The 72,089-nt window shown below is 45.8% G+C and overlaps 2 protein-coding genes and 1 long non-coding RNA gene across 3 annotated transcripts; all 3 read left to right on the top strand.

Moving 5' to 3' along the window:
• Window positions 1–4,561: 4,561 nt before the first annotated feature.
• Window positions 4,562–5,696, top strand: LOC109771538 (type-5 thionin). The gene is made up of 3 exons (XM_020330232.3): window positions 4,562–4,868; window positions 5,189–5,260; window positions 5,359–5,696. Exons 1-3 carry the CDS (start codon window positions 4,649–4,651, stop codon window positions 5,460–5,462), a joined length of 396 nt encoding a protein of 131 aa, XP_020185821.1. The 5' UTR covers window positions 4,562–4,648; the 3' UTR covers window positions 5,463–5,696.
• Window positions 5,697–8,338: 2,642 nt separating this feature from the next.
• Window positions 8,339–9,389, top strand: LOC109771536 (uncharacterized). The gene is made up of 3 exons (XR_012187959.1): window positions 8,339–8,611; window positions 8,996–9,073; window positions 9,172–9,389. It is a non-coding gene; the product is annotated as an uncharacterized lncRNA (long non-coding RNA).
• A 44,866-nt stretch (window positions 9,390–54,255) lies between these two features.
• LOC109771547 (uncharacterized) lies at window positions 54,256–58,820 on the top strand. The gene is made up of 3 exons (XM_073501900.1): window positions 54,256–54,673; window positions 55,479–55,625; window positions 55,745–58,820. The coding sequence occupies exon 3, from the start codon at window positions 55,776–55,778 to the stop codon at window positions 58,626–58,628; it is 2,853 nt and encodes a 950-aa protein (XP_073358001.1). The 5' UTR covers window positions 54,256–54,673; window positions 55,479–55,625; window positions 55,745–55,775; the 3' UTR covers window positions 58,629–58,820.
• Window positions 58,821–72,089: the final 13,269 nt, after the last annotated feature.

Below are 72,089 nucleotides of genomic sequence, written 5' to 3'. Positions count from 1 at the left end.
GCCTGATGGTACTATTGAAAAGTACAAGGCTCGGCTCGTGGCTAAGGGTTATAACCAAAAGGAAGGTGAAGACTTCTTTGATACTTACTCACCTGTGGCTTGACTGACCACTATTCGAGTTCTACTTTCACTAGCTGCCTCACATGGTCTTCTCGTTCATCAAATGGATGTTAAGACTGCTTTCCTAAATGGAGAGTTGGATGAGGAAATTTATATGGAACAACCAGATGGGTTTGTACTAGATGGTCAGGAAGGAAAAGTTTGCAAGTTGCTGAAGTCTTTGTATGGACTCAAGCAAGCACCCAAACAGTGGCATGAGAAGTTTGAAAGAACTTTAACCGCTGCAGGCTTCGTTGTAAACGAAGCTGATAAATGTGTGTATTATCGCCATGGTGGGGGCGAAGGAGTTATTCTTTGCTTGTATGTTGATGACATACTGATTTTTGGAACAAATCTAAATGTTATTAAGGAGGTCAAGGATTTCCTATCTCGTTGTTTTGAGCTGAAGGATTTAGGAGTGGCTGATGTCATTTTGAACATCAAGTTGTTGAGAGACGATGATGGTGGGATTACATTGCTTCAGTCTCACTATGTGGAAAATATCTTGAGTCGCTTTGGCTATAGTGACTGCAAGCCCTCTCCAACACCATATGATGCGAGTGTGTTACTTCGAAAGAATCGAAGAATTGCTAGAGATCAATTGAAATATTCTCAGATTATTGGCTCGCTTATGTACTTAGCCAGTGCTACAAGACCTGACATCTCTTTTGCTGTTAGCAAACTGAGTCGGTTTGTCTCAAAACCAGGAGATGTGCATTGGAAAGCTCTAGAGAGAGTTTTGCATTATTTGAAAGGCACTGCGAATTATGGAATTCACTACACTGGGCACCCAAAGGTGCTTGAAGGGTATAGTGACTCAAACTGGATCTCAGATGCTGATGAGATAAAGGCCACGAGCGGTTATGTATTCACTCATGGAGGTGGCGCTGTTTCTTGGAAGTCTTGCAAGCAGACCATCTTAACGAGGTCAACAATGGAAGCAGAACTCACAACACTAGAAACAACTACGGTCGAAGCAGATTGGCTTCGCCGGCTCTTGAATGACTTGCCGGCTGTTGAGAAACCTGTACCGGGTATCCTTATGAACTGCGACAATCAAACTGTGATCACAAAAGTGAGCAGCTCAAAGGATAACATGAAGTCATCAAGACACGTTCAGAGAAGGTTAAAGTCTGTCAGGAAAATGAGAAACTCCGGAGTTATTGCATTGGATTATATCCAAACGTCTAAAAATCTGGCAGATCCTTTTACTAAGGGTCTATCACGTAATGTGATAGATAATGCATCGAGGGAGATGGGTATGAGCCCACAATATGAGTTGTTCACAGTGGTAACCTATTCTTTGTGATCGGAGATCCCGTGAATTAGATGTGGAAGACAAGCTGTTGATCAACTGAGAGGAGAGTATCCTTACTATTAACAATACCACTCCATGAAGATGCAATACTCTCCTAAAACTGTATGGCAGGTTGATGTATATCTTAATGTGTTCTAAGTGGCTCATTTAAGCAGAGATGTTGTCCTGCAGAACATCTTTTGAAGAACACACCTATATGAGTCTGATTGTTAAACGTCGCAATCTATGAGAGTAGGGTTCTCTCTAGTAAACTCATGAAAGGTCTCGGAGTATGACGCATAAGCTCCACCCGCGGGAAGACCCACGGTAGCCACGTATCGGTCAAGGCTTTATGTGAAGCTAGATTCGCAGAAAACTTGTAGTTCAAGGCCCAGTCCACTGTTCAAGTTGCTTACTAGTGTAGCATAGAGTTCTAGGTGGAAGTTCAACTTAACAGTCTCCACTGCAGTACCGGTATATAAAACAGTGTTTTGGAACTAAAGGCAAATTCTATGTGGCTCTAGGATCTTGGGGGATTGCTGGAATTTTATCTATTTATGGGCCTAGCCCAATAACAATTTCAGAAATTCCTAATAAATCCTAGAGGCCCACTTAGCCCATTCGTGCAAGGCAAGGGACACTACTAAAGTTTAGTCCCACATTGCCAGTTTAGAGGGAGTTGGACCTCTTTATAAGGGAGGTTCTTTCCCCATTTGTATGAGCATGAGAACAAGAGGGACATCCACGCGCGCTCCTCCTCCGCCGCCCGCCCCGCCACGCCTCGTCACGCCGCGGGTTGCGGGAATTAGCCGATGTCTAAATTTTTTCCACGCACTACGGGTATACGAAAGGTCACTCGGGAGCTGGAAAGTTTTTGCTGTAGTGGATATTGAATACGAATGCTGCACCCTTCGGCTGCTATCTGTTCGTTTCATCTCCCTCGTTCCCTTCAGCTCCCAACGCAGCCTCTCGCCTCCTTCTCTTGCGCCTATAAAAGGAAGGTCGCTCCTCTCAGAGAGATGTACCAAAACTCATTCTTCCTCTCGCCACCGGTTCCTGAACACTGCGCTGCTGCTACGATCTTCCTCATCCCGCTTGCGGCGTGCACCGCAGGTCGGGACAGTAGGCCTCCGAAACCGCACCTCTTTGAGTCCTGTACGGGAGAAGGGTGATAAGGTTTTTGGGGAGCGCTCTGCGCGACTACTGACTTCTTCGTCACGGACACCCCAGACTCCGACGACTACGTCCCCGACGACGACTACTTCCCCGACGTTGACAACCTCCTCCACGACATGGCTACCGAGGACACCGACCCCAAGTCCAGTGCTACTGTTGCAGCTGCTGTCCCGTACGTGTTCTTGTTTTTCCTGTTAGAGGTTCTGCCACAGTTCCTTGTTCCAGTCCTTGCCCTACACATGATAGGTTCTACTTCATATATGCTACTTGGTCTACTGTCTACTCTAGAGATGTTCGGTTCTAGTTTATATTTGCAGATGTTATCTACCTTCTCTTTGTCAGATCGCATGACTTGCTTTATCTCTGTTACTTTAGTCATGCTTTATCTAGTATTTCCGTTAATAAAATCATATGGTAAATTGCCAATATTTCCAACACCTTGGATCAGAGGGGGCGAGGCATAAGACTCTGGGCGAAAGCCTTGTTCTCAGTCGGGGGTCGTTGCCGGTGATGTTGGCGCCCATGGGCGTCCTCCTCCTCTTGGAGATATTGTCGAAGAGTACTTTTTCACACTGATCTGTGGCTGGTCGGCGAGGACTGGCATCGGAGGCTAATGGCTAGGATTGATCTATCCCAATGTTTGGTGGGGCGGTCATGTGTGGGTCTATGCGAAAGCTTATTGATTGACGGGGGTCGATGCCGGTGACAGCGGCGTCTTTAGGCATTGTTTTTTCTTCTTGAAGTCATCTTCGAAGATCTTGCTTACTATCGCTCTGGATTGTGGTCATGTTAGATGGTGTTGGCATGTTTGTGTTGGTGTCGGTGTTGGCTCATGTTGGTTTTCAGCCTTGTTTTTCATTTAAACCGGTCAAAGTAATTTACAATGGTGCATTTAGTGGACGTGTAAACAAGGTAGGATTGTTCTTCGTAAAAGATAGTATTACCGGTTTTAAAAGTTTAGAATGCAACTTGTTTGGTTTTAAAGTTAAAGGACTAAATCTAGATTTTGCCAAGAGTTAAAAGACGAAAAATATATTTTTCTCTTATAAAGTTAAAGATAGGAGTAGTATAGGGGGAAAGACAAGGCTCTAGTTTACCTGTCATATAAAGCCATGTATCTGCACACGAAAAACTTCCCGCGCCAAGCGTGATCAGCAATCTACAAATCTTGCACACGAAAAACCAACGTGACATTGGGCACACGTTGTTTGATATACATCGCCAGCTCAAACCTCAAAGGCATGCACATGTGTACAGCAGAGAGATGTTTTTCTGGCATGCACGTATCGTTCCCAACAAAAAAAAAGGTATTTCGGCGGCATATAATACGGCACTTCCCCTCTATTCCCAGGCACACAAGTCATTTTGACAAAAAAAAATGTATTTTGTCCAAACCCCGCCCCATATATAGTTGCATGCTGGGACAAAATAGGACCTGCTAGAGCGAAATCGGATTTTAAAGTTTCAAAAAAAAAATCTAAACAAAATGTTCTTATGCCATAAAATACTCTACATTCCGTAGTTATTGCACATCTAAGTGACTCAATCAAACTAGAAAGAAAAAGAAAAAATATTGAAAAAAAATGCTTGCACGAATCTTAGAATAATATCAATGATATAGGATTTAGATGTGCAATACTTAGAGCATATCTAGATGTGCTTTAGCAAAACTGTACTTTATTTTGTTTGTGTACCTCACGTCAAAAATGTATTTCATCGTATATTTTTTTATAGAAATGCAGTTAAAAAAAAGCGCCGGCTTGCACGTAACATCCTACTGGATAGCTTCGCGCAGGTCACAGCATTGTCACCGTCTTCGGCTCCGGCCAACTTTGTCCGCGCGCCATCGATCCAACTTTTTGCCCCGTGTGGGAGAAGAAAAGACACTATGGCCCCGGTGTGCTTTGGTTTCACGTGCAACAACCAGTACTCATCTAGGCACTCCCACGACCATCATCTCCTAGTATAAAAATCCCTACCAGGAGCCATGGAACTCACTCTAGTCTCATCTGTCCTTCAACCAGAAGCCCCCATTAATACTTGTGCCTTCTGCAAGAGAGCCCGGCAACCATAGCCATGGGAGGAGGCCAAAAGGGTCTGGAGAGTGCGATCGTGTGCCTACTGGTGCTGGGGCTGGTCCTGGAGCAGGTGCAAGTAGAGGGCGTGGACTGCGGCGCAAACCCCTTCAAAGTGGCCTGCTTCAACTCTTGCCTTCTCGGTCCTAGTACAGTGTTCCAGTGCGCAGACTTCTGTGCTTGTCGACTCCCCGCGGGCCTGGCCTCTGTACGCAGCTCCGGTAAAGACAGACAACTCGCTACTTCTAATTTATATACTATCTCCTTTTCAAAGTAGATGTGATCCTAAAAAAGTGTAATGTCAAACTAAAAAAAATTCCAAGTTTAGCTATTAATACAATAAACTATTCTGAATTTGTTAGTTCATATTTGTATGATAAGATTTGACATGAAGGATTTTTCATTATACTAGAAAAAATCTACCAAAAATTGTTGTGAAAACAGCTAATAAAGAATGAATGATAGAGGCCATCCCATACACAAAACATCGACATATTGTAACGGAGGAATTGTTTATCTCAGATCTACTTCGTTTTGGCAGATGAACCAAACGCCATTGAGTATTGCAGCTTGGGATGTAGGTCTTCCGTGTGTGACAACATGATCAACACAGGTAAATAAAATCCATCTGAGTATATTTATATTTCATTTGTACATGCAAACTAATTGAAAAGTTAGTTCTTGACGCATACTATCCTATTTTGGCACCAGCTGACAACAGTACTGAAGAGATGAAACTCTATGTGAAACGCTGCGGTGTTGCTTGTGACAGTTTCTGTAAGGGGGATACTCTCTTGGCATCCCTTGATGACTAATAATGCATATGCTTGGTCTTAGATTTCACAGGTCAAAGTTATGTCTCACCATCGTGTTCAATAAAACAGGATCCCATTGAGAGTATCCAAACCAGTGTGTCAGTTTGTTTATGTGCTTGTGTGTATTTTCTTTCGTTGCTCCAATAAAAGATATCATGGTGGATGTCATATTGATGCCTGCTTGATGTACTGCCATGACTGAGATATAATAATATATGTTGTATCCTTTTCCTATGGATATAAACTCTATGAGCATATGCCTCAAGAGATATTCTTTGGTCTTTGATTTATTTATTTTAGGCTTGACCTCAAGTTGTTTGATGTCTGTGATGTAAACCGTGAAATGGATCTTGTTTTCCGCATTTTCAGTGAACACTTCTCTGCAGTATTCTGTTGATGTGCAGAGGGTTACCTCCTTTTCGAATATTTAGTTGATATTTATGGCATCGATCAAACAAGTCCAGGCTACTACTTCAGATGAAACCGCCCATTTTCTGCAATATTCAAGGACATGTTCGACGCATAGAAGTAACTGCCCTAGTCCCAAGTCAGATGCATGTGTCTAGCAGTCCTCCGTATTTTCACCATGTCTCCGTCTACCATTAGCTGATAACTAGTCGCTTGCGCTTAAACGGGCGGACACTTTTGATATATATTTATCCAAAAGCTTGTATAAATTAGAATTGTTGGGGAAAAAAGATGTTCTATTAGTTTAACAATTTTTTAAATACATGATTAACATTATTTTAAATGTACAAGTGTTGATATCTATATTTTTTGTATACATCAAGAGAATAAACATTTATTTTATATATGTTTAACATTTCTCAAATACATGATTAACATTTTTTCAAACACGTGTTTTTGAACATTGTTGTTCGCATATGTATTAAACAGTTTTTCAATTACGTGTTGAACATTTTTTTCAAATGCTATCACCATTTTTTAAAAGTTGCACAAACATTTTTTAACACTGCACAATTTTTTTCAAAAAATATATTTTGATGTCTACAGTTTTCATACACCATCTATATTTTTTATATACATCATAAAAAATATACACGTTTACCATTTTTTCATATATATGTTTTGATGTTTATTTTTTTTTCATAAATGTTGTATATTTTACCTATACATTAGAAACATTTTTCTATACATGTTTTGAATAAGAAATTATACTAGCATCGGGTTTCTCAACATAATTCTAACTTGGCTTTATGTTTTTGAAACCAAAATAGTTAGAACATACATGTCTCATTTGAGACCAAATGTAAGCTAAGTATGAAACAAGCAAATCCATTCATTTCATTTATATATATATTTTAAATAAACCAATCGGGACGACTTTGATTGCAATAATAAGTCACTATCGGTCACTCTAAATGGCACAACATGTTGACCGATATGCTTTGTAACAATCTTACTGCTAACAAATAAATTACCCTTCTTCATTGGTCTCTCAAGATTGTTTATAAGATTTTTTTTTCTAATAGATGCATCACCAACAAAGTTATGACCACATCTTAATATAGGTCATTACTTGCTAGACATCTCTTCAAATAGGTTGGGAGAGCATAATGATTGCATGACTTGAAAACTATCTTGCTCCACTTTTGGATGACCCCCCAACGCCTTGTCTTCATCTTTTTTCTTGATTGTTTGCATAATTACTTTGAAGATCTTTGTCAACCAAACTTTGTTCGGCTACTTGTTGTTGTCATTGAAGCTCGTCAACTTCTATGGCACGGAACTTATAGGGCAGGAAGTAGGTTTCATTAACTTCAGAAAAAAAACAAGCATGACTGTTTTGTTATGTTTTCCATGCCCTTTCTCAATAATGCTTGCCTCTTTGGATTTGATGGATTTAGAATATATACTACTTAATTCGGCTTTTTCAGCCGAAGCATTTTCACGTTCCGAATCCTTCTTTTCATTGATTCTACTAAGTCACAATGCTTCTTTTATTTGAGTCAATTTTTTTCTGTTTGTTCCTGGCCCACGACCGAGTCCGCGAGCAGCCCACGGTCCGACGTCTTGGACAGTGGCACTACTTAGCGACTCGTCAATTAATCCGAGATTAATTAACCATTTCTGACTAGCAAAAATAAGCTTCGGCTCGTTCCCGCAACTCGTGGCGCGCACATGTTGTGACGAGGCGAGGCTTGCGGAGGGGGAGGAGCGCGCGTGTACAACTCCTCTTCCCAAGCTCCCAATCAGTGAGTGCTCCCGATGGCATGTAGTAGAGCATCTCTTATAAAATGGTCTCACAGTCACTCTACTAGCAGTATGATACTATACTAAACTTCCCACCATTTGCCATGCATCTAAATGGGCCTTAGAGACTAACCAAGGATTATTGTCTTATATGGGCATAAGCCCATCTATAATCCAACATATTTAAAACCAAAGTTTTTTTTTCAAAACCATGTTATCCTTTGAAAACTTCAAAAATACCGAGCTGCCAAATGCAGCCCGATCTTTTTAGAGATTTCAATATGGAATATATATGAATGTATATGGACGTATTTTAAATATAGATTCACTTATTTTGCTTTGTATGTATTTTATCTTAAAATCTCTAAAAAGACTTGTATTTAGAAATGAAGGAAATACTAGAATGTAGTAAAAAAAAAAACGCGCCGGCGTGCACGTAACATCCCTACTGGATAGGTGCGCCCAGGTCACAACTTTGTCCGTGCGCGCCGTCGATCCAAATTTTTTATCCCGTGTGGGAGAAGAAACTATGGCCCCGATCTGCTTTGGTTTCACGTGCAACAACCAGTACTCATGTCCACACTCCCACGACAATCATCTCCTAGTATAAAGATCGATACTAATAGCCATCCAAATCTAGCCTCAGCACTCCTTGAACCAAATCCCCCATCATTACCTGTGCCTTGTACAAGAGAGCCCGGCAGCCATAGCCATGGGAGGAAGCAAGAGGGGTCTGGGGAGTGCGATCGTGTGTTTACTCGTGCAGGGGCTGGTCCTGAAGCAGGTGCAACATGTAGAGGGCGTGGATTGCGGCGGGAGCATCTTCTAAGTGGCCTGCTACCATTCTTGCCTTCTGGGTCCTAGTACAGTGTTTCAGTGCACAGACTTCTGTGGCTGTCACCTCCCCGCTGACTTGGCCTTTGTACGCAGCTCCGGTAAAGACACACAACTCACTACTACTTTTTATTTATACTCCCTCCGTCTCATATACTAATTACCGCTCAATCGGATCTATCTAGCACCAAAATACGTATAAATACATATGTTTGAGCGACAATTGATATGCGACGGGGTATATACTACTCTCTCTGTCCCATTGGGACGAAGGAAGTATATACTATCTCTTTTTTGAAGTAGACATGATCCTAAAAGAGTACGGTGAAATTATATTTTTCACAAGTTTACCCACTAACATAATATAAACTATCATTAATTTGTTTAGATGATATTCGTATGATCATATTTGCCATGAATAATGTTTCCATGAACCCAAAAAGTAGTTGTGAAAATACCTAATACAGATCTATTTCGTTTTGCAGATGAACTAAACACCATTGAGTATTGCAGCTTAGAATGTAGGTCTTCCGTGTGTGACAACATGGTCATGGTCAACATAGGTAAATAAAATCCATCTGAATATATTTATATTTCATTTGTACATGCAAACTAATTGAAAAGTTAGTAATTGGCGAGCACTATGTTTTTTTGGCACCAGCTACCAACAGTGAAGAGATGAAACTCTATGTGAAACTCTGCGGTGATGCTTGTGATAGTTTATGTAAGGGGGATGCTCTACTGGCATCCCTTGATCTTGATGACTAATAATGCATATGCATGGTCTGAAATTTCACAGGCCAAAGTTATGTCTCGCCTTCGTGTTCAATAAAACTGGATCCCATTGAGAGTATCCAAACCAGTGTGTTAGTTTGTTCATGTGCTTGTGTCTATTTTCTTTCGTTGCTACAATAAAAGATATCATGATGAATGCCATCTTGCTGCCTGCTTGAGATATAATAATACATGTTGTATCATTTGCCTATCAGTACAAAAAAAAAGACACATCCGTGACATTTTGGGCCGAACAATTTTTTTTCTGTCATACATATGACACTTCTATGACGATAATTATGACAAAACCCGGTATCATCATAGATGTGGTGGGCTCCTACTTCTATGACAAAAAATCATGACAGAAAATGAACTTTTCGTCTGGGCGGGCCGGAGACGCAGCTGCATGACATTCTTTGGGCCATCCATGACGGAAAAAACCGTGGTAGAAGCGAGGGCGAGGAAAATTTCGGGGAGTTTCCGGTTACGGTGGGAGGTCGGGGGCAGAGCGATGCGCGTTTCTCTCGTACACGTACGCGTGTGTGTGCGCGAGGCGTTGGCTCTAACTGAACCCGAGCGAGGCGTTGGGCTCTAACTGAACCCGAGTGATTGCACTGCAGGCTACGCGTTACTGAATCCGAGCGATCGATCGATGGCTGTTACCTGAACCCGATCGAGCGATCGATCGTGTACATGCTACGTGTGCGCCTCTACTACGATACGTGCGCACCTCCACATCGACCAGTATGTACGTACACGTTCGCGACCAGAATGACAATGCTACGTACGCTTCGATCAGGTGGGTCCCGACTGTCAGGCACTTCCTTGCCTGCGAAGATGTAGCTGGTGGGTCCCAGCAGTCAGGGGGGCGAATCATTTTTTTTGCCCGGACGCACTTCCTTGCGTGCGAAGATGTAGCTGGTGGGTCCTAGCAGTCAGGGGGAAATGTTTTTTTCGCGAAATACAGTGGCCTGTCCGGTGGGTCCCAGCTGTCAAGTGGAGGAATCATTATTTTCCGCGTAATAAGGAGGCACTTCCTTGCTGCGGCCGTGGACCCAGCTGTCAGCCTCTCCACGTACACTCCACGTCCGATGGAAGTCGTTCCTTGACCACGTTGACCACGCCGCACCGAGAGCACCAGGGCGGTGGACGACGGCGAGGCCTAGGAAGGGGATGACGGGGAGCCGGGGAAGACGCGGCAGTGGAAGCCCGCGCGGAGAGGAGTACGAGGGTTCACTGGTTCGGCTGCGGTCTGAGGCTGCCGTCGCCGCAGGGCCTGGCCAGCGGTGGGAATAGTAGGGGCGATGAGGCCTCCGCGGCAGCACAGCCGGCCACGGGAGGCAGGAGCATGCGGCACGACCGGCGCTGCTTTGGGCGGCTGGAGCAAGAAGACCAGAGGTTGAAGAAGCACTACGGCCGTTGGATGGACATCGTACGGTCACTGGAGCTAGAATCGTTCATATTGACTAAAGTTGACAAAGGCCCTGTCCCAGTCAACTTAGTAGGCCCACAAGTCAGCCTCCCACCATGGTGGGTCCCAGCTAGCAGGGGGAGTATTCATTTTTTTGTGCGTAATAAGGAGGCACTTCCTTGCGTGCGAAGATATAGCTGGTGTGTCCGAGCTGTCAGCGGCGGTAACGTTTTTTTCGCGAAATACAGAGGCCCTTTCGGTGGGTCCCTGATGTCAGGTGGAGGAATCATTATTTTGCGCGTAATAAGGAGGCATTTCCTTGCGTGCGGCCGTGGACCCAGCTGTCGGTCTCTCCACGTACAGTCCACTTCAGATGCATGTCGGTCGTTGACCAGGCCGCGCCGAGAGCACCAGGGCGCTGGACGACGGCGAGGCCTAGGAAGGGAACGACACGGAGGCAGGGAAGACTCGACAGTTGTTTCCCACGCGGAGGGGAGTACGACTGTACGAGGGTTTACTGGTTCGTCTGCCGTCGCCAGAGAATAACAGCAGGTGTGGGTGAGAAGAGGGATGGCTAGGCCAGCGATGGGAGTACGGTGGGGCGGTGAGGCCTGCGCGGCAGCAGAGCCGGCCGCGGGGAGGAGGGTGCAGGCAGTCCCGCCGGCGCTTGTTTGAGCGGCTGGAGCAGTAAGAGCAGAGATTGAAGAAGCACGACGGCCGTTGGATGGCCATCCAACAGTCACTGCTTGTGTGTCAACCTTTTTTTAGGAAAGTCTCAAATCTGTGGAAAATAGCATACAGCCCATCTGCCATTATTTCTAATAATTTACAGCCCATTTGCTAATTATTAAGGATTTTTTTGGAGCCCATATTCTTTTGTTAACATTACAGCCCATATTGTGGCCACGGTTAAAAAATTATACGAAATTTTGCATATTTCGGTGCGGTCCGAACTGTTTTTAATCCCGAAATTTCGACTCACATTCAAACTGATTTTAAAAATAAATGTATATCAATATAAAATCAAACAAATTCTCCATGCATAAAAATTAATGTAATTTAAAATCTCGAAATGAAAAAAAAAGATATTTGAAACTAAATGCCGGTTTGATGTGTTTTAAAAATGTACAGCCTATTTCTCATTACTGATGGGCCATTTTCTTGGCCAGCCGAATGAAAGCTTTTCTCGTCTTGAAAGATTTGCAGCCCAACAGGCCTGACAAAGCGACTTACTTGGCAAAGCACAAAAAAACTGGGTTGTGGCCATGCACCCAGCTGTCAGCCTCTCCACGTACAGTCCACGTCCGATGGAAATCGTTCCTTGACCACGTTGACCACGCCGCACCGAGAGCACCAGGGCGGTGGACGACGGCGAGGCCTAGGAAGGGGACGACGCGGAGCCGGGGAAGACGCGGCAGTGGAAGCCTGCGCGGAGAGGAGTACGAGGGTTCACTGGTTCGGCTGCGGTGTGAGGCTGCCGTCGCCACAGGGCCTGGCCAGCGGTGGGAATAGTAGGGGGCGGTGAGGCCTCCGCGGCAGCACAGCCGGCCACGGGAGGCAGGAGCATGCGGCACAACCGGCGCTGCTTTGGGCGCCTGGAGCAAGAAGACCAGAGGTTGAAGGAGCACTACGGCCGTTGGATGGACATCGTACGGTCACTGGAGCTAAAATCGTTCATATTGACTAAAGTTGACAAAGGCCCCCATCCCAGTCAACTTAGTAGGCCCACAAGTCAGCCTCCCACCATGGTGGGTCCCAGCTAGCATGGGGAGTATTCATTTTTTTGTGCGTAATAAGGAGGCACTTCCTTGCGTGTGAAGATATAGCTGGTGGGTCCGAGCTGTCAGCGGCGGTAACTTTTTTTTTCACGAAATACAGAGGCCCTTTCGGTGGGTCCCTGATGTTAGGTGGAGGAATCATTATTTTGCGCGTAATAAGGAGGCATTTCCTTGCGTGCGGCCGTGGACCCAGCTGTCGGCCTCTCCACGAACAGTCCACTTCAGATGCATGTCGGTCGTTGACCACGTTGACCAGGCCGTGCCGGGAGCACCAGGGTGTTGGAAATATGCCCTAGAGGCAATAATAAATGGTTATTATTATATTTCTTTGTTCATGGTAATTGTCTATTGTTCATGCTATAATTGTATTGTCCGGAAATCGTAATACATGTGTGAATACATAGACCACAACGTGTCCCTAGTAAGCCTCTAGTTGACTAGCTCGTTGATCAACAGATAGTCATGGTTTCCTGACTATGGACATTGGATGTCGTTGATAACGGGATCACATCATTAGGAGAATGATGTGATGGACAAAGACCCAATCCTAAGCATAGCATAAAAGATCGTGTAGTTTCGTTTGCTAGAGCTTTTCCAATGTCAAGTATCTTTTCCTTAGACCATGAGATCGTGCAACTCCCGGATACCGTAGGAGTGCTTTGGGTGCACCAAACGTCACAACGTAACTGGGTGACTATAAAGGTGCACTACGGGTATCTCCGAAAGTGTCTGTTGGGTTGGCACGTATCGAGACTGGGATTTGTCACTCCGTATGACAGAGAGGTATCTCTGGGCCCACTCGGTAATGCATCATCATAATGAGCTCAATGTGACTAAGGCGTTAGTCACGGGATCATGCATTGCAGTACGAGTAAAGAGACTTGACGGTAACGAGATTGAACAAGGTATTGGGATACCGACGATCGAATCTCGGGCAAGTAACATACCGATTGACAAAGGGAATTGTATACGGGATTGATTGAATCCTCGACATCATGGTTCATCCGATGAGATCATCGTGGAACATGTGGGAACCAACATGGGTATCCAGATCCCGCTGTTGGTTATTGACCGGAGAGGCGTCTCAGTCATGTATGCATGTCTCCCGAACCCGTAGGGTCTACACACTTAAGGTTCGGTGACGCTAGGGTTGTAGAGATATGTGTATGCGGATACCCGAAAGTTGTTCGGAGTCCCGGATGAGATCCGGATGTCACGAGGAGTTCCGGAATGGTCCGGAGGTGAAGAATTATATATAGGAAGTCAAGTTTCGGCCACCGGGAAAGTTTCGGGGGTTACCGGTATTGTACCGGGACCACCGGAAGGGTCCCGGGGGTCCACCGGGTGGGGCCACCTATCCCGGAGGGCCCCGTGGGCTGAAGTGGGAAGGGAACCAGCCCCTAGTGGGCTGGGCGGCCCCCCCATGGGCCTCCCCCCTGCGCCTAGGGTTGGAAACCCTAGGGTGGGGGGGGGGGGCTTCCCACTTGCCTTGGGGGGCAAGGCACCCCCCTTGGCCGCCGCCCCCCATCTAGATGGGGTTTGGCCGGCGCCCCCCTCCCAAGGGGCCTATATAAAGGGGGGGGGGAAGGAGGGCAGCAACATCACAGCCTTGGGCGCCTCCCTCCTCCCCTGCTACACCTCTCTCTCTCATAGAAGCTCGGCGAAGCCCTGCCGGCATCCCGCTACATCCACCACCACGCCGTCGTGCTGCTGGATCTCCATCAACCTCTCCTTCCCCCTTGCTGGATCAAGAAGGAGGATACGTCGCTGCACCGTACGTGTGTTGAACGCGGAGGTGCCGTCCGTTCGGCACTCGGTCATCGGTGATTTGAATCACGGCGAGTACGACTCCGTCATCCACGTTCATTGGAACGCTTCCGCTCGCGATCTACAAGGGTATGTAGATGCACTCCTTTCCCCTCGTTGCTAGTATACTCCATAGATGCATCTTGGTGAGCGTAGGAAAATTTTAAAATTATGCTACGATTACCAATAGTGGCATCAGAGCCAGGCCTATGCGTAGTTACTATGCACGAGTAGAACACAAAGCAGTTGTGGGCGTTGATGTTGCCAATTCTTCTTGCCGCTACTAGTCGTATCTTGTTTCGGCGGTATTGTAGGATGAAGCGGCCCGGACCGACCTTACACGTACGCTTACGTGAGACAGGTTCCACCGACTGACATGCACTAGTTGCATAAGGTGGCTAGCGGGTGTCTGTCTCTCCTACTTTAGTCGGAACGGATTCGATGAAAAGGGTCCTTATGAAGGGTAAATAGAAATTGGCAAATCACGTTGTGGTCATACGTAGGTAAGAAACGTTCTTGCTAGAAACCTACAAACCACGTAAAAACTTGCAACAACAATTAGAGGACGTCTAACTTGTTTTTGCAGCAAGTGCTATGTGATGTGATATGGCCAGAAGATGTGATGAATGATATATGTGATGTATGAGATTGATCATATTCTTGTAATAGGAATCACGACTTGCATGTCGATGAGTATGACAACCGGCAGGAGCCATAGGAGTTGTCTTTATTATTTTGTATGACCTGCGTGTCATTGAATAACGCCATGTAAATTACTTTACTTTGTTGCTAAACGCATTAGCCATAGAAGTAGAAGTAATCGTTGGCGTGACGACTTCATGAAGACACAATGATGGAGATCATGGTGTCATGCCGGTGACGAAGATGATCATGGTGCCCCGAAGATGGAGATCAAAGGAGCATAATGATATTGGCCATATCATGTCACTATTTGATTGCATGTGATGTTTATCATGTTTTTGCATCTTATTTGCTTAGAACGACGGTAGTAAGTAAGATGATCCCTTATGATAATTTCAAGAAAAGTGTTCCCCCTAACTATGCACCGTTGCGAAGGTTCGTTGTTTCGAAGCACCACGTGATGATCGGGTGTGATAGATTCTAACGTTCGAATACAACGGGTGTTGACGAGCCTAGCATGTACAGACATGGCCTCGGAACACATGCAATACACTTAGGTTGACTTGACGAGCCTAGCATGTACAGACATGGCCTCGGAACACGGAGGACCGAAAGGTCAAGCATGAGTCGTATAGAAGATACGATCAACATGGAGATGTTCACCGATCTTGACTAGTCCGTCTCACGTGATGATCGGACACGGCCTAGTTAACTCGGATCATGTTTCACTTAGATGACTAGAGGGATGTCTATCTGAGTGGGAGTTCATTAAATAATTTGATTAGATGAACTTAATTATCATGAACTTAGTCTAAAATCTTTACACTATGTCTTGTAGATCAAATGGCCAATGTTGTCCTCAATTTCAATGCGTTCCTAGAGAAAACCAAGCTGAAAGATGATGGCAGCAACTATACGGACTGGTTCCGGAACCTGAGGATCATCCTCATAGTAGCCAAGAAAGATTATGTCTTAGAAGCACCGCTAGGTGAAGCACCAATCCCTGAGAACCGAGACGTTATGAACGCTTGGCAATCACGTGCTGATGATTACTCCCTCGTTCAGTGCGGCATGCTTTACAGCTTAGAACCGGGTCTCCAAAAGCGTTTTGAGAAACATGGAGCATATGAGATGTTCGAGGAGCTGAAATTGGTTTTCCAAGCTCATGCCCGAGTCGAGAGATATGAAGTCTTCGACAAGTTCTTCAGCTCTAAAATGGAGGAAAATAGTTCTGTAAGTGAGCACATACTCAGAATGTCTGGGTTGCACAACCGCTTGACTCAGCTGGGAGTTAATCTCCCGGATGACGCGGTCATTGACAGAATCCTTCAGTCGCTTCCACCAAGCTTCAAGAGCTTTGTGATGAACTACAATATGCAGGGGATGGAAAAGACCATTCCTGAGGTATATTCGATGCCGAAATCAGCGGAGGTGGAAATCAGAAAAGAACATCAAGTGTTGATGGTGAATAAACCACTAAGTTCAAGAAGGGCAAGGGTAAGAAGAACTTCAAGAAGGACAGCAAGGGAGTTGCCGCGCCCGGTAAACCAGTTACTGGGAAGAAGTCAAAGAATGGACCCAAGCCTGAAACTAAGTGCTTTTATTGCAAGGGAAGTGGTCACTGGAAGCGGAACTGCCCCAAATACTTAGCGGACAAGAAGGCCGGCAACACCAAAGGTATATGTGATATACATGTAATTGATGTGTACCTTACCAGTACTCGTAGTAGCTCCTGGGTATTTGATACCGGTGCGGTTGCTCATATTTGTAACTCAAAACAGGAACTACGGAATAAACGGAGACTGGCGAAGCACGAGGTGACGATGCGCGTCGGGAATGGTTCCAAGGTCGATGTGATCGCCGTCGGCACGCTACCTCTGCATCTACCCACGGGATTAGTTTTAAACCTCAATAATTGTTATTTAGTGCCAGCTTTGAGCAGGAACATTGTATTTGGATCTCGTTTAATTCGAGATGGCTACTCATTTAAATCCGAGAATAATGGTTGTTCTTTTTATTTGAGAGATATGTTTTATGGTCATGCCCCGCTGGTCAATGGTTTATTTTTGATGAATCTCGAACGTGATGTTACACATGTTCATAGTGTGAATACCAAAAGATGTAAAGTTGATAACGACAGTCCCACATACTTGTGGCACTGCCGCCTTGGTCACATTGGTGTCAAGCGCATGAAGAAGCTCCATGCAGATGGACTTTTGGAGTCTCTTGATTACGAATAATTTGACACGTGCGAACCATGCCTCATGGGTAAGATGACCAAGACTCCATTCTCCGGAACAATGGAGCGAGCAACCAACTTATTGGAAATCATACATACCGATGTGTGCTGTCCAATGAGTGTTGAGGCTCGCGGAGGATATCGTTATGTTCTCACTCTCACTGATGACTTAAGTAGATATGGGTATATCTACCTAATGAAACACAAGTCTGAAACCTTTGAAAAGTTCAAGGAATTTCAGAGTGAGGTTGAGAATCAACGTGACAGGAGAATAAAATTCTTATGATCAGATCGTGGTGGAGAATATTTAAGTCACGAATTTGGTGCACACTTAAGGAAATGTGGAATAGTTTCACAACTCACGCCGCCTGGAACACCTCAGCGAAACGGTGTGTCCGAACGTCGTAATCGCACTCTATTGGATATGGTGCGATCTATGATGTCTCTTACCGATTTACCGCTCTCATTTTGGGGCTATGCTTTAGAGACTGCCGCATTCACTTTAAATAGGGCTCCGTCGAAATCCATTGAGACGACACTGTATGAATTATGGTTTGGGAAGAAACCTAAGCTGTCGTTTCTAAAAGTTTGGGGATGCGATGCTTATGTCAAGAAACTTCAACCTGAAAAGCTCGAACCCAAGTCGGAAAAATGCGTCTTCATAGGATACCCTAAGGAAACTATTGGGTATACCTTCTACCTCAGATCCGAGGGCAAGATCTTCGTTGCCAAGAACGGGTCCTTTCTGGAGAAGGAGTTTCTCTCGAAAGAATTGAGTGGGAGGAAAGTGGAACTTGATGAGGTGATAGTCACCCCTTCCGAACCGGAAAGTAGCGCAGCGCGGGAAAATGTTCCTGTGGTGCCTACACCGACTGGGGAGGAAGTTAATGATGATGATCATGAAGCTTCGGATAAGGTTACTACTAAACTTCGTAGGTCCACAAGGACACGTTCCGCACCAGAGTGGTACGGCAACCCTGTCCTGGAAATCATGTTGTTAGACAACGGTGAACCTTCGAACTATGAAGAAGCGATGGCGGGCCCGGATTCTGACAAATGGCTAGAAGCCATGAAATCCGAGATAGGATCCATGTATGAAAATGAAGTATGGACTTTGACTGACTTGCCCGATGATCGGCGAGCCATAGAAAACAAATGGATCTTTAAGAAGAAGACAGACGCGGATGGTAATGTGACCATTTATAAGGCTCGACTTGTCGCTAAGGGTTATCGACAAGTTCAAGGGGTTGACTACGATGAGACTTTCTCACCCGTAGCGAAGCTGAAGTCCGTCCGAATCATGTTAGCAATTGCCGCATACTATGATTATGAGATATGGCAGATGGACGTCAAAATGGCATTCCTTAATGGCTTCCTTAAGGAAGAGTTGTATATGATGCAGCCGGAAGGTTTTGTCGATCCTAAGAATGCTAACAAAGTATGCAAGCTCCAGCGCTCAATTTATGGGCTGGTGCAAGCATCTCGGAGTTGGAACATTCGCTTTGATGAGATGATCAAAGCGTTTGGGTTTACACAGACTTATGGAGAAGCCTGTGTTTACAAGAAAGTGAGTGGGAGCTCTGTAGCATTTCTCATATTATATGTGGATGACATACTATTGATGGGAAATGATATAGAATTCTTGGAAAGTATAAAGGCCTATTTGAATAAGTGTTTTTCAATGAAGGACCTTGGAGAAGCTGCTTATATATTAGGCATCAAGATCTATAGAGATAGTCAAGACGCCTCATTGGTCTTTCACAGAGTACATACCTTGACAAGATATTGAAGAAGTTCAAAATGGATCAGTCCAAGAAGGGGTTCTTGCCTGTATTGCAAGGTGTGCAATTGAGCACGGCTCAATGCCCGACCACGGCAGAAGATAGAGAAAAGATGAGTGTCATCCCCTATGCCTCGGCCATAGGGTCTATTATGTATGCCATGCTATGTACCACACCTGATGTAAACCTTGCCGTAAGTTTGGTAGGAAGGTACCAAAGTAATCCTGGCATGGAACACTGGACAACGGTCAAGAATATCCTGAAGTACCTGAAAAGGACTAAGGATATGTTTCTCATTTATGGAGGTGACGAAGAGCTCGTCGTAAAGGGTTACGTCGACGCTAGCTTCGACACAGATCTGGATGACTCGAAGTCACAAACCGGATACGTGTATATTTTGAATGGAGGAGCAGTAAGCTGGTGCAGTTGCAAGCAAAGCGTCGTGGCGGGATCTACATGTGAAGCGGAGTACATGGCAGCCTCGGAGGCAGCACAGGAAGCAGTCTGGATGAAGGAGTTCATTACCGACCTAGGGGTGATTCCCAATGCGTCGGGCCCGATGACTCTCTTCTGTGACAACACTGGAGCTATTGCCCTTGCGAAGGAGCCCAGATTTCACAGGAAGACCAGGCATATCAAGCGTCCCTTCAACTCCATTCGTGAAAGTGTTCAAAATGGAGACATAGATATTTGTAAAGTACATACGGACCTGAATGTAGCAGATCCGTTGACTAAACCTCTCCCTAGAGCAAAACATGATCAACACCAGGACGCAATGGGTGTTCGATTCATCACAATGTAACTAGATTATTGACTCTAGTGCAAGTGGGAGACTGTTGGAAATATGCCCTAGAGGCAATAATAAATGGTTATTATCATATTTCTTTGTTCATGGTAATTGTCTATTGTTCATGCTATAATTGTATTGTCCGGAAATCGTAATACATGTGTGAATACATAGACCACAACGTGTCCCTAGTAAGCCTCTAGTTGACTAGCTCGTTGATCAACAGATAGTCATGGTTTCCTGACTATGGACATTGGATGTCGTTGATAACGGGATCACATCATTAGGAGAATGATGTGATGGACAAAGACCCAATCCTAAGCATAGCATAAAAGATCGTGTAGTTTCGTTTGCTAGAGCTTTTCCAATGTCAAGTATCTTTTCCTTAGACCATGAGATCGTGCAACTCCCGGATACCGTAGGAGTGCTTTGGGTGCACCAACGTAACTGGGTGACTATAAAGGTGCACTACGGGTATCTCCGAAAGTGTCTATTGGGTTGGCACGGATCGAGACTGGGATTTGTCACTCCGTGTGACGGAGAGGTATCTCTGGGCCCACTCGGTAATGCATCATCATAATGAGCTCAATGTGACTAAGGCGTTAGTCACGGGATCATGCATTGCGGTACGAGTAAAGAGACTTGCCGGTAACGAGATTGAACAAGGTATTGGGATACCGACGATCGAATCTCGGGCAAGTAACATACCGATTGACAAAGGGAATTGTATACGGGATTGATTGAATCCTCGACATCGTGGTTCATCCGATGAGATCATCGTGGAACATGTGGGAACCAACATGGGTATCCAGATCCCGCTATTGGTTATTGACCGGAGAGGCGTCTCGGTCATGTCTGCATGTCTCCCGAACCCGTAGGGTCTACACACTTAAGGTTCAGTGACGCTAGGGTTGTAGAGATATGTGTATGCGGATACCCGAAAGTTGTTCGGAGTCCCGGATGAGATCCGGATGTCACGAGGAGTTCCGGAATGGTCCGGAGGTGAAGAATTATATATAGGAAGTCAAGTTTCGGCCACCGGGAAAGTTTCGGGGGTTACCGGTATTGTACCGGGACCACCGGAAGGGTCCCGGGGGTCCACCGGGTGGGGCCACCTATCCCGGAGGGCCCCGTGGGCTGAAGTGGGAAGGGAACCAGCCCCTAGTGGGCTGGGCGGCCCCCCCATGGGCCTCCCCCCTGCGCCTAGGGTTGGAAACCCTAGGGTGGGGGGGGGGGCTTCCCACTTGCCTTGGGGGGCAAGGCACCCCCCTTGGCCGCCGCCCCCCATCTAGATGGGGTTTGGCCGGCGCCCCCCTCCCAAGGGGCCTATATAAAGGGGGGGGGGGAAGGAGGGCAGCAACATCACAGCCTTGGGCGCCTCCCTCCTCCCCTGCTACACCTCTCTCTCTCATAGAAGCTCGGCGAAGCCCTGCCGGCATCCCGCTACATCCACCACCACGCCGTCGTGCTGCTGGATCTCCATCAAACTCTCCTTCCCCCTTGCTGGATCAAGAAGGAGGAGACGTCGCTGCACCGTACGTGTGTTGAACGCGGAGGTGCCGTCCGTTCGGCACTCGGTCATCGGTGATTTGAATCACGGCGAGTACGACTCCGTCATCCACGTTCATTGGAACGCTTCCGCTCGCGATCTACAAGGGTATGTAGATGCACTCCTTTCCCCTCGTTGCTAGTATACTCCATAGATGCATCTTGGTGAGCGTAGGAAAATTTTAAAATTATGCTACGATTACCAACACAGGGCGGTGCACGACGGCGAGGCCTAGGAAGGGAACGACACGGAGGCAGGGAAGACTCGGCAGTTGTTTCTCACGCGGAGGGGAGTACGACTGTACGAGGGTTTACTGGTTCGTCTGCCGTCACCGGAGAATAACATCAGGTGTGGGTGAGTAGAGGGATGGCTAGGCCAGCGATGGGAGTACGGTGGGGCGGTGAGGCCTGCGCGGCAGCAGAGCCGGCCGCGGGGAGGAGGGAGCAGGCAGTCCCGCCGGTGCTTGTTTGAGCGGCTGGAGCAGGAAGAGCAGAGATTGAAGAAGCACGACGGCCGTTGGATGGCCATCCAACAGTCACTGCTTGTGTGTCAACCTTTTTTTAGGAAAGTCTCAAATCTGTGGAAAATAGCATACAGCCCATCTGCCATTATTTCTAATAATTTACAGCCCATTTGCTAATTATTAAGGATTTTTTTGGAGCCCATATTCTTTTGTTAGCATTACAGCCCATATTGTGGCCACGGTTAAAAAATTATATAAATTTTGCATATTTCGGTGCGGTCCGAACTGTTTTTAATCCCGAAATTTCGACTCACATTCAAACTGATTTTAAAAATAAATGTATATCAATATAAAATCAAACAAATTCTCCACGCATAAAAATTAATGTAATTTAAAATCTTGAAATGAAAAAAAGATATTTGAAACTAATATGTGTTTTAAAAATGTACATCCCATTTCTCATTACTGATGGGCCATTTTCTCGGCCAGCCGAATGAAAGCTCTCCTCGTCTTGAAAGATTTGCAGCCCAACAGGCCTGACAAAGCGACTTACTTGGCAAATCACAAAAAAACTGGGCTGTGGCCTCGGACCCAGCTGTCAGCCTCTCCACGTACAGTACTCTTCCGATGGAAGTCGTTCCTTGACCACGTTGACCACGCCACGCGGAGAGCACCACGGCGGTGGATGACGGCGAGGCCTAGGAAGGGGACGACACGGAGATGGAGAAGACGCGGCAGTGGAAGCCCGCGCGGAGAGGAGTACGAGGGTTCACTGGTTCGGTTGCGGTGTGAGGCTGCCGTCGCCGCAGGGCCTGGCCAGCGGTGGGAATAGTAGGGGCGGTGAGGTCTCAGCGTCAGCAGAGCCGACCACGGGAGGCAGGAGCATGCGGCACGACCGGCGCTGCTTTGGGCAGCTGGAGCAAGAAGACCAGAGGTTGAAGAAGCACTACGGTCGTTGGATAGACATCGTACGGTCACTGGAGCTAGAATCGTTCATATTGACTAAAGTTGACAAAGGCCCCCGTCCCAGTCAACTTAGTAGGCCCACAAGTCAGCCTCCCACCATGGTGGGTCCCAGCTAGCAGGGGGAGTATTCATTTTTTGTGCGTAATAAGGAGGCACTTCCTTGCGTGCGAAGATATAGCTGGTGGGTCCGAGCTGTCAGCGACGGTAACGTTTTTTTCGCGAAATACAGAGGCCCTTTCGGTGGGTCCCTGATGTCAGGTGGAGGAATCATTATTTTGCGCGTAATAAGGAGGCATTTCCTTGCGTGCGGCCGTGGACCCAGCTGTCGGCCTCTCCACGAACAGTCCACTTCAGATGCATGTCGGTCGTTGACCACGTTGACCAGGCCGCACCGAGAGCACCAGGGCGGTGGACGACGGCGAGGCCTAGGAAGGGAACGACACGGAGGCAGGGAAGACTCGGCAGTTGTTTCCCACGCGGAGGGGAGTACGACTGTACGAGGGTTTACTGGTTCGTCTGCCGTCGCCGGAGAATAACAGCAGGTGTGGGTGAGTAGAGGGATGGCTAGGCCAGCGATGGGAGTACGGTGGGGCGGTGAGGCCTGCGCGGCAGCAGAGCCGGCCGCGGGGAGGAGGGAGCAGGCAGTCCCGCCGGCGCTTGTTTGAGCGGCTGGAGCAGGAAGAGCAGAGAGTGAAGAAGCACGGCGGCCGTTCGATGGACATCCAACAGTCACTGCTTGTGCGTCAACCTTTTTTTAGGAAAGCCTCAAATCTGTGGAAAACAGCATACAACCCATCTGCCATTATTTCTAATAATTTACAGCCCATTTGCTAATTATTAAGGTTTTTTTGGAGCCCATATTCTTTTGTTAGCATTACAGCCCATATTGTGGCCACGGTTAAAAAATTATACGAAATTTTGCATATTTTGGTGCGGTTCGAACTGTTTTTAATCCCGAAATTTCGACTCACATTCAAACCGATTTTAAAAATAAATGTATATCAATATAAAATCCAACAAATTCTCCACGCATAAAAATTAATGTAATTTTAAATCTCGAAATGAAAAAAAAGATATTTGAAACTAATTGCCGGTTTGATGTGTTTTAAAAATGTACAACCCATTTCTCATTACTGATAGGCCATTTTCTCGGCCAGCCGAATGAAGCTCTCCCCGTCTTGAAAGATTTGCAGCCCAACAGGCCTGACAAAGCGACTTACTTGGCAAATCACAAGAAAACTGGGCTGTGGCCGTGGACCCAGCTGTTATCCTCTCCACGTACAGTACTCTTCCGATGGAAGTCGGTCTTTGACCACATTGACCACGCCGCGCCGAGAGCACCAAGGCGGTGGACGATGGCGAGGCCTAGGAAGGGGACGACGCGGAGCCGGGGAAGACGCGGCAGTGGATGCCCCACGCGGAGAGGAGTACGAGGGTTCACTGGTTCGGCTGCGGCGTGAGGCTGCCGTCGCCGCGGAATAACAGGGGGTGTGGGTGAGTAGAGGGATACCCTGGGCCAGCTGTGGGAGTAGTAGGGGGCGGTGAGGCCTCCGCGACATCACAGCCGGCCACGAGAGGCAGGAGCACGCGGCACGACCGGCGCTGCTTTGGGCGGCTGGAGCAAGAAGACCAGAGGTTGAAGAAGCACTATGGCCGTTGGATGGACATCGTACGGTCACTGGAGCTAGAATCGTTCATATTGACTAAGTTGGCAAAGCCCTCCGTCCTCGTCAACTTAGTAGGCCCACAAGTCAGCCACCCACTATGGTGGGTCCCAGCTAGCAGGGGTATTCATTTTTTGGTGCGTAATAAGGAGGCAGTTCCTTGCGTGCGAAGATATAGCTGGTGGGTCCGACCTATCAGCGGGGGGAACGTTTTTTTCGCGAAATACAGAAGCCCTTCCCACGTACAGTGCACGTACAGTGCGTAATAAGGAGGAACTTTCCTTGCGTGCGACCATGGACCTCGTGGGTCCCAGCCGTCAGGCACTCCACGTACAGTCCTCTTCCGATGACTCTCGTATGTTGACCACGTCGTGCCGAGCGCACCGAGGCGGTGGACGACGGCGAGGCCCCAAACTGGAACGACCCGGAGATGGGGAAGACGCGGCAGTGGAGTCGCAGACGGAGAGGAGTGGGAAACTTGACTGGTTCGGGTGCGGGGTGGGCCTACACTCGGCAGAGAATAACAGGAGGTGCGGAGTGGAGGGATGGCCTGGCCGTCGGCGGGGTAGCGTTTCGCTGAGGAGCGCAAAACAACGCCGCTGGACGCCGAAGGCTGGAGCAGGCGGTTCCAGCAGCGCTGGGGGAAGAAGACGAGAGATTGAAGATGCCGGCCGTTGGATGTAAATCCAACGCCTTCTTAGGCTTCGACCTACTGGCCCACATGTCAGCCATCCCATTTGTTTTTTTAGTCCATTTGGTGGGCTGGGTGAAACAATGATGTAGCATCTATGCAGCCCGTTTAAATCCCATTTGCATTTTTCTCGAAATCCGCGGACTTGCTGGGCTGGGTGAAAATATCATGTTGGGCTAGACTGAGAAATGTTATAAAAACATAAACACATCATTGCACGTCAGTAAAATCTTTGCAAGCTTATGTACGCAATCACTAGGAGTTAACTTGCCAAGTTATATATAAACAATTATTATTATTATTTTGTAAGAACTTTCAACTTACGAAATAAAATATCATTTTAATTTGATGAGTTAATAGTACGTGGGGTATTATTATTTTTTAGGCTAGATGTGGGACAGTTGAGTTGGTTCTAGGGGAAAGTACTGGGAGAAAACTCAGTTTACATCGAAAAAGAAAGTGGGAGAAAATTCAGAGACCTACTAGGTCCACCTGAGGAGGGGAATATGTTGGGAGGAAGGAGATTCAAAGCACGGCAGCCGAGTGAACTAGTTTTTTTTACGAACAAGTGAACTAGTTTACATACATAAGCAAATAGCCACTAAAAAAAGTAATCAGGTTAAGGGGTTCTTAAAAGAAATATTTCGGACAAAACAGATAATTACGACACATAGGCTAATGCATGAAACACTCAGATGATAAAGGTGCTTATAAACAGATAAAGTACAACATCTAGACCTTCCTGGCACGCTTGATCATGACGCTGCGGCTGTCCGTGTACTTGTCGGTTACGGGAAGCAGACACGCCCTCATGTCAAAGATCTGCCTGTACATGTCGTAGCATGCGTATGCGTCCTTGGCCGCGTAGGTTATGTAGGCTAGATTCAGAGGTACCTCCCACGTGTTTAGGTCGTCTTCTTTCATGTTGGCGTATCAGGGGTCGATGATGGTCTCAGCGAGGTCAACCACGGAGTCCTTCTCCTGCCCGTTGCTGATGATCTTGTATTGCTTCTGGATGTCGACAAGCTTGTTGCACCAGATGGCCGAATTGTCGCGTTCTTCCTTCTCTCCACCATAGCGAAGGTGCAGTCGGCGCTGCCGATGAAACGGGCGAATGCTCCAGAACCTGGTGCAGCCATAGGACTGAGGCGAGGCAGAGCTTCACCGAGTCTGTATCGTTGGTGTACATCACATTCAACTTGGTGCGGCCATAGGACTGAACGGCGAACTCAAAGGGGAACTCCTTGCTTAAGTCCATATCTAGCAGGCTCACCCCTCGGATCGCCATTGGAGTCTCTTCGAGTGAACGAGTGTGTAGGCGGCGGCAGCAGTTCATTTTTCAGCTCTTGGGGAACTGGATTCAACAGTAAGCTGAGTGTGTATAGGCGACAACAGTTACTACCCCTCCCTTGTCCGCTGCACGCCCGGCAGAAGATGCACCCTCGGCGACACGTCGGTTCACGAGCGGGTCTGTATTGGTACTGTAATAACAGGAGTCAGTGGTCACTTTACTTAAATTTAATTAGCTTTAACAGAAATTTATACTTAAAACAAGCAATGCATTCGCTCGTTCTATCAGTGCCACAGGATCAACATGCACAACAATTAGAATTATTATTCTCAGGACGCTCACGATCAGCGCATTTGTCGCACTTTCACAAAGATAATACTACCAAGTTTGAACTGTTTGTTATGGTTGTTGTCCTCTGCATCATCATGCCGTGTTTCCCAGCTTGCAAGATTCAGAACCAACAAATAAGATCCAAATAATAAGTACAACAAAGATGCCTACACATCTCATTGATTCCCAGCTTGCAAGATTCAGAACCAACAAATAAGATCCAAAAAATAAGTACAACAAAGATGCCTACACATATCATTGATTCCTAGCTTGCAAGATTCAGAACCAACAAATAAGATTCAAATAATAAGTACAACAAAGATGCCTACACATCTCACTGATTCCCATCTTGCAAGATTCAGAACCAACCCATTAGAGCCTTTTGATAAAGTGAATATCGGGATTAAATCCATCTTGGCTAGCCATGTCATACAATCGAAGAACTTGGCGAATGCTCTTGACCGTCACAACATCTGTAGTTGAGTATTCCTGTTTGCACAGCGCAGATAATAAAGAGCATGATTACTATAATAGTGGCACTAGTGGAAGTCAACCTGTAGCTCCACCCGATGATTCAATTCATGCCACTTTTTCTGCAGTTCGCCTGAAATGAAGCAAAGATTGCATCATTCAGCTACGGCTCATCTTGCAAAGGCTAATAAAATGTTGCACGAGATTACCAGCAGAATTTGATGGAGATTTTGAAAACTCCAATCACCATTTTGTGCAGTGCCACCAAAATTGAGAGATGTTGCCCATGTAACATTTTAGTTGAACTGCACAAGACACTCATTCCAAAAAAGTGTTTTGTGCAGTTCACCAAAAGGTCACAATAGCAACAAGGTGAAATGGATATCCCTATCTGCACAAAAAGATAGAAAGTAAACAGTTGCTGGTCAATAAGAATATACGAAACATATACAAAATGAAAAGAAGCATCTTAATTATGTTCCTGGCAATCACGCAAGGACAGTAGAAAATTTAAAACGTCGGCAATGCTTCATGTTACCAGAAGCATTACGATCAACAATGAGATTCCTCAAATATGGGATTACTTTAATGGTGGCATTGCTTGTTTACCAGACACAGTAAATCAACAGCAGCTAAAGAGTTGGTTTAAGGGCATGGGACCATGGGGACACCAGGACACTCAGTAGCGTAAAGGAGCAACTTACTTATCATACTGGGGAAAACAACAGGAGTGCCATTTGTAACACAGTTAATTGCATCTTATCACTGGAGGCATTAGATTAACAATAACACTGGTTAGACATGTCCCTAAGGTAACAGTGTGATCGCTTCATTTTACATGCGCCCTTACATTAACAACAGCAAAAGGTTGGTATAAGGACATGCGACAGTGGACGCATCAGCACAATGTACCTACAAGGAGGCATAAAGTGGTGATGCCGAGTTTGTTCATGCTATGTGAGGGCAGCAAACCTAATCCTGGAGACCTTGTACTATGTGAGGGCAGCAAATCTAATCCTGGAGACCTTTTACTATGTGAGGGCAGCAAATCTAATCCTGGAGACCTTTTACTATGTGAGGGCAGCAAATCTAATCCTGGAGACCTTTTACTATGTGAGGGCAGCAAATCTAATCCTGAGACCTTTTACTATGTGAGGGCAGCAAATCTAATCCTGAGACCTTTTACTATGTGAGGGCAGCAAATCTAATCCTGGAGACCTTTTACTATGTGATGGCAGCAAATCTAATCCTGGACATACTCTCTTGACTTGTCCACCAGCCGCCACTTTCTATCCTTTTTTCAACCAATAATAGATCTGTTCCTTATCCAGTTTGTACTGCATTTTCCCATTATTTCCCTTTTCAACCAAGAGACCGGTTGGGTATCCGGTCTCTACTACTTTCACCATATTATTTCCTCTTTGAATCAAGTCCTAGATTCATGCTACAACTTTCCCCCCTTTCTTCGTTGTTTGAACAAAGCCCTAGATTCGAATGCATGAAGTAGCTTTACCTCTAATAATACTAAAAAATTAGGTGGCTTTGGAAGAGCTGATGGGAGTAGAAAAAGATGCACATGCAGACACGTGGGGAGCTGGGGAAGTAGAGCAAGGCCGCTTTCGAAGAACTTATACCTGAGGGTCGCTGGGATGTCGGCGGCGGCAGGTCGGATCTGCGGACAATACGGCAGGGAGGAAGAAGGGTCGGAGGACCTCGCGAGCCGGCGCTGTGTCGGAGAGAACGGCACGGGCAGAGGATCGGGCCCCTCCGGCAGCTGTGGGTTTCCTCCCTCGGCGGTGATGACCACGTGAACGATGCACCTTTTAGTCCTCTACACACACTGGCCGAAGGGATCCAGCCGGATCTGTGACCAGCGGTGAGCAGAGAGAAAATGTCGCTACCGCTGTCTTGTTTATATCTGGAGAGGATGAGAGAATGAAGAGAGCAACCCTAGTAAAGCAAGCGCTCAGGCCCCTGCGTCCATATATAGTGGAGTGATTATCTTTTTTCTCTCCACAACAAGCGTTTCAATTTGTGTACGTGGCATTAAAGAAAATAAACTCTCTATTTAAGGTGACTACTGTACGACTCCTACTTACTACTAGTAGTACTACAGTATTGTTCACTTGTGCTCCCCGCCCCTCCATTCATTGAACAACCCCACGGGTGAATAAACATACAGTAAGTATTGTATTTATATAGAACGAACAAGCTCGAACTATTTTCGCGTAGTTAAAAGTTGAGGGCGGGGCTTTTCCCGGGCAGTACGGGCGGCAGTTTTCAGATAGGCGGTTTGACAGAGAGGCGAGGAGGGTGAGCGAGTGGGGCTGTGCGATTTGACGGCGCGTTACTGCTGGAAAGACTTGTGATATGACCACTCACTATAGTCATGAATTACTGGCGCTCCGACTGGGGTGATGCCCCCCTTCCGTTCCGCGCTCTAATCTGGTGCATGACACGTCGACCCGGATGCTGGCTCTCCCACATGTCGGAGTAGTAAGAAGGAGCAAAGAATGAAGCGGTATATACTAGTACTATACTAGAGTACTACTCAGGTCGGAGGAGTGCGAACCACGGCAGCCCAGTGAACTAGCAGTGCGAACCACGGTAGCCCAGTGAACCAGCAGTAGAAAACAATGTGGTGATATGGCCATAAAAACAATGTGCTACGGTCCACACTGTAGCATGTACAGTAACACTCCTCTTTGTTTGGATCCCTGAGTTAGAGCTAGTTTGGGTTGAAGTAGCCTCAAATTATCGAAACAAGAGGGGTTAGTTTGAGCTAGTTTGCTCTAACCCAGCTAAAAAAATAGCCCGGTGGAGAGGTTCTAATTGGGTTAGTTATCCTCGGGCCCACTAAAAGAGAACTAAAAAATTCCCCTGCCCGCACCAGATCGCTCCCCCCCTCTCACACGACTCCTCTCTGTTCCCCATAGGGCCGCTCGCCCTCTCTCTCCTCCAGCCGCCCTCTCCTTCCGGCCTCCGCCGCCCTCTCCCTCCGGCCTTCGAAGGTCGCCCCGCTCCCCCTTCACCAGTCGTTTTTCTCCCTCTGTCGTGCGCGGCGGCGGCGCATCTACCAGGGAGGTCGCGAGAGGGGTGAGTTTGTTAGTTCCTTCTCTGTCTCACGGCCATATCATTGATCTTGCTTGCTCTAGCGCTAATTCTGATTTGGAAAAGTAGATCCTGATCAAACTTGGTATAGATTTGTGGTGCACGCATAGAATTGTTTGATGCTGCTTGAGGAGGTAATAAATCTTTCTAGAGGCCCAAAGATTCAGGTCACCTTTCTAGGTATTTCAATTTCAGGCTTGCATTATTTCTAGAGGCCCAAAGATTCAGTTCACCTTTCTAGGTATTTCAATTTCAGGCTTGCATTATTTCTAGAGGCCCAAAGATTCAGTTCACCTTTCTAGGTATTTCAGTTTCAGGCTTGCATTATTTCTAGAGGCCCAAAGATTCAGTTCACCTTTCTAGGTATTTCACTTTCAGGCTTGCATTATTTCTAGATGCCCAAAGATTCAGTTCACCTTTCTAGGTATTTCAGTTTCAGGCTTGCATTATTTCTAGAGGCCCAAAGATTCAGTTCACCTTTCTAGGTATTTCACTTTCATGCTTGCATTAATTCTAGAGGCCCAAAGATTCAGTTCACCTTTCTAGGTATTTCAGTTTCAGGCTTGCATTATTTCTAGAGTCCCAAAGATTCAGTTCACCTTTCTAGGTATTTTAGTTACAGGCTTGCATTATTTCTAGAGGCCCAAAGATTAAGTTCCCAGTCGACGGCAAGCGGCCCTGCTACCCATGCCGGTGTCGACCTCAACTCGCAAGGGCCGGCGTCGGAGGGGATCCCGGGGCTTGGGCTCTATAGAGCCTTCCTCCAGAGCGACGATGCCGAGCTCCTCCCTCGGTGCGTGAGGGGCTCCGGGCTCCCTCCCTATCGTGAATGACTTCCGTGATGAGTTAGCTCATTCTTTGTTTCATGAAGTGTTTTTTTATTTTGTGAAGCTTGATTGACGACTTGTATGTTTAAGTGGGATATCTCATTTGTATGGACAAAGTAAAAATTATCATGTTTTGCATGCTTGATTTGTATAGATGGTTCGTTTATGTCAATTGTGAGCGGGAGGAGGCCACAGAAGAGCCGGCCACACCAAGAGGGTGCTTGGATCCAAGGGACTTATTTTAGTCTGACTAAAAATAGTCTCTTTAAGAGGCTAAAGTTCCAAGCACCCCTGACTAAAGAGGGGCTAAAACTAGTCTTGAGACTAAATTTTTTTAGTCAGGGGTACCCCTACTAAAATGTGGATTAGTCCTCTCTCTCCTCATTTAACTCCTCTCCTTTAACACAGGCGAGTTCTGGATTGGAGGGTTTGGAGGATAATAAATGCTCATTAACTTGATTTTAGTCTCTTTAGTATTTGGATCCAAGCATGGGTGAGGCTAGCAAGTTTTAGTCCCACTACTTTTAGTCATGGAACTAAAACGTATCCAAGCACCCTCCAAATCCAGCAGGAAATAGGGCCCAAAGTAGTCAAATGATTGAGATAGAGCATTTATTGTCAATCTAACCCTGCCATCCATACACCTCTTTGGTTTACAGTTAGTTGAGGGTTAGAATCTAACTCTAACCTCTAACTGAGTTAGAGGTCTCCTCGTCTCTGTTCATCGCCATCATACTTTCCCCATTCCTGTGTTTTCAGTATCCTGCGAATCAAAGAGGCCCTTTTTTTGCGGGAAAAATCAAAGAGGCCCTTAGACTGGTTTCGGTCCGGTCATTTTTTATAAACGTGTTATGTCCAAAATTTAATGAACGTGCTCCGGTTTCCACGAAAATAATCCAGTTTCATGTAGTAATTCATTCATTTATTTATTCTTCTGCGGGGGGTTTGCATGTAATTCGTGAGGTCTGAAATGTAAAGTACCCCGGCATATGCTCCGAGTCGTGCATGCACTACGACCCAGATGCTCTATGTCCCACATGTCGGCGAATGGGAGCACGTGGAAATAGCCTAGGAGTACATATAGGAGGATAAATGCGTGAAATAATATGTACTGTTAAGCGTAGCCGCGGTTTGAAAAGGAGACCTAAAGTGATGACAGCTATAGGTCGCACGCACCCAACTAGTGGTACTAGACATACGACTAATTTTTCCCTCAAAAAAAAAGAGGCACGAGTGCTCAGTACTCCTATTCTATAAACACGAGTCCCATCTGACAACAGCGTCCGTGCTATAGCTAGCTCTCCTCCCTCGTTTCTCTCTTCTAATTCTAAACTCGGCCGACGCCCGGTGGGTGGGGTGGGTTTGCTCAACTGCGGCCCCACCTCACAGTGAAAACGTTACGACTGGAATAAAAATGCCATATACTCCCTCCGTTCATAAATATAAGCCTTTTTAGATACTATTTCAAATGGAGTACATCATACAGATGTATGTAGACATAGTTTAGAGTGTAGATTCACTCATTTTGCTCCGTATGTAGTAGTCACTTGCTGGAATCTTTAGGAAGACTTATATTTGGGAACGGAGGGAGTACTATACTAATAAAACATTAAGGCCACGAGGCGATGCAGTTCTGGTTACAGGAGGCAAGAAGAGATGCATCCATCGATGACATCCACCTCCTCGACTCAGGGCGCCGACCCACCGAACGGTGCCTAAGTAGCAGCGGCTTTCGTGGCCAGGTCGACGTGCTTCTGAACAATGGCATCTAAAGATTCCAGCCGCTGGAAGAAGGCCAACGTCTTTCTGTCCTCGCTTGCCTTGTAGTGGCCTATGTAGACGATTTCCTCGTAGACGTGGATGTGCAGGTCGACGGTTTCTTGCATGGCGAGGCGCTGCGTGGCGAGCGCGGCCTCGAGGTGCACATTCTTCGTCGCAACCTTCGGCACCTGCAGGGCCACCAGGGCTTGAAAGAGTTCGTCACCATGGAGGCCGATGAGGGTGGCAGGCAATGAGGAGCCTGGGCGCGCGGGCTGGAGCAGTACGGCAAGGTCGTCCACGCGCTTCTTGACGGCGGTGAACTTGCGGATGGAGTTGACCATCATGTCGTCCATGCGAGAGGCGAAGCCGGCGTCGGCGAGGGCTACGATGCCTGCGGTCGCCAGCACCATCTGGAAACGCTGCGCGGTGCGGGGCCGCAGGCCGGCGCCTTGGATGATTTGGCACAACCGACTGCCGCTCGCGTCCATCGCCTCCATAGGTGCTTGTGGCTTCTGGTCACTTGGTCTTGGATTGGAGTGAGCAGTGTTGCGCAGAGACTTGGGAGTAGATGGATTGGAGTGGTGGGGCGCCTTTATATGAGAGTCCGAACTGTGTTGCATTCACATCGTGCTGGCTCTATTCTGCTTCTCCAATTAATTCCCTCTGCATGTAATTGAGGATGCATCATTGACCATTCAACGTCTCGGGAACCGCTACCCTCTCCCTCCTTGGCATTCAAGCACCTATGGACCCGTCGACGACGAGGTGCCTATGGTGACTTCGTAAATTTTAAGATGATAGTGTCGTGCGTGTGTGCGTTCATAGGGGTGAGTGTATGCGCGTGTATATGAGCGCTTGCGTTTGTACCGTGTAAAAAAAACGTAAATGCGTGTCAAAAAGAGACTAGTCAGTATACTCAATATTGTGCACCTCGGAGAGGAAAACTATAGAACTAGTACGTATTTATTTACGGTGCAGATTCACTCATTTTGCTCCATATGTACTCCGTCTCGGTGTAGTCTAGTCACTTGTTGAAATCTCTAGAAGAGCAAATACTCCTTTCTGGTTTACAGGGCTATACTAGCAAGTAGTTGTACGTACTAGTACAATAGTGGGCTCACATAGCAATTTTGTCTCATGCAAGAGCCTGGCTATATGCGTGCTCCAATGTTCGCAACTACAACGTTTGTTTTGCGCTTGGATCTTCGCCTCTTCGAGAAGACGAACAATGATGTTACTACTACTGCTTCTACAGTGTCGAATCCACTGCTGCATGTCCGTCCACCGCGAGCGGGACAGATAGCTTGTTGTAGAAGTACTACTAAGCAAAAACATGTCCTTGTTTGCGAACAACTGCGTGCATGGGTGAGGGAGAAGGCGTGTAGTAAAATCAAGCTTCTCCTCGTTGTACGAGTTGACGCGACACAACATAGCACTGGCCCCACATGCTTGCCTCTAAACTTGGCTGAAAGACCCGCAGTGTACAATATATTTGCTGCAACCTCTAACATTTACCCACCACAAATTAAAATATATGTGGCCGCATGCATCGTTCTGATGCAGAGGCCGGGAGTCCCCCCTTTTCGAAAAAACAAATTAAAATATATATTCCTGTCTTGACCAGATGAGCGTGCAAACTACAATCACCAGGGTGTCAGGTAGGGCCAGAAGACTATTTAAAAAAAAACAACTTCAAGACAGCCACATAGCATGGAGCCGACCTCAACGATTTTAAGCTTACAGGCACGGTACACGCTATCCTAGACTACTCTACACATGAAACTGCCACACGAGCGTCCGGGCTGCGCTTGGCTCTTCGCCTCTTCGGGAAGTCGAACAATGATGGAGTACTACTACACTGGAGGAGTACTACAGTACGCTTCTCGCCATCTGACACCGATTGAACTGCTGCATGTCCACCGCGTGCGGGAGGGAGAGCGTGTAGCGAAAGCTTCTCCTAGTCTTGCCAGCCACCACGCTCATGGGCGAGGGAAGGACGCTCCTGCCTTTGCGTGTATGACAGGTGGGCCCAACAGGTGTGTGGCCAACCTGTCATACAGCCAAAGGCAGGTGCAGTTAAGTCCGCGAGGGAGAGGATAATCAAACTTCTCGTTGATGTACGAGTTGACGCGACACATCAAAGCACTGCACTCGATATATTTCAATAATTTGCGTTTACCGATGCATTAATTACAACACATGCATGCATGCCGTGACTCTCCTTTTGATACTTGCATGTGTTGATTTAATGCACCTTGAAGTAGTATAAAATATGTGACGGTAAAGCTTTGTAATACCCCGGCCCAAGTCGAGAGATGGTTGTGCACGAGGAGGGCGAGATCATGCAGACCGAACAGGACCCGACGATGGAGCTCTCTAAGGTCTCGATGGACCTCACCGTGCTCCACTGCCCCTTGTGCCTCCGCACCTTGACGCCTCCAGTGTATGAGGTTCGAATACACCTCGTCCATTTGGCTGATTGAGCAAGGTCCAGGTTTCTTGATTGATGTGTTGTTCGATTGATTTCTGCAGTGCAAGGGAGGGCACCTGGCCTGCGCGGACTGCCGCGTCGAGCAGTGCCAGAAGTGCGAGCGCGGCGGTGGCTTCGACGTGCGGAACACGACGGTGGACTCCGTCCTTTCGTCGGTGAGGGTGGAGTGCCCGCACGAAGGCTGTGGGCTCTACGTCACTTACCACAAGCTCGGCGATCACCAGAGCGTGTGTCCGCTCGCGCCCTGCAAATGCCCCGTGCCCGTCTGCGGCTACGAAGGCCCGCCGCCGGCGCTCTACCACCACATCAGCACCGCGCATCCCATGCCCGTGCACAGGATCCAGTACGGCAAGGTGCTCCAGCTGCAAGTGCCACTGTCGGAGCCACGACTCTTGCTGTTCGCGGAGGAGGACCGCCGCGCGTTTTTCTTGGTCGGCGGCGTGCTCGACATCGGCGTGCCTATCGCCATGTCGGTCGTCTGCATCAGAGCGGGGGCGTCCCCACTGCCGCACTACGTGGCCAAGCTGTGGGCGAACGGCCCGCCGGGGGAGCCCAAAGGCACGACCGACGCCGTCAAGGTGGAAATGGAGGTGACAAGCAGCAAGGATCCCGGCGACGTCGACTTGCAGGAGCTGACCTTCTTGACAGTTCCGCCCAAGCTGCTGGCCGGGGCTAAGCTTGTGTCCCTCCACATTCAGATTGACAAGCTCACGTCCTAAATGTTTCTACAGTGCCTTCTGTTTATCTTAGTAATATGCTAATATAGGGATTACCTTGGTCTACTTTAGCTTAAGAAATGGTGGGTTTTGGTGGCGATGCAGAAATTACTTCGACATCAGATCAGTAATTTCCAACAGTCGAACGGATATTTTGTGTCTGTTGGATATAAAGTTCCTTTGGGTAAGAAGTACTACTTGTCATCAAAATGGATAAAAGGAGATGTATGTAGACGTATTTTAGTTCTAGATACATCCCTTTTTATCCATTTTGATGACAAGCACTCCCTCCGTTCCACAGTACATGCCTTCCATTTGTCAAAATATAGATGTATCTAGACATGTTTTAGTATATAGGTACATCCATAATAGAGCCAATCGGATGGTTGAGAACAGTACAATTCGTAGCTACAGATGCGTGTGTGACTCCCAGATGCAGAGGCCGGGGGTCATCATCCTCCTTTTCGAGAAAAAACAGGCGCGTGTGTGAGAGCTCGCCACGCGGCTATTCCTGTCGAACGCCCCATTAACCGTAAGATATGTATACGACGGTGCCAGTTATTGCACATACACAGCAGTACTCCCTCCTTTCCGGTTTATAGGGCTTAATTCAAAAATCTCACCAACCAAGATGGTGAGTGGTGGAATGTTTTTTGTAGTTTGCAAAAGCACCTAATTAATGCTCTTGTTTTTCTCAAAAAATTATGTTTATCAATGCATTAATTGCAATGCGTGCATGCATAAAGTACATGCATTGGTCAATTTTCTCTTAATACTTGCATGCAATGATTTAATGCACCTTGGAATCTGAACATGTGTTGGGGAACAACCAAATTGAGCCTTATAAAATGGAAAAACTAAAATTTTGAGATAAGCCCTATAAAACCGGAAAGGAGGGAGTAGAAAAAGAAGTACTCCATCCGGGAATAGTGTCGCACTTCGAAACTAGAACCGTCAATAAATTTTGAGCTTGCGTCTCGTCACATTCCAAATTACTCCACGCTATATTGAATTGCAAACCTGTTCACACCGATCACAACCTAAACGGTTTCCCACTTAGGAGCGTATTAGTACCATGCTATATTGAATTTCAAACCTGTTCACACCGATCACAACCTAAACGGTTTCCCACTTAGGAGCGTATTAGTACTCGGTTATAAATACTAGTATGCCGAGATGACTGCACATTCCTCCTCAACTCCTCATCCACAAAAACAAACAAGTCATTCAACATCCTTCCCTTGTGTCTGTAATGGCCAGCGTGAGTTCTGGGTCGAGAGATTGCCACCAGGGAGAGGCGAGCATGGAAGCGGAAGAACGAGAGATGTCCCGCCTCACTGCGAGAGCAGCCGACATGTCCCGCCGCGCGGAAGTAGCAGCACAGAGGTCCTGCCGCGCCGCTGAAGCAGCACGGAGGTCCCGCCGCGCCGTCGATGCAGCAGACTGGTCCGGCCGCGCCGCGGAAGCAGCAGAGATGTCTCGCCGCGCCGCGGCGGCCTGGAAAAATTTCTCGCGGGCAGGCGACGACTGTTACAGGCGCATGCATGCGATCGTCCATAGCCAGATGCATCAGATCTCCAGCTGGGCGAGGTTGCAAGACGACATGGAAGCCTCGTTTCAACAGGCTACCGGCGTCATCCGGCAACTAAGGGAGGGCAATGAGAGGCTCCGGGCCGAGCATGACCTGCTGAGGGAGAAGATCGTCCGAAGTGCAGACCAGCAGGAGGAGACCAGTGCCTTGTTGAAGAGGACCGGCGTCATCGTCAAGAAACTTATGGACGAGAATGACATGCTCCGCAACGAGCGCCAAAGGCTGGTGGAGGAATCCATGGATGTTCTCAAGCAGCGTCTTGAGGACACGAAAGAGCTCATCGCCGCTCGCCGTGGAGACTAGTTCCCGCGGCCTGCAGCAACGCACCAAGAAAGTAGAGATCAGCGAGCCAGATCCTTGTCTTCCTTCTTCTTTCGCCCTTGTGTATTTCGAGCGTAGCCGCATGTGGCTTTTTTAATTATCTTTCTAATTATGTAAGACAATTAATCGTCCTTATCTTTCTGTGGAAGATCAATGTTGTGAGGCTGGAATGAAGAAAACTCTTGCTGTGGCGACCCTGGCGTTGCTGTTCTTCTAGTTGCTGCTGGGCTTCCTTCAGTTTCCTGGTTTCTTTTGATGTAATAATCGGTTTAGGATGTGGATTGTGTCGTCGGTTGTGAAATGTTGGGTTCTAGCGCGGATGTTTGGCCTTTGTTGGCCTCTTGGGATGTTGCGATTTCAATCTGGTAGCTTTTAGTCCTTCGTGTTAGGCTGGAGTTGTGCTGAACTTCTTGTGAATTGTGGTGGTTTTCAGTAATGAAAATCGGAAGGGGCAAGCCCTTCTTTGATCAAAAAAAATAATCGTCCTTATATATTCATCAGTCTTGCTATAAGTCGCAGTAGATGCTATATAGGTCCGTCGGATCTTACATCAAGATCCGTGCTTTCAGATTTTCTTTTTTCTCTCTTAAATCTCAGTCGAGTGAGACATAGCCACGCCATTAAACAGAGGCTCGGGCGCCATTAATTGAGACCTTGGGAGAGAGGTGGACGGCAGATGGAGGTCAAAGGGCTCTCCTCCCGATAAGCACGCGCAGGGGTCTGATCGCACGCCTCTCGTACTCAAATAGCTACCCTGCACGGCGCCTCCTAGATAATAAAAAATGGGGACGCGTGGCGGCACGTAAATGGTACTAGTAAGTAGAACGCCCACGGTTTCAATAATACTTGTGTTTCCGATTGTAACGTGACAGCACTTGTTCCAAAATGACTTGTTGATTGTTAATGTGTGCGCCTTCGCAAATCGGACTGCAAATTTACCACTGCATGTTGGTGCCATGTCATGGCACCAAGCCAAGTTTCATTATTTTCATGCGTGTTTTGGATTTACAGGAATTAAAAAACTAAGTTTCTCAATGTTTCCAACCCAGCCACGACGCCCAGAATTTTGAATTTCATTCCCATTTCTTGCATGGAACCTAGAAATTTACCCGAGGACACACATGTGATTTTTCAACCAACTTTGGTGCACTGGAACATGTGCTTGTATTTCAAATTTGAATTATGCACACAAAGGTGACACGTTCCCTCCCAGAACCACGAGCCTTCTTGAGAGAAGCTCCGATTTGCAAGAAGCTTATACCAAAATTTGTTCCTATTCGGCCAATTTTTTTACCACGGCATGGTACTACCATGACATGACACCATGCCAAGTTTCATGATTTTAAAACCAAGTTTCTCAATGTTCTCGACCGAGCCACGATGCCCAGATGTTTGAATTTTATTCTCATTTTTTGCATGGGACCAAGTCCCTCTTTCCATCTATATAGGGCCTAATGTGTTTTTCAAGACAGTCTTTGACTATTGACAAGATTAATAGCACATGAGATGTATACTATGAAAAATATATTATTGGAAGCTCCTTCGACATACAAATTTGAAGGTATGCTTTGTGTAAGTTGCATGTCATATATTATTGCTCTAATGTTTGGTCAAAGTTAGCCTCGAAAAACGCATTAGGACCTATATAGATGGAAGGAGGGAGTAGAAATTCACCCGAGGACACAAATGTGATTTTTCAACCAACTTTGGTGCACGGGAGCATGTGCTTGTAGTTCAAATTTGAATTATGCACATTAAATGACCAAAAACTCAATTAATGTGTAAATAAGGCCAAACGAAGCCGGAATAATTCCAAAATTTAACAGGGCACTCATGTAGTTCTATGTTGCCTTTGTAAATAAACTCAAGGGGGACAACGTATATCGTTTCGCACTCAAAGGTGGCACGTTCCCTCTCAGAACCACGAGCCTTCTTGAAAGAAGCTTCGGTTTGCAAGAAGCTTATACCAAAATCTGTTCCTATTCGGCCAATTTTTTTACCACAACATGGTAGTACCATGACATGACATCCATGCCAAGTTTCATGATTTTCAGACGTGTTTTGGATTTACAAGAATTTTAAAACCAAGTTTCTCAATGTTCTCGGCCGAGCCACGATGCCCAGATGTTTTCATTTTATTCTCATTTCTTGCATGGGACCTAGAAATTCACCCGAGGACACAAATGTGATTTTTCAACCAACTTTGGTGCACGAGAGCATGTGCTTGTAGTTCAAATTTGAGTTATGCACATTAAATGACCAGAAACTCAATTAATGTATAAAAAATGACAAACGAACCCGGAATAATTCCAAAATTTAACAGGGCACTAATGTAGTTCTATGTTGCCTTTGTTAAGAAACTCAAGGGGGGGGGGCAGCGTATATCGTTTCACACTCAAAGGTGGCACGTTCCCTCTTAGAACCACGAGCTTCCAAATCGGCCCAATTTTTTACCACAACATGTTAGTGCCATGACATGACACCATGCCAAGTTTCATGATTTCCAGGCGAGTTTTGGATTTACATGAATTTAAAATCAAAGTTTCTCGATGTTCTCGGCCGAGTCATGACGCCCAGATGTTTGAATTTCATTCTCATTTCTTCCATGGGACCTAGAAATTCAACCAAGGACACACATGTGATTTTTCAACCCACTTTGGTGCACCGGAGCATGTGCATGCAATTCATATTTATATTATGCACATTAAAAGTCCAGAAACTCAATTAATGTATAAAAAGGCCAAATGAACCCGAAATAATTCCAAAATTTAACAGGGCACTCATATAGTTCTATGTTGCCTCTGTAAATAAAATCAGGGGGAGGCAGCGTATATCATTTCGCACACAAAGGTGACACGTTCCCTCTCGGAACCACGAGGCTTGTTGAGAGAATCTCCGGTTTTGCAAGAGGCTTGTACCAAAACTTGTCCCAATTTAGCTAAAAATTATACGTATGAAAACAGGGTTTTGATTATCCCAAACATCTTGCTACCTAGACCAATAATGTACTATGATTTGAATTCAACATAAAATGGATACAAATATTTGAATTGGAGAGCGTATGGTACATGTAGTTCATAGTGAAATATGATTACTGCTATATGTATGTTTTTTGTTCTCAAGATAATATTTAAATTATTGTATAACTTGACAACAATCGTATTCAAATAAGGAAAATTGATTCAAATTTAGTCCATATGGTAGACGACAATATATATGTTCACATGGTGGAGTAAAATGTTCATATATGATGGAAGATCAAAATGTACGACTACATCAATTATAAACCGCAAGGTCACCTAACGATATATTCGAATTCAACATAACGTGGATTCAAAAATTGAAATTCAAGATCATGGCATCTGTAATCATATAAAAAGGGACATTACTCTTTCTTTGGTGGGAATTGATTTGTTTTTGTTGTTGTTGAGGGAAGTGCGAATCGATTTGGTACTGTGCAAGGTAATCTTGTTCTCCCGTTTTTTTTACATTTTTCTTGTAGTTTTTTCAATGGCATCTATAGCAATATAGTAAAAGGGGACATGACTCTCTTGTGTCTTGTATGAATTGTTTTTTTACACGTTAAGTTTGTTCTGCCGAACAAGGAATCCGCACCTTGTTATCCCGAAATTTTCAATCTCGAGTATCTTTTGTCTCACCTGCTTTAAAACTCCCGCTTCTTCAACCCGCGCCGCGCCTTGTTATCCCGAAATTTGGACGCGCGCGAGAACTCCCTCCTCATCCGAAATTGCTCCCGCAGCCCAGACACGCGAAATCCCCCTTCTACCCCTCAGCCGTAAATGAAGCTCCACGTCGCGGTGTCAAAACCGGTGGGGGTACGCTGGTAACTTACCCTACATTTCAGACAAGCGCGTCCCTAAGCTTGGCTCCCCCTCCCCCTTCGCCCCCCATTCGTACACCGAGGCCGCCAAAACCAGCGAAACCCCACGCTCCTCCGTCGGCCTCCCGACCGCCGCCCAGCCGGAGACTCTTCCCCGACTACGTCGGCCACCGCAACAGCTCGCTGTCCCTCATCCACCGCACCGGATGAGGATCCGTTGTCGATCTCGTCGTCCCGCCGGATCAGCCGCCCCGTCCTCCACCTCCAAGGAGCTTCCCCGACGTTTGCCTCATCTATCGCGCCACCTCAATCCCCACAGCGCCGTCTTGACCTGCCCCACCGGAACCGCAACACCCTCACCAATTCCTCCGATGAAGCCGAGGCCAACTCGGCGCCACCAAGGAGGTTCTGCACTCACCGCTGCATTTTGTCTTTTATTCGATCTCACGGGGCTACCGGTGCTCGATACCGAGCAGACATGGCGTGTCTCCATCGACGGCGCCGTCGCCGGCCACATCATCCACGGCGTCTCTCCCCCATGTTGTTGCTTCCTCGGCGGCGACTTCCACAACGGCACTAGCTGCAGCTGCTCCGGCTCTCGCTCGCGCTGCGGCTCTGTTCTTGCTGTCGGTCGCGCTGCTGCACTGCTCCTGCTTTCGTTCGTGCTGCTGCTCTGCTCTTGCTCTCGCTTGCGCTGCTGCTGCTGCACGACCTCCGACAGCTACAGGAGTTGCTGCTTTAGCACTCGCTTGCGGTGCTACTGCACGACTTGCTCTCTGCTAGTCGTTCCCTGCTCGAGCGTCTGCTGATTTAGATCACTGCATCTCTGCTACTAGTGCTCGAACGCCCTAAACATCTATTGCAATGCTCTGTTACTAGTTCAATCAGTTTCGACAGTAAAATTCAGTTTCGACTATGAAGTTCATTTTCTTCAGTTAAGTTCAGAGTGAACAGTACTTACAGCATCTGTCGGAGCGGCCGTGGCGCGACTGATGCGTTTTACATCTAGCACTTTTGGTGATGTATTTTACATCATCTATTGCAGATGATATTAGGGTCCCACTTCAGATTAACGTTGTCTGTCTTGTCATGCTTCAGCCTCGTCGCCGTACACCTTAGCGGAGCTGCTCCAACGATGGAACCGTCCATCACAGCAGAGCAGTACCCTCGGCGCCGTTTCTAGAGGCCTCAGATCTTCTTCCCCGCCTCCGACAGTCACACCAGCATCATCACCATCCTCCACGTCCAACCAAATGATGTTGAGGTCCACAAGGCTATGCCAAAGAGGTTGTACACTCGTCGCATCAGTTTGTTTCTCCATTCCTCTGTTCTTCCAATTCATGTGAGCCAAACACCCAGGTTGACTGAAATCCTATGTTTCCAAATGCTCTGTTTTGCACGTGCATTCCTATCCTATTCCTGTGTTTTTCCTGTCCCTGCGTTTATAGAATCCTCCAATTCTAAGGATCCCTTACAGATTTACTTCATTTTCAGATAGGCGTCAAAGAAAACTCTGTGTGTTATGTCCTGCTCCTGCCGTGCCGTCATCCACCCCACCTGAGGTGCACCATCGACAGAAGCGTTCACTGCAGCAGAGATCCCCCCTGCAGACTTCCTTTCGCCGCCTCAGATCATCTTCCTTGTTGCCGGCAGCCACGCCAACTGCATTACCATCATCGACTGAGCAGATGAACCTGAGGACTACACAGTTCCGGAAGAGAGGTCGCAGTCTTTCGTGTTTTCTTACGTTATACATCGGTTATTGTTACCTGCTACTTTATCGTTCAATCTTGAGTTTTGAATTGCCCATGGGTCTCATATCGAGCCAGCAACGAATAGTATCTGTCTACTATCTGGTTCATCTGGGGTCTTCTATGTGGTTCATGTTGGGTGGGCAACAAACAATAGATGATCCATTGTCTATCATTTTAAACTGAAGCTATAATCTACCTGCTATCATTAGTTTTGGATCCATCCACTCGTTTGCTACCATCAGTCTTGATTTTTGCATGCACCCCTTAGGCCTTACAAAATCTAACTATTTCTTTTTATTATGCATGTCAGATATTGTACACAATCGTACTAAACATGTAGAGAAAAAGAGAAGACCGTTGCGTGCGAATATAATGTCATGCAGACGCCGCTCCATGGTGGGCGAAGTGCCCCCCTCCTGCATTTCCAGATTGTATTCCAGAGGAAGATAATTGTTCAGATGGAGATTCAGAAGGAGCCGACCACGCCTGTTTTCCACCTGAGGTGTTTGCTCTAACCTGGCATGCTGATGTTGGTCATATGGCGCCTTGCATTGCTTACATTATACATCTTATATGTCATCAGCTTAGTTTAGATTTGCTTTGTGTGAATGCCACCTGTTTGGTTTCTATATCATACTCCCACCATTCCTAAATATTTGTCTTTTTAGAGATTTCAACAAGTGACTACATACGGAACAAAATGAGTGAATCTAATAAAATATGTCTATATACTTCCATATGTGGTAGTCCATTTGAAATCTCTAAAAAGATAAATATTTAGGAACGGAGGGAGTATATGGGAATTATGCAATGCCATCTTCTTTAGCCAGGCATCATATACGTGAATCATGCAATGCCATCCTGTTTAGCCAGTCACCGTATATGTTGTAAGGGCATTTGTATCCCTTAGATGTTTTGGTGATTGATGACAATGCTTTTGCGGACTAATCGTGTGCATTGAGTTTTTCAGAGATTCATCCTTTGGCACGAGACGATTCCCTCCCCTCGGAGTTTGAAGCGAAGACGGTGTAGTACTTTCGAATTAGTTTGGTGGACTAGTCTCGTAGGGATCACCGTACTATCAAGAGGAGGTCCGCTTTGGAAAGGCTAGGGTGGAATCATCACGTACACTTCCTTTGCACACCCTCCGAGCCTTTCCGCTTCGTTGATGAGCTCGTTCCCCTCTCTCAGTGTGCCCTCTTTGGTCCCAGCGGTAGTACCGCGGGCTGGAGCGGTAGTACCGCTTGGGTGCTACAAGCGGCAGTACCGCTCCACAGCGGTAGTACCGCTGTAGCCCCTAACCGTAGTACCGCTGCGGCTTCGTGCTAGTACCGCCTTGATTCGAGGGGTCTTTTTCCGTGTCGGGTTTTACGGTACTAGCCGCGGCAGTGGGGGCGGTAGTACCGCTCGTGTGCGGTAGTACCGCCCTGACCACCGCGGTAGTACCGCTCTGGGCCCAGCGGCAGTACCGCGAGGGGGAGCGGTAGTACCGCTGGCCAAGTGGTAGTACCGCTCTCTGCGGGGCTGAAGTGGGGGGTAACGGTTGGATTGCTTCCCCCACTATAAAAGGGGGTCTTCTTCCCCAAAGTTGAACTACCCCCTTCCCAAAAGCTCCATTGTTGCTCCAAGCTCCATTTTCGCCCGATCTCTCTCCCTAGCCAATCAAACTTGTTGATTTGCTCGGGATTGGTTGAGAAGGCCCCGATCTACACTTCCACCAAGATATATTTGATTTCCCCCACTTATCCCTAGCGGATCTTGTTACTCTTGGGTGTTTGAGCACCCTAGACGGTTGAGGTCACCGCGGAGCCATAGTCCATTGTGGTGAAGCTTTGTGGTGTTGTTGGGAGCCTCCAATTAAGTTGTGGAGATTGCCCCAACCTTGTTTGTAAAGGTTCGGTCGCCGCCTTCAAGGGCACCAATAGTGGAATCATGGCATCTCGCATTGTGTGAGGGCGTGAGGAGAATACGGTGGCCCTAGTGGCTTATTGGGGAGCATTGTGCCCCCACACCACTCTAACGGAGACGTACTTCCCCTCAAAGGAAGGAACTTCGGTAACACATCCTTGTCTCCACCGGCTCCACTCTTGGTTATCTCTTACCTTTACTTGTGCACGCTTATATTGTGTTGTATCCCTTTCTTGCTTGTGCGCTTGTTGTTGTTGCATCATATAGGTTGCTCACCTAGTTGCATATCTAGACAACCTACTTTGATGCAAAGTTTAAATTGGTAAAGAAAAGCTAAAAAAATTTAGTTGCCTATTCACCCCCCCTCTAGTCAACTATATCGATCCTTTCATATGTGAATTGTATTGTGCCATATTTTTTCCATAATGTATTCCATTTGTCAACAATGTTTATACATTCATCTACTCTTCCTGTGCATCAGCCATTTGAGTCGGTCATGGGAAAATTTGGAGTGAAAACAAGGTCTTCTGAGCAGTCAGTGCTACCTGTCGATGCAGATTTCTTGCTGGTTACAGATAGCTCCTCAGAGGAGGATTCAGAGAGAGATGACCAGTCGTATCCCCCCCCCCCCCGAGGTGCATGCTCTAACTTGGCTGGGTTATATTGCTCATATCATGCATATGGTGTCTTGCATTGCCATGCCATCTGCTTAGATTAGACATGCTTTGTGTGAATGCCTCCTGTTTGCTTTCTATATCAGATATGTGAATATGCAATGCCATGTTTTTCAGCCAGTTATCATATATGTGAAAATTATGCACCGGCATGGAGCCAGGCATCATATATGTGAATTATCTCATGCCATCTTTTTTTTCATTTACGTATTCCATTTGTCGACAATCTGTGTATATTGAACTACTCTTCATGTGTATCAGCCATTTGAGCCGGTTATGGAAAAATCTGGAGTGAAAACAAGGTCTTCAGAGCAGGCAATGGTACCTGTTGAAGCATATATCTCGATGGTTACAGGGAGATCCTCAGAGGAGGATTCAGAGACAGGTGACCAGTCCTATATCCCACCTGAGGTGTATGCTCTAAGTTGCAATGTTTATATTTCTCATATGATGCATATGGTGTCTTGCATTGCTTAGTTTAGACATCATATGCACAATATTGAATTCTATCTGCTTAGTTTAGAGATCATACATGCGAGTGCCAGCTGCTTAGTATATGAATCAATTATGTCAATTATATCATGCCATCCTGTATACTTAGACAACATGTATGTGAATTATTTCATCCCAACCTATTTTAGAAAGACATCATATAGTTTTGTCATGTCATCATGTTTAGGTACTCATCATATGTTGAATTATGCCATTATATCCTGTTAAGTTATCCATCATATATCTGAAACTGTGTCATGCTATCCTGTTTAGTTAGGCATCATATATGTGAAATTGTGTCATGATGTCCTGTTTGGTTAGACAACATATATGTGAATTACCACATCTGTCTATCATACAATGTTTGTACGTTCAATTTCTTTTCTTGTTTATCAACCATTTGAATTGGAGGGGTGATGGCAGTATCTAAGGGAGCAAAAACCCGTTCTTCACAAAAGACAGTGCTACCCGTTGATGCAGATAGAACCATGGTTGTACTGGCCCACAAACTAGCCCCACCACACATAATCGAGACTCTTCCAGATTGCACACTTACACCGTTGGGCAGAGAACCAGCTACAACCCATCTAACCGCAACCCCAGCAGATAGTAACCCACTTATAGTTGACAAAGCACCATGTCCACCACAGAGTACCCCCACACGAGCAGTTTGTAAAGCTACTGCAGTGCCCAAAGCACGAAGACCACCATAGCTAACCCAAACTCCATGTTTAAAGCAGAAGAGCAACTGTTCTCAGGTCAGATTCCGTAGCTATGGTCCATACTCCTTTGCTGTTGCATCACTGTATTTACTCATAGCAACTACTTTCGAATTTGAAGGATCCAATTGAAACTCCAATGGCGCAACAGGTATGTTTTAAACCTATTTCTTTAACTGGATTGCTGTTCTAACTTCTTGCTCTATGTTGATTTCAGTTTAAGTTGTATAAACAGTTATGTTCTCATGTGATGCACATTACAAGTGCTGCCAATGCTGTGTAGTTTCTCACACTTATATTCTGTCTATGCTGTTGTGTGTTAAAAATATATGAGTTGAACTGTGTCTCTATCTTGATTAGGGAACATAAACTAGAATGATATGGACAATACAGTGACCATAGTACATAGATATATGTTTGTTTCATGCTGTTATCCTGTCCACCTTACTACTGAACCGGTTTACCAAAATGAGTTTCGTATACTACAAGCTAAACCTGTGATGTGTCTGCTTGTTTCTCTTGTAGTATGCAAACAGAATATTGGAGAAGAGCACCCCACTATGCAATGGTAGAGAAAGTAATGCAGATAAGGTTCAAGATAGTGAGACAACCCTGTTGGTCTCCAAGAAAGGTGATAAAAACGATCTTGTAGACAGTGAGAAAACCCCACAGTCCTGCGTTGATGTAGTGTTCGAGTTACTGGCCAGTACCGCTGGCACAAGCTCTTCGAACTCGCTGCCTGAATCACTTCGGCTTCTTCAGTCTCAGCTACAAGCTGAAAGGCATCAGTCAGCTGTGCTGCGGCAAGAAGCCGAAGGACTGAGGAAGTCCCTGCAGAATTCAGATGTGTACTTTCTTGTGCAACAGCAAGCACTGGAGGATTTAAGCGCCAAACAAGAGAAAGTTAATAAGCTTGCTAAGCATCTTGCCAGCATTATGGGTACCCAGGATATTGTTTCTTGAACTCTTCTGAAATGGTTTCAGTTCTGGACTTGTTTTGCTGCGGCATTTATATGCTGCTTTGTTCCCTATATTTGCACTGGTGGCGAACTTTGATGCCCAGTGGATGTAATATGTGTAATAGCCGTGATAGCCTAGCATAAGTTGCTTGCTTATTTATTTCCTTGTTGTCTTGTTTATTTGTTTGCTTGTAGTCAGTGCAGTTCTTTTTCCGCGGTTTGCTAGTGGCTGCAATAACCTATTTTTTAAAACTAGGCCACAATAACCATGGGCTAATATTTACTGTAGTGACACTGGGCCTCCTACGGGCCGTAGAAACAGTGGGCCTTCTACGGGCCATAGAAACAGTAGGCCTTCTACGGGCCGTAGAAACAATGGGCCTTCTACGGGCTGTAGAAACAATGGGCCTTCTACGGGCCGTATCATCAATGGGCCTTATACGGGCCGTATGATCGATTGGCCAAACATGGGACAATAACAGGCCGCATTATGGCCGTAAGCAGAAAATGACAGTAACGGGCCATAAGTAAATGAATGCTGGAAATGAGCCCAAGAATAAATGGGCTCTGAGAAGGCCGAAAGATAACATGGGCTGGAAACGGCCCAACGGAATAACGAGCCGTTAATGGGTATAAAGTGATACACTGTTCATTATGGGCCAGTTTCACCACGGGCCGTTAATGGGTATAAAGTGATACACTGTTCATTACGGGCCAGTTTCACCACGGGCCGTTTGGGTGTAAAGTGATACACTGTTCATTACGGGTCAGTTTCACCACGGGCCGTTAATAGGCCAAGAGTTACATAGGGCCTCATATGGGCCGAAAGACGTCATGGGCCATACATGGGCCAGAAGTGAAAACGGGCTGGAATCATATTGGATGGCCCAGATGACGCTACTGGGCCTAATTCGGATAGGGCGTAACGGGCCTTGGGTTAGCGGGTTGTAAATGGGCTATATGCGAACAGGCCGTTAACTGGCTTTCCATGAGCCGGCCCGCCACCTTTTGACCAAGTCAAACGGGCCGGCCTTTTCACAGGAATAGGCCTCTGTTGGGCCGTGCCACGTGTCGACGTATCATAGGCGCCTTCCGTCCAATGAGTGGATGACATCTGTCCCAACGATGAGCCGACACGTGTTTCCTCCAGCCAATGATGATTTTACACGTGGAAAATCCCCATTGGTCGGGGCTGTTAACGGGTTATCGGATCCAAAACCCGACCCGATAGCTTAACGGCGTTCCGTTACGGTGGATGCCACGTGTCGGTCACCCTTGACGAAAGCACTTCTATGACGTGCGATTTATCGTCATGGAAGTGGACACTTCCGTGATGATAATTTTGGCAATGCCATGGAACACTTCTACGACAGCACAGGTATGACTATCTTGATTCTGTCATAAATTTGTCATGGATGTACATGCATGACAGAAAACGCGACCTACTGTGACAAACACGTATCATCACGAAAGTGTATTTTTTTGTAGTGTATGGATATAAACTTTATGATCATATGCCTCGTGTAATATTCTTTGGTCTTCAATTTATTTATTTTAGGCTTGACCTCAAGTTGTTTGATGTATGTGATGTAAGGGCTTGTTTGATTCAAAGGATTCTCAAAGGAATTTTGGAGGATTCTAATCCATATGAATTTTTTCTATCTTGGTTGTTTGATTCATAGGATTGTAAACCATAGGAATTTTTCCATAGGATTCATTTGCACTAGATTTCATAGGAAACATTCCATCCACTCAAACCTCTTTAGAAGAATCCTATGTTTTCTCTATGCACAATCAAACACTCGTACAATCCTGTAGGATTCAAGACGGCATTCCACTCTAATCCCATGTTTTTCCTATTCCCGCGTTTTGGAAATCCTACGAATCAACCCTAAACCATGAAATGGATCTTTTTTTCCTCATTTTCAGTGAACACTTCGCTGTAGTATTCTGTTGATATGCCGGGGGGTTTGACCTCCTTTTCAAAGAGAAAAATATTCAGTTGATATTTATGGTAACGGTCAAACAAGTCTGGGCTATTATTTCAGATGAAACCAGCCATTTTCTGCAATATTCAAGGACATGTCCATTTTTTTTGCGAAATATACAAGGACATGTTCATCTTTTTTTGCGAAATATGCATGTTCATTTTTGAACGCATATAGAAGTAACTGCCCTAGTCAGATGCATGTGTCTAGCTAGCATCCGCCGTATTTCCACCATGTCTCCATCTACCATTAGCCGATAACTAGCCGTCAATGCTAGCGCTTAAAATGGTCGAGCACTTGTGATATGTATATTTATCTAAAAGCTTGTATAAATTAGAATTGTTGGGAAAAAAGATGTTCTATGAGTTGTTATTAAACATGACATGTGCAGAAGTTTTCATTGAGTCAAAAGAAGTTTTGTCAAAAAATGTCAAAAGGAGTTACATCACTAATTTTTTGTTACAGCATTATCTTTTTCCAACAATCAAATGTGTCACAACATCATACATATTCTTCATGTGTCTTGAGCAAAAAAAGAATTTGCGAGTACATGTGTCTTGAACAGTTACTTCTGATTTATGGACAACGTACAAATATGAACATGCAACTCTGTTAAGGTTGTATGCATTCACACATAATATACATAGTTGCAATAAAAGAGTAGAAAACAAATGATGCCACTGACAATAGAGAAATCAATGCTATAAATCTATTAACGATTACCAGGAAGTATTATACATTGTTATAGAGACGACCCGGAAATAATCAAAAACCATCACCACCACCATCATCAATGGTTCCAACCAAAATTCCTGGGATGGGTGCCTACCATAAAATTGTCATTTACCGCAAGGTTGCTTGTTGTGGTTTCTAGAAGAATCACGCTCATTGGAATGACTATTCTGGAAGAGTTTCAGCTCATTTAAATGAGCAGTCTAACTCTTGAGAGAATCATCATTGGTAAGTTAGCTACCTAAATTTCAACGAAAAACAATTTTCATGAAAAAACTTTAAAAATATATAATTAGTTTAAAGTTTTTATTTCCAGTTTTAATTGGATCTTGATTGAAAATTCAAAGCTATATCAAAGTAAACAATGTTCTTGTCACTAGGCCTGACAAGTGAGCCTTGCCGGTCAATTTTAACATTTCATGGAGATTTGAGATTTGTAATAATCATTAGCACAAAAATAGTGTTTTTACGACTGAAAACTTTTAAAAAATAAAAATAACATGCTGAAATTGGGGTGCTGCGAATTCACTCGCATCATTTGTCCGCTTGCTGCCTCTTGCGGAAGCTATATCTCGCTTACAGCGAGATGTATACTCCCCGCGCTTGAAGCTTTTCCCTGCCCACTCATTCGCTAGTTGTCGTTGTGCTTCTCTTGTTCGCTTCATTTTCTTTTGTTTTTCCGGTTTTCTTCCTTTTTATTTGTTTCTTTCTCGTTTTTCTTTGTTTATTTCTCAGTTTTTATTTCTATTTTTCTTTGGTTTTCATTGTGTTTAATGTTTTTTTTCAGTTTTTGTTTCTTTTTTCTTTCTTCAACACATGTCTACTTTTCTCACATACAATTTTTTTGTTATATAGATAAAAATATGTTTTATGCATCTTTAACATTTTTAAATACATGATTAACATTTTTTATAATATAAATTCTGATGTCTACATTTTTTTATACATCTAGGAAAAATATTATACATGTTAAAAAAATTAAATACATGATTAACATTTGTAAATACACTGATTAATTTTCTTTCAAATACATGTTTTTGTGTGTACTTTGTGCCAGACACATTGTACATTTTTGGTATACATGAGAAACATTTATGTTATATATGTTTAGCATTTCTCAAACCATGATTAACATTTTCTCAAACACATGTTTTTGAACATTGTTGTCCGAATATTATTTAAAAATTCAATTACGTGTTGAGATATTTTTTCCAAATGCTATCACGATTTTTCTAAGTTGCACAAACACTTTTTTAACACTGCACACACTTTAAAAAAAATATTTTGATGTCTGCATTTTCCATAGACCATCTACATATTTTTATTCATCATAAAAAATATACCCATTTAACATTTTTTTCAAAAATATGTTTTGATGTCTACTTTTTTATACACGTTGTATATTTTTCGTATACATTAGAAATTTTTTGTATATGTGTTTAACATTTTTCAAATGAACACCTATAATTTATTTAAATTTTTTATAATTATTTTTATAATATTTCTATGTATAAATAAAACTTTTTTAAAAAGTAAAAAAAGGAAAGCAAAAATACGAAAAAAAATGAAAAACAAACGCTTAAGGCCCGTGGATCTCTCGCAAGCTGGGCCAGCCCATATCGCCTCCTTCGGTCTCACTGTTAAGCAACTCATAATTATCTGAGAAATTTTGGTCCCCTCGCATCCAAGTGCCATCTTGGCACTGAGAGGGGGGGGGGACCTGGGATCTTCAGGATCTTTATGTTCTTCGTCAACGCCTAGTGATCGTTATAATTTTGTGAGAATAAATTTTCTCTCGTTCTTTTGGTAGTGCCATGAGGTTAGAGAGTTTCCTGTCCTTGCAGATTTGATTATTCGGATATGATGAGTTTATGTGATGTGGACGTTAATACCATTGTTACACCCACGGTCCCTACTGCTATACATACCGAACCAATTACTAGAGCTCGCACACGTCAATTGAATTACCGGGTACTTTCGTTTCTTGGTAACAATTCTAATGTTCATGAGAATATGACGCTGCCTAAATTGGATACATTTTTTTGCTTGCAAATAAATGGCCTAGCTTGGACAAGAAAGATGAACATTGGAGCAAGATCAAACATGGAGTTGATGGCATGCGCAAGGGAAATAAGAACGGAGTTTCAAGTAATGATTTCACAACTTTGAAGCCATCATAATGAGTACATGAAGGCTCAGACGAAATATACAAGATGCTACTTCATAAATTTCGTTCAGAGGCTATTATAGGTGTTGCGACACCTTATTATTGGGGCAGGCCCATGTAATTTCGAAAAAATTCAGTATAGACTGTTTTTAGAGTCCGTATGTGTGGGGAAACAGAGTTAAGGGTTGGTTTCAGACCCCTCCTCCAAGGGGTCACAAAATTCCCCCTACTCCATATATACAGCCCTTAGGGCATCGTTTAGACTTTGGGTTTTGTTTAGATTAAAGCTCATCAGCTGTAACTTCGCGTACTTCGTTTGTGTTCAACGACCAGACCAATACGTCACAGAACCCCACCTTGATCAATAGATCTTTCTTCTTATATTCGCAATATCCAGATTGCAATCTCAATTTCTTCTTTGTTCTTGTTTGCTTGTAGAAAATAGACCCTCGTGGTCAGGTTGATCGTGCTCCGGCGTGGTCAATAAGCTCTCAAAGTTGGTTTAGCGATTGCTAAGGTGCGGTGTCCTTGCACGTTCGTAGCCGGATCGTCAAAGTCTACTCCTTCGAAAATGATAATCACCATCTCATCGAAAGACGGACACCTTTGCCTCTATCATTATGTTGCTGTGTTAAGATTTTTTTTGTTGGTTTGATTCTTTTTGTGGAGGTGAAAACTTTCATCAACACCATGGTGAAGATATAGTGATTCGATGGCTTGCACTTCTACGGGATCATCCAGGCCCAAATACGTTCATCGATCAAGGCTTTCCACCTTTTTAAATGGGCGACTCAAGGCGCTTTAAAAAACCATTATTGTTAAAATTCTTGTAGGTGAAAGAGTGACAACATCATTGCTCTAGTCTAATTGCAACCTCTTTACCTAAGTCTTTGGAGTATTTCTTAAAGCAGATATTTTATTATAATTTTTAGTCATAGGAGTTAATTTATATTTTTTGGATCTTAGGTCCAAATCAGTGTGCTGTAATTGTTACGAGCATCAATGAAGTTACAGTTGTTTAAAAAAACCTCATAGTTACACTAAAAAAATGCAACTCATAGTTGTCTAAAAAAAAACTCATAGTCGCGCCCGCCTCCCCCGTACGGCGGCACCGGACCAGGCGACCAGCGATGGCAGCGCCCCTCCCGTCGGCTCGTCCGCCGCCACTCCTGGCCGAACCTCCCGGTTCCGGATCCTGTAGGGGAGGCCAGGGAGGACATCGCCCTCTCCCGCGTGCGCCGAGCCGACCACCGAGGAGGGAATCGAGGCGGCGGCGCCCTTCCGCGCTCGGTCCCTGACCTGAAGCGGCTGGCCGGTGCCCGCGAGGAGGACCGCAAGGCAGCGGGGGCTTGAATTTTGCGCCCTTCTCCATTGTTTCAAGATTTCGTGTGCCGCGGTCTCCGGCATGGCCGGGAGCAGGAGTATGCCGAGTTCCTGCAGATGCCCAAGCTCCGCTCCACTGATTTCGGTGAGCGCTCTCTCAATCTCTCTTGTTATTTGACACTGATAGAAAAGAAAAATGCCAGAGTAGGATTGCCAAGCGTTTGTGAGGCACAAATAAGCAATTTTCTCTTTTGTTTTAGCCTGATAAGAAGAAACGTATCTAATCCATTCTAGTAGTACTAGACAGCCAGCAAAAAACGTCTTACATTATGGAACGGAAGGAGTACTTATCATCTTAGCTTCAGTTCGGTGCATGTGACTCTGCCGGTTTCCTCGGTGATTGTTGGTTACCACGGTCATTAGTTTTTGTTTGTGGCTGCTGGTATGTACACTGGGAAAGTGGAATTGAGAACAATGTTGATTAGCTGTCCAGGACAATCTCTTGCTTATTTGGCTCGGATGAAAAAGGGTGCATTTACCTACTTGATGCAGAATCCGCAAAGGGAATGCGTTTGTGAGAGAATAAGCAAATTTCTCTTTTATTTTTAACTTAATAAGAATTATAGCTTCAGTGCATGTGTTAGCATGTGATGTGCACGTTTCCTCGGTGACTGTTGGTTACCACAGTCATTAGTTTTTGTTTGTGGCTGCTAGTGTGTACACTAGGAAGTGCAGTTAAGAACAATATTGGTCAGTTGTCCTAGTAAGTAGGACAAATTTTGCAGACTGGATCTGCCAAACACTACATCCTTAATTCAGATCGACAACAACCCCAGCCAAAGAAAACAGTCCCTGACAACCTTGTATTTTCTTAGGACTTCAGACGAATCTTGATGCATAGTAGCTATTGTTTAATGGATCAAATACTAAAACGCACTGAACCTAGTTAGGTACTCTCTGCTGGCAAGCTTAGTGGAGCAACTTAGAACTGCCCATATGCTAGTCCTGTCTCTAGACACAAGATTCAAGAGCAACTCGTCTTAACTCTCCTCTGGAAAGTGGAAGCATCAATCTGCCTAGTTAGCTGCTGCATACCGGTATGTATATTTGATCCTGGTCTTTGGTCCTTATTAACCTCTCTCTAGCATGCAGATGCAACACATACGAGATGCATGTTTGCATTGCTGTCAGTGTAACAAACTTATCTTGATTGCAGTGTATGCAGGAGGTAGCAAAATGGCTGTAGTATGGATAGAAGTTCCGGTGAAGTGGTTGAGTGTCTATGTGTACCGGGCAGTGCCGCTTCTCAGCTTACTCATGCATCTCATCCTCTCTGTCTCTCCGAGAGCCGCCGGCGTGAAGGCAAAGGTTGGAAGAGAGGGTCACTGTGGTTGGCGTACCTGCTGACCGACTGGGGCCCGGCATATGTCATCAGCAACCTTTACCTCGAAACCTCGCCGCGCGATAAGATAATCATTGCCTTCTGGGTGCCATTCCTCCTGCTGCATCATGCTCGCCCCGACAACATCAGCGCCTACACCATGGAGGATAATGAGCTCTGGCTGCGCCTGTTCTTGTTAGCCCTCGTTAAGTCTTTGGGATCCTTCATTATTGTGTACAGGTATATACTTACTGAATGCACTGCCGACTGGTTTCTGCGCTGGGCATCCGGCATCATGTTACCCCTGGGCATTTTGAAGTATCTGGAGAGTATGCTGGCGCTTCGGCGAAGCGACTTGGGCCGCATCCGGGACCACGGGTTATCCAACAAGCAGACATACACCATTGATGATTATAGAGGAGATCAAGGGAAGCCGTTGGTCCTAAAAGATGATGAAGCCCTACTGGTTGCTCACAATCTGTTCGAGGTCAGCAAGGGTGCCTTCTGTGATTATAAGGCAAAAATTGATCGTGATGACATCACAAGAATGTTGTTCTTTGGTAGATGGGAGAATATGTGCACGGTGGTAGAGATGGAACTCTCCCTTATGTATGACATACTGTACACCAAGGCAGCCGTGGTCCACACATGGCATGGCTACGTCATCCGTCTGGCCTCGCCGCCCCTCACTGCCACCGCGCTCCTGTTTTTTGGCCTCCATTGCAAAAAGGCCATGAAGAAAGAAGATGAAGTTATCAGTTATGTATTGTTGGTGACGACCTTCCTCTTCGATGTGAGATGGCTGCTCAGAGCACTAGCATCAGCCTGGACACATTCATACTTCAAACTTATGCCACACAATTGGCTAAAGCATGAATTTTGGTGCCAAGAGGTATGGGAGAAACTCCGTCGGTTTGTTGTGTCGCTGTGTCTTTCCCGGCTCTCCGTGTGGTTGGGGACATGCTCATGTCCCAAGGTGCCTAAAAGCTACAGAAGATGGGTGGGCACCTTCGGTCAGCTCAACTTGTTGGACCAGTGCACGGCAGGGAACAGGCACAACCTATACAGCATACCTAGACTGGCGACTGAATCAAGAGACCACTCAAGGTCAAGGGGCTTTCAATCGGAAGGCTACTCGAGGGGCCTTGAGATTCCAGACTCTGTCAAGAAGCTGGTATTCAGTAACATATGCACAAACTTATTCCCTGATCCTGCGGGCTCGACGAACCCCCAGCAGCCCAGCTACACTGATAGTCCAAGATCTCCACGGCCGCCGGGCAAAGGGCCGACGGACCCCCAGTCTAGTGATACTGACACTGACAGGTCTCCACAGCCGCCGGGCAAGGGGAAGCCTTCTACAGGGTTGACGGGCCCTGAGCACCCTGGAGGCGATGTCACTCCAAAGTTTCCAGAGTGGCCGGGCCACGAGAAGGCTCCCACAGGGTTGATGGGCTTTGAGCAACCCGGAGGCACTATCATTCCATGTCCTGGGGGGTGGCCGGGCTGCGGATCTAAGCTACCAAACTATTGCACATGTGTGCATCCAAGGTCACTGGATCCCCATGAGCACTGCCTTGGTATCCTGTGTGGACCTCAAGGGCCTCCATACCCCAGGGAGCAGATGTGCAATGGTGTAAATGATGAGCCTACTCTGCGGCTGCCATACCCCAGGGAGCAGATGTGCAATGGTGTAAATGATGAGCCTACTCTGTGGCCGCTATGCCCTAGAGAGTGGATCTGCAATGATTTGGACGATCAGGCTGCTCCCTGGCGGCAATACCCCGCAGAGCGGTTCTGCAACAGTACCAACAGTGAACCCCCGAGGCTGCCTTACCCCTGGCAGGTTTCTGCTGGTATGAGAAATGCACCATCTGAAGAAAGCAATTTCAAGCAGCAAACTTACCGCTGGAGGTATGATCGAACTCCTGAACCCTATGAGCAAGTTAATCTATGGAGGAATGTCAACGCCAGTTCCGGTTATGATGTGAAAGCTGCAAGCATCAAGCCTACAGATCAGTCAGACAAAGACATGGGCTTCCCTCTTGAGCTTCAAGAGGTTATCCTCATCTGGCACATCGCCACAGACGTCTTCCTCTCGTGCAGCCCCAGGATCACAGGAGAAGAGTCCGAGGAACATGCAGAGGTGATCAAGCAGATGTCAGACTACATGATGTTCCTCATCGCCAAACGCCCGGAAATGCTACCAGGACTTAAGCTCCGCAGCCTGTATGAAGAAACCCGGGATACTCTACGGAAGATACGGGGCATCAAGGCGAAGATCGAGGGACGTAAACACACTAGTTATTCAACAGACGAGAAGAAGGAGCTTCTCAATTGGATGCTGGTAAACATGGGTCTTTATGAGGGCCTACGTCCTGCTATCGTCTTGGAAGGAACTCGACTTGCCTGGATGCTGCTAAGCCAAGTGTCCAAGGATGGAGGAAGTGAAACTGCCGGAGAAGCCCCAAGTACGGTGGGAAGACTTGCATATTGGATTCCACGTTTGCTGGAACTTCCTGTGGGGGATATGGACGACATGCTGGAGCTCGTCCTGGATGCATGGGTGCGTCTGCTCATGTACGCGTCCATCCGGTGCGGCAGGGATGCTCATGCCAAGCAGCTCAGCTGGGGCGGCGAGCTCACGACCCTCGTATGGATCATCACAGAACACGCGAAGAACAGCGTCGTTAAAAGGCATCTAGAGTCACTTTTCCGTTGAATGATGCTGTGTATCTTCCTCTGCAATGAACTCTGTCGTGAGGCTTTCATCTCACTACAATATGTACTCTCTCCTTCAGTGCATTTCTGGTTTCTTTGATTTGGTGGTTGCACTCATGTATCTCTACCTTGTATTCATGTATCTCTGGATTGGTGTTCTGTAATCATATATCTCTGGATTAATTGGTCGTCATTCTCATTTCCCTGCTACCCTTGCTCTGTATCATTTAGTAAGTGATATACAGTATGTCTGAATGTTCATCTATAAGAACTATTCGCTACTCGTTTGGGTAAAAGACCACACGCAGTCTCTCATTGTGTTGCTTAGTTGGAAAATTATTTCACCCTGCCAGCGGTCCTCATAGGTGAGGCAAAAAGGCACTAGGTACGTCGCATGGCTTGCATTGATTCTTCTTCGATCGGAAGTGCCTTTGAAGTTTAGTTATTTTTCACAAAGAAAAAAACAGCTAAAGTTCTAAACATTCAATTCAAAATCCAAATATCACATCACAATGCTTCTCCTTTTCCGGTTTGGCTTTACCATTTTCACCTGCACGTCGTAATGCTTCCATTTGTATTTGTTCATCCGACTATCTCTATATCGTCAGCTGATGGCTGGGCCCAAACCATATCTGTATCTTTCGTACAGAGGGACCAAAAGAGCACCGAAGTCATGCATGCAACAGCAGATGGAACGGAGAAAAAAGTACGACACATAATTACATGTTTTATTTTTTTCACAAATACGCAAATTTTGTGTATCATTTTATTGATAGGAAAGAGAGAAATAACAGTTACATATATGAGAGAAGCGAGCAGCACCATACTACATGTGGTAATAGCAAAGAGGGATACAACACATCACAAAACTCTTCTAACTCGAAGTCAGCCGGCAAGGCAAAGAGACCAGATACATGGTACAAAGAGACAAGATACATGGGGTGTCTAGACCACGTCACTACCAATGCTCGGCACCATCGTCGCACTACCACTACTCCAGGACAGACTAGATGGACAAGTGGGTTGCAAGACCTGGCCGGGATAAAGGGAGAAGCCATGGAGGAAGCATGGTCAAGGTCATACATTGCGCCCCGGATGCCCGTGCCCCGAGGAACAAACCGAACCAACATTGCGTCCAATATCTTCAATTTCAACAAAAAACACAAAACGAGCAACTAAGGCAGTGCCTTCATGAAGGGTAACACCTAACAAGAGAAGACCAATCAACCAAATAAATAAAGGCATGACACTAACTTCTCAAACAATAAGATAGCAGATCCCACTGACAAATATTCATAAACTTACACAACTCCAAATGAATCTTGCACCTTAGAGCTCAGTAAACCAAGCAATACTATATCGACAGACACACCAATGTCCAACATCAAACCAACATAGATGCAAGCTAACGAAGCGATAATTAATAAGGAAATGGTGCATTGCCTATGACCGCACTGACATAGATAGAGATCATCATTCCTTCTCCTCCCGCTCACGATTCCACTACTTGATATTGGTCATGTGTTCCTTGCAGTTCTCCCTGGCTAGAGGGCTCCTTCCACGTCGTTGTTGGGGATCGTTGCAGAAATTAAAAAATTTCTACGCATCACCAAGATCAATCTATGGAGTTTACTAGCAACGAGAGGGGAGTGCATCTTCATACCTTTGAAGATCGCGATGCGGAAGCGTTGCAAGAACGCGGTTAGAGGAGTCGTACACGTAGCGATTCAAATCGCGGCAGAATCCGATCCAAGCACCGAACAACGGTGCCTCCGCGTTCAACACACGTGCAGCCCGGTGACGTCTCCCGCGCCTTGATCCAGCAAGGAGGAGGGAGAGGTTGAGGAAGAAGGCTCCAATAGCAGCACGACGGCGTGGTGGTGGTGGAGTGGCAGTTCTCCGGCAGGGCTTCGCCAAGCTCACGCGGAGGAGGGGAGGTGTTGGGGAGGGGAGGGGCTGCGCCTTGGATGTGGTGCGGCTGCCCTCCCACCCCCCTTCTATTTATAGGGGCAAGGGAGAGGGGGGCCGGCCCCCTCCAGATGGATCTAGAGGGGGGCGGCGGCCAAGGGGGGGAGGCTTGCCCCCCAAGCCAAGGGGGCACCCCCTCCAGGGTTCCCCCCCAACCCTAGGCGCATGGGCCCTAGGGGGGTTTGGCGCCCAGCCCACCTAGGGGCTGGTTCCCCTCTATATTCAGCCCATAGGGCCCTCCGGGGCAGGTGGACCCTCCCGGTGGACCCCCGGAACCCTTTCGGTGGTCCCGATACAATACCGATATACCCCCGAACACTTCCGGCGACTGAATAAGGACTTCCCATATATAAATCTTCGTCTCCGGACCATTCCGGAACTCCTCGTGACGTCCGGGATCTCATCCGGGACTCCGAACAACATTCGGTAATCACATACAAACCTTCCTTATAACCCTACACTAGTAGAAAAAGGGTCAAATGTGAAGCACATTAGTGCCTGTTTGATTTTGAGCCGGCACTAATGTGTCCATTAGTGCCGGTTCCAATGGCTAGACGGGCGGAGATCATTAGTACCGGTTCGTGAGCAACCTTTTGTACCGGTTCGTGTCACAAACCGGTACTAATGATGCTGCGTCAGGCTATGGTCAGGCTGGGGCCCCACGGGCACCTTTAGTACCGGTTCGTGCCATGAACCGGTACTATAGTTTCTTAGTAAGCTGTTTTTTAGTCCCACCTCGCGAAGAGAGAGGCACTAGGAGCGGTTTATAAGCCCTGAGTGCAGAGACGATGAAGGAGAGGAATAGTATAGACTGCACGTTGCTTAGCTTTAAGCCTTGAGGAATAGTATAGACTGCACGGAGCTATGTGCAGTGCAGTTTGCACTATTCCGAAAGGCTTGAAGCTAATTAACGAGCATTATGCCTCTTTTTTATCTTTAATAACTTATTACAACTCCGGACTTCTTGTGTTACGGCAAAAACTGGACGCACTTCGTGTACAAACTAGACAATCTCTTTCGAAATATCAGGGTTTCTGACGAGAACTCATCTGTTACATGGGCACTTCATTTTTTTAAACTTATTACAACTCCAGACTTTTTTGCGTTCCGTACACACCATTCAAAGCGACGTCATCAATTTCCAACACGTTCTGACATCATTTGCTGTTTTTCAGTCATTTGAACTCCAGCCTATTTTTGCATTCAGTATGCATCATTCAAAGCGACGTCATCAATTTCTAACACGTTCTGACATCATTTGCTGTTTTTCAGTCATTTACCGATTTGTTTAGAGAGCTAAATGACGGTGAAATTGAAAATCACTATAAAATGAACTCTGAAAATGTTGGAACTTGGCATGGTATCATCATTTCGCCCGCATAGCATGTGCAAAAGAGTAGAGAGGGTCACGGCGAAAACTGGACTCACCTCGTGTACAAACTGGACAATCTCTTTCGGAGTATCAGGGTTTCGGACGAGAACTCATCTGTTACACGGGCACTTCAATGTTTTTTAAACTTATTTGAACTCCAGCCTATTTTTGCGTACAGTATGCATCATTCAAAGCGACGTCATCAATTTCCAACACGTTCTGACATCATTTGTTGTTTTTCAGTCATTTACCGATTTGTTTAGAGAGCTAAATGACGGTGAAATTGAAAATCACTACAAAATGAACTCTGAAAATGTTGGAACTTGGCATTGTATCATCATTTCGCCCGCATAGCATGTGCAAAAGAGTAGAGAGGGTCACGGCGAAAACTGGATGCACCTCGTGTACAAACTGGACAATCTCTTTCGGAGTATCAGGGTTTCGGACGAGAACTCATCTGTTACACGGGCACTTCAATGTTTTTAAACTTATTTGAACTCCAGCCTATTTTTGCGTACAGTATGCATCATTCAAAGCGACGTCATCAATTTCCAACACGTTCTGACATCATTTGTTGTTTTTCAGTCATTTACCGATTTGTTTAGAGAGCTAAATGACGGTGAAATTGAAAATCACTACAAAATGAACTCTGAAAATGTTGGAACTTGGCATTGTATCATCATTTCGCCCGCATAGCATGTGCAAAAGAGTAGAGAGGGTCACGGCGAAAACTGGATGCACCTCGTGTACAAACTGGACAATCTCTTTCGGAGTATCAGGGTTTCGGACGAGAACTCATCTGTTACACGGGCACTTCAATGTTTTTAAACTTATTTGAACTCCAGCCTATTTTTGCGTTCAGTATGCATCATTCAAAGTGACGTCATCAATTTCCAACACGTTTTGACATCATTTGCTGTTTTTCAGTCATTTACCGATTTGTTTAGAGAGCTAAATGACGGTGAAATTGAAAATCACTACAAAATGAATAGCAGAAAATAAATAATGCAGAAAAGAAAAAACTATATAATTTTTTTTATATTCACAAAGAAACTAAATACAGCAAAAAAATTACTTGGATATAAATAGAAGAAAATTGTATAAAAAAATTTTGGGGCGCTGCCCGCTGGGCCTGCCAACCCTAGGGTTTGCAAATACAGGCCCAGAAGGGCCAGCAGGCTCAACGGGCAGCGCGCCAAAGTTAGGCCCAGAAGCCTGCTATGGAGAGAAGTTCTAGACAGCAGCCGCGCCGGGGCTTTTAAACTGGTGCGGGCGCCCCTCGGCTAGCGAGGTGGGACTAAACTTGCCCGCACCGCTCCTGCGCCAGCGCACACCTTTAGTACCGGGTCGTGGCTCCAACCGGTACTAAAGGGGGGGCCTTTAGTACCGGTTGGAGCCACGAACCGGTACTAAAGGGGCAGTTTCCCGCCCCTTGGCCTGGCGAAAATTGGCCTTTAGTACCGGTTGGTGGCTCCAACCGGTACTAAAGGCCCCTCCTATATATATGGCACTTACGAAAAATTCAGTTTCATCGACCACCACTTCTTCTCCAACTACTTCGCGCGACATCGCCGCCGCCCCCGCCGCCTGTCGTCGCCGTCACCGCCGTCGCCCTCACCGCCCGTCGTCGCCGTCACCGCCGTCGCCCTCACCGCCCGTCGTCGCCGTCACCGCCGTCGCCCTCACCGCCCGTCGTCGCCGTCGCCCCCGCCCCCCACCGCCCGTCGCCGCCGCCCCATACCACGTCGCCGTCTCGATCGCGCCGTCGCCCTCGGCCTGCCGCTCGTCCTCGCGCCGTCCCCGTCGCATCGCCGTCTCGCGCCGCCGCCCCCCGCTCGTACACACACACACACATACACACACCCATACACACACAGACACACACACACACACACACACATTGTTTTTACTTATTTTCTGTTTTCTGTTGTCTAGATTAATGTTAGATAAATTACGTAGATAAGAATGTTAGAATGTTAATGTTAGATGAATTATATGGAAAAGATGTTAAATATTAATGTCAATTTTAGATGAATTAGCTAGATATTAATTAGGTATATATATGAGATTTGAACTAGTTGAATTAATATAACTAGTTTATTTTTAGTATGAAAATTAATAGAACAAGTTTATTTTTAGTAAGAAAATTTAGGTATATGAGATTATTTAAACTAGTTGAATTAATATAACTAGTTTATTTTTAGTAAATGCTTAGTTGAACTAGTTGAATTAGTAGAACTAGTTTATTTTTAGTAAGAAAATTTAGATATATGAGATTTGATGATCTAATTAAAATATTACTATATATATAGCTACTTTATATATTTTAGTAAGAAAATTAATAGAACTAGTTTATTTTTAGTAAATTTTTAGTTGAATTACTTGAATTAATAAAACTAGTTTATTTTTAGTAAGAAAATTTAGATATCTGAGATTTGATGATCTAATTAAAATATTACTATATGAAACTAGTTACTTTATTTTAGTAAGAAAATTAATAGAACACGTTTATTTTTATTAAATGCTTAGTTGAATTAGTTGAATTAATAGAACTAGTTGAACTAATAGAAGTAGTTGAATTAGTTGAATTAATAGAACTAGTAAGTGTTTAATGTTTCACCTATATGAACATAGGAAATGTCGTCTGACGACGAAAAAGATTTCATTAAGTGCGAATTCTGTGAAGACCAGCGCGGCCTGTGCGACATAAATTTCCTTGTTGATGATAGGCGCTTCAGCATCAAGCTGGATGAGAACTTCGAAGTGGATACAGTAAGTCACAATGACAAGTCTTTTTTCGTAATTAAGCATGACTTATATATGCTTCATTTGCTTCAACTTATAATTTTAAATTTTCACTATTCTACTAGCGCATCCCCTTCCATGCAAGAATTTTTGTCTTGGATAAGATAGGTTTCAGTGTTATGGAAACTATGGAGGTAAAGAGAGTTTACCTGAAGACCGAGCATGCTGGTTATACTTTCAACGTCAAATTATACAATGCAGACACGTACACCTATTTTGAATGCAAAACTTGGCAAGCACTATGCAAGGCTTATGCATTTGAGCCTGATATGGTTATTGTTGGAAATATGCCCTAGAGGCAATAATAAATGGTTATTATTATATTTATTTGTTCATGGTAATTGTCTATTATTCATGCTATAATTGTATTGTCCGGAAATCGTAATATATGTGTGAATACATAGACCACAACGTGTCCCTAGTAAGCCTCTAGTTGACTAGCTCGTTGATCAACAAATAGTCATGGTTTCCTGACTATGGACATTGGATGTCGTTGATAACGGGATCACATCATTAGGAGAATGATGTGATGGACAAAGACCCAATCCTAAGCATAGCATAAAAGATCGTGTAGTTTCGTTTGCTAGAGCTTTTCCAATGTCAAGTATCTTTTCCTTAGACCATGAGATCGTGCAACTCCCGGATACCGTAGGAGTGCTTTGGCCTATGCGTAGTTACTATGCACGAGTAGAACACAAAGCAGTTGTGGGCGTTGAGTTTGCCAATTCTTCTTGCCGCTACTAGTCTTTTCTTGTTTCGGCGGCATTGTAGGATGAAGCGGCCCGGACCGACCTTACACGTACGCTTACGTGAGACAGGTTCCACCGACTGACATGCACTAGTTGCATAAGGTGGCTAGCGGGTGTCTGTCTCTCCTAATTTAGTCGGAACGGACTGGATGAAAAGGGTCCTTATGAAGGGTAAATAGAAATTGGCAAATCACGTTGTGGTCATATGTAGGTAAGAAACGTTCTTGATAGAAACCTACAAACCACGTAAAAACTTGCAACAACAACTAGAGGACGTCTAACTTGTTTTTGCAGCAAGTGCTATGTGATGTGATATGGCCAGAAGATGTGATGAATGATATATGTGATGTATGAGATTGATCATATTCTTGTAATAGGAATCACGACTTGCATGTCGATGAGTATGACAACCGGCAGGAGCCATAGGAGTTGTCTTTATTATTTTGCATGACCTGCGTGTCATTGAATAACGCCATGTAAATTACTTTACTTTGTTGCTAAACGCGTTAGCCATAGAAGTAGAAGTAATCGTTGGCGTGACGACTTCATGAAGACACAATGATGGAGATCATGGTGTCATGCCGGTGACGAAGATGATCATGGTGCCCCGAAGATGGAGATCAAAGGAGCATAATGATATTGGCCATATCATGTCACTATTTGATTGCATGTGATGTTTATCATGTTTTTGCATCTTATTTGCTTAGAACGGCGGTAGTAAGTAAGATGATCCCGTATAATAATTTCAAGAAAGTGTCACCCTAACTGTGCACCGTTGCGAAGGTTCGTTGTTTCGAAGCACCACGTGATGATCGGGTGTGATAGATTCTAACGTTCGAATACAACGGGTGTTGACGAGCCTAGCATGTACAGACATGGCCTCGGAACACACGCAATACACTTAGGTTGACTTGACGAGCCTAGCATGTACAGACATGGCCTCGGAACACGGAGGACCGAAAGGTCGAGCATGAGTCGTATAGAAGATACGATCAACATGGAGATGTTCACCGATCTTGACTAGTCCGTCTCACGTGATGATCGGACACGGCCTAGTTAAACTCGGATCATGTTTCACTTAGATGACGAGAGGGATGTCTATCTGAGTGGTAGTTCATTAAATAATTTGATTATATGAACTTAATTATCATGAACTTAGTCTAAAATCTTTACACTATGTCTTGTAGATCAAATGGCCAACGGTGTCCTCAATTTCAACGCGTTCCTAGAGAAAACCAAGCTGAAAGATGATGGCAGCAACTATACGGACTGGGTCCGGAACCTGAGGATCATCCTCATAGTAGCCAAGAAAGATTATGTCTTAGAAGCACCGCTAGGTGATGCACCAATCCCACAAAACCAAGACGTTATGAACGCTTGGCAGCAGCGTGCTGATGATTACTCCCTCGTTCAGTGCGGCATGCTTGACAGCCTAGAACCGGGTCTCCAAAAGCGTTTTGAGAAACATGGAGCATATGAGATGTTCGAGGAGCTGAAACTGGTTTTTCAAGCTCATGCCCGGGTCGAGAGATATGATGTCTCCGACAAGTTCTTCAGCTGTAAAATGGAGGAGAATAGTTCTGTTAGTGAGCACATACTCAGAATGTCTGGGTTGCACAACCGCTTGTCTCAGCTGGGAGTTAATCTCCCGGATGACGCGGTCATTGACAGAATCCTTCAGTCGCTTCCACCAAGCTACAAGAGCTTTGTGATGAACTACAATATGCAGGGGATGGAAAAGACCATTCCTGAGGTATATTCAATGCTGAAATCAGCCGAAGGGGAGATCAGAAAAGAACATCAAGTGTTGATGGTGAATAAAACCACTAAGTTCAAGAAGGGCAAGGGTAAGAAGAACTTCAAGAAGGACGGCAAGGGAGTTGCCGCGCCCGGTAAACCAGTTACTGGGAAGAAGTCAAAGAATGGACCCAAGCCCGAGACTGAGTGCTTTTATTGCAAGGGAGGTGGTCACTGGAAGCGGAACTGCCCCAAATACTTAGCGGACAAGAAGAAGGCCGGCAACACCAAAGGTATATGTGATATACATGTAATTGATGTTACCTTACCAGTACTCGTAGTAGCTCCTGGGTATTTGATACCGGTGCGGTTGCTCATATTTGTAACTCAAAACAAGAACTACGGAATAAACGGAGACTGGCGAAGGACGAGGTGACGATGCGCGTCGGGAATGGTTCCAAGGTCGATGTGATCGCCGTCGGCACGCTACCTCTGCATCTCCCTACGGGATTAGTTTTAAACCTCAATAATTGTTATTTAGTGCCAGCTTTGAGCATGAACATTGTATCTGGATCTCGTTTAATTCGAGATGGCTACTCATTTAAATCCGAGAATAATGGTTGTTCTATTTATTTGAGAGATATGTTTTATGGTCATGCCCCGCTGGTCAATTGTTTATTTTTGATGAATCTCGAACGTGATGTTACACATGTTCATAGTGTGAATACCAAAAGATGTAAAGTTGATAACGATAGTCCCACATACTTGTGGCACTGCCGCCTTGGTCACATTGGTGTCAAGCGCATGAAGAAGCTCCATGCAGATGGACTTTTGGAGTCTCTTGATTACGAATCATTTGACACGTGCGAACCATGCCTCATGGGTAAGGTGACCAAGACTCCATTCTCCGGAACAATGGAGCGAGCAACCAACTTATTGGAAATCATACATACCGATGTGTGTGGTCCAATGAGTGTTGAGGCTCGCGGAGGATATCGTTATGTTCTCACTCTCACTGATGATTTAAGTAGATATGGGTATGTCTACCTAATGAAACACAAGTCTGAAACCTTTGAAAAGTTCAAGGAATTTCAGAGTGAATTTGAGAATCAACGTGACAGAAAAATAAAATTCTTACGATCAGATCGTGGTGGAGAATATTTAAGTCACGAGTTTGGTGCACACTTAAAAATAGTTTCACAACTCACGCCGCCTGGAACACCTCAGAGAAACGGTGTGTCCGAATGTCATAATCGCACTCTATTGGATATGGTGCGATCTATGATGTCTCTTACCGATTTACCACTCTCATTTTGGGGCTATGCTTTAGAGACTGCCGCATTCACTTTAAATAGGGCTCCGTCGAAATCCATTGAGACGACACCGTATGAATTATGGTTTGGGAAGAAACCTAAGCTGTCGTTTCTAAAAGTTTGGGGATGCGATGCTTATGTCAAGAAACTTCAACCTGAAAAGCTCGAACCCAAGTCAGAAAAATGCGTCTTCATAGGATACCCTAAGGAAACTATTGGGTATACCTTCTACCTCAGATCCGAAGGCAAGATCTTCGTTGCCAAGAACGGGTCCTTTCTGGAGAAGGAGTTTCTCTCGAAAGAATTGAGTGGGAGGAAAGTGGAACTTGATGAGGTGATAGTCACCCCTTCCGAACCGGAAAGTAGCGCAGCGCGGGAAAATGTTCCTGTGGTGCCTACACCGACTGGGGAGGAAGTTAATGATGATGATCATGAAGCTTCGGATCAAGTTACTGAACTTCGTAGGTCCACAAGGACACATTCCGCACCAGAGTGGTACGGCAACCCTGTCCTGGAAATCATGTTGTTAGACAACGGTGAACCTTCGAACTATGAAGAAGCGATGGCAGGCCCGGATTCCGACAAATGGCTAGAAGCCATGAAATCCGAGATAGGATCCATGTATGAAAACGAAGTATGGACTTTGACTGACTTGCCCGATGAGCGGCGAGCCATAGAAAACAAATGGTTCTTTAAGAAGAAGACAGACGCAGATGGTAATGTGACCATCTATAAGGCTTGACTTGTCGCTAAGGGTTATCGACAAGTTCAAGGGGTTGACTACGATGAGACTTTCTCACCCGTAGCGAAGCTGAAGTCTGTCCAAATCGTGTTAGCAATTGCCGCATACTATGATTATGAGATATGGCAGATGGACGTCAAAACGGCATTCCTTAACGGCTTCCTTAAGGAAGAGTTGTATATGATGCAGCCGGATGGTTTTGTCAATCCTAAGAATGCTAACAAAGTATGCAAGCTCCAGCGCTCAAACTATGGGCTGGTGCAAGCATCTCGGAGTTGGAACATTCGCTTTGATGAGATGATCAAAGCGTTTGGGTTTACACAGACTTATGGAGAAGCCTGTGTTTACAAGAAAGTGAGTGGGAGCTCTGTAGCATTTCTCATATTATATGTGGATGACATACTATTGATGGGAAATGATATAGAATTCTTGGAAAGTATAAAGGCCTATTTGAATAAGTGTTTTTCAATGAAGGACCTTGGAGAAGCTGCTTATATATTAGGCATCAAGATCTATAGAGATAGATCGAGACGCCTCATTGGTCTTTCACAGAGTACATACCTTGACAAGATATTGAAGAAGTTCAATATAGATCAGTCCAAGAAGGGGTTCTTGCCTGTATTGCAAGGTGTGCAATTGAGCACGGCTCAATGCCCGACCACGGCAGAAGATATAGAAAAGATGAGTGTCATCCCCTATGCCTCGGCCATAGGGTCTATTATGTATGCCATGCTGTGTACCAGACCTGATGTAAACCTTGCCGTAAGTTTGGTAGGAAGGTACCAAAGTAATCCCGGCATGGAACACTGGACAGCGGTCAAGAATATCCTGAAGTACCTGAAGAGGACTAAGGATATGTTTCTCGTTTATGGAGGTGACGAAGAGCTCGTCGTAAAGGGTTACGTCGACGCTAGCTTCGACACAGATCTAGATGACTCGAAGTCACAAACCGGATACGTGTATATTTTGAATGGAGGAGCAGTAAGCTGGTGCAGTTGCAAGCAAAGCGTCGTGGCGGGATCTACATGTGAAGCAGAGTACATGGCAGCCTCGGAGGCAGCGCAGGAAGCAGTCTGGATGAAGGAGTTCATTACCGACCTAGGGGTGATTCCCAATGCGTCGGGCCCGATGACTCTCTTCTGTGACAACACTGGAGCTATTGCTCTTGCGAAGGAGCCCAGGTTTCACAGGAAGACCAGGCATATCAAGCGTCGCTTCAACTACATTCGTGAAAGTGTTCAAAATGGAGACATAGATATTTGTAAAGTACATACGGACCTGAATGTAGCAGATCCGTTGACTAAACCTCTCCCTAGAGCAAAACATGATCAACACCAGGACGCAATGGGTGTTCGATTCATCACAATGTAACTAGATTATTGACTCTAGTGCAAGTGGGAGACTGTTGGAAATATGCCCTAGAGGCAATAATAAATGGTTATTATTATATTTCTTTGTTCATGGTAATTGTCTATTGTTCATGCTATAATTGTATTGTCCGGAAATCGTAATACATGTGTGAATACATAGACCACAACGTGTCCCTAGTAAGCCTCTAGTTGACTAGCTCGTTGATCAACAGATAGTCATGGTTTCCTGACTATGGACATTGGATGTCATTGATAACGGGATCACATCATTAGGAGAATGATGTGATGGACAAGACCCAATCCTAAGCATGGCATAAAAGATCGTGTAGTTTCGTTTGCTAGAGCTTTTCCAATGTCAGGTATCTATTCCTTAGACCATGAGATCGTGCAACTCCCGGGTACCGTAGGAGTGCTTTGGGTGTGCCAAACGTCACAACGTAACTGGGTGACTATAAAGGTGCACTACGGGCATCTCCAAAAGTGTCTGTTGGGTTGGCACGGATCGAGACTGGGATTTGTCACTCCGTGTGACGGAGAGGTATCTCTGGGCCCACTCGGTAATGCATCATCATAATGAGCTCAATGTGACTAAGGCATTAGTCACGGGATCATGCATTGCGGTACGAGTAAAGAGACTTGCCGGTAACGAGATTGAACAAGGTATTGGGATACCGACGATCGAATCTCGGGCAAGTAACATACCGATTGACAAAGGGAATTATATACGGGATTAATTGAATCCTCGACATCGTGGTTCATCCGATGAGATCATCGTGGAACATGTGGGAGCCAACATGGGTATCCAGATCCCGCTGTTGGTTATTGACCGGAGAGGCGTCTCGGTCATGTCTGCATGTCTCCCGAACCCGTAGGGTCTACACACTTAAGGTTCGGTGACGCTAGGGTTGTAGAGATATGTGTATGCGGAAACCTGAAAGTTGTTCGGAGTCCCGGATGAGATCCCGGACGTCACGAGGAGTTCCGGAATGGTCCGGAGGTAAAGAATTATATATAGGAAGTCATGTTTCGGCCACCGGGAAAGTTTCGGGGGTTACCGGTATTGTACCGGGACCACCGGAAGGGTCCCGGGGGTCCATCGGGTGGGGCCACCTATCCCGGAGGGCCCCGTGGGCTGAAGTGGGAAGGGAACCAGCCCCTAGTGGGCTGGGCGCCCCCCCATGGGCCTCCCCCCTGCGCCTAGGGTTGGAAACCCTAGGGTGGGGGGCTTCCCACTTGCCTTGGGGGGCAAGGCACCCCCTTGGCCGCCGCCCCCCACCCTAGATGGGGTTTGGCCGGCGCCCCCCCTCCCAGGGGGCCTATATAAAGGGGGGAGGGAGGGCAGCAACAACACAGCCTTGGGCGCCTCCCTCCTCCCCTGCTACACCTCTCTCTCTCGTAGAAGCTCG

The sequence above is a fragment of the Aegilops tauschii genome, chromosome 1, assembly GCF_002575655.3.
Source record: "Aegilops tauschii subsp. strangulata cultivar AL8/78 chromosome 1, Aet v6.0, whole genome shotgun sequence".
NCBI lineage: Eukaryota > Viridiplantae > Streptophyta > Magnoliopsida > Poales > Poaceae > Aegilops > Aegilops tauschii.
Note: the sequence above shows the minus strand (reverse complement) of the source record. Positions and strands in the feature narration are given on the sequence as shown.

What these genes read in the sequence shown, in the direction of transcription:
- LOC109771538 (XM_020330232.3), top strand. Translation starts at nt 4,649, where the DNA reads ATGGGAGGAGGCCAAAAGGGTCTGGAGAGTGCGATCGTGTGCCTACTG. An exon ending in GGCCTCTGTACGCAGCTCCG is followed by an intron (nt 4,869 to 5,188) that starts GTAAAGACAGAC and finishes TCGTTTTGGCAG; the next exon opens with ATGAACCAAACGCCATTGAG. An exon ending in TGACAACATGATCAACACAG is followed by an intron (nt 5,261 to 5,358) that starts GTAAATAAAATC and finishes TTTTGGCACCAG; the next exon opens with CTGACAACAGTACTGAAGAG.
- LOC109771547 (XM_073501900.1), top strand. Translation starts at nt 55,776, where the DNA reads ATGGATAGAAGTTCCGGTGAAGTGGTTGAGTGTCTATGTGTACCGGGC.